The sequence below is a fragment of the Besnoitia besnoiti genome, chromosome I, assembly GCF_002563875.1.
Source record: "Besnoitia besnoiti strain Bb-Ger1 chromosome I, whole genome shotgun sequence".
Classification (NCBI taxonomy): domain Eukaryota; phylum Apicomplexa; class Conoidasida; order Eucoccidiorida; family Sarcocystidae; genus Besnoitia; species Besnoitia besnoiti.
Window position 1 is genome coordinate 5,345,813 of NC_042356.1, and position 59,197 is coordinate 5,405,009.

General features: G+C 58.0%; 10 protein-coding genes across 10 annotated transcripts; 4 read left to right on the forward strand and 6 right to left on the reverse strand.

The window, feature by feature from the left end:
* Positions 1-1,856: 1,856 nt before the first annotated feature.
* Positions 1,857-3,532, forward strand: BESB_007620 (uncharacterized protein; the record flags this gene model as incomplete). The annotated part of the gene is made up of 2 exons (XM_029359516.1): positions 1,857-1,961; positions 2,360-3,532. The coding sequence occupies 2 exons, from the start codon at positions 1,857-1,859 to the stop codon at positions 3,530-3,532; spliced, it is 1,278 nt and encodes a 425-aa protein (XP_029222429.1).
* A 2,060-nt stretch (positions 3,533-5,592) lies between these two features.
* On the forward strand, positions 5,593-10,838 carry BESB_007630 (uncharacterized protein; the record flags this gene model as incomplete). The annotated part of the gene is made up of 8 exons (XM_029359517.1): positions 5,593-6,210; positions 6,467-7,088; positions 7,546-7,649; positions 8,113-8,282; positions 9,013-9,121; positions 9,411-9,551; positions 9,930-10,226; positions 10,752-10,838. 8 exons carry the CDS (start codon positions 5,593-5,595, stop codon positions 10,836-10,838), a joined length of 2,148 nt encoding a protein of 715 aa, XP_029222430.1.
* Positions 10,839-12,470: 1,632 nt separating this feature from the next.
* On the reverse strand, positions 12,471-16,636 carry BESB_007640 (uncharacterized protein; the record flags this gene model as incomplete). The annotated part of the gene is made up of 9 exons (XM_029359518.1): positions 12,471-12,564; positions 13,073-13,258; positions 13,633-13,690; positions 14,108-14,234; positions 14,500-14,676; positions 15,101-15,311; positions 15,519-15,597; positions 15,888-16,043; positions 16,582-16,636. The coding sequence occupies 9 exons, from the start codon at positions 16,634-16,636 to the stop codon at positions 12,471-12,473; spliced, it is 1,143 nt and encodes a 380-aa protein (XP_029222431.1).
* Positions 16,637-18,338: 1,702 nt separating this feature from the next.
* Positions 18,339-18,767, reverse strand: BESB_007650 (uncharacterized protein; the record flags this gene model as incomplete). Its single annotated transcript, XM_029359519.1, has 1 exon — positions 18,339-18,767. The coding sequence occupies one exon, from the start codon at positions 18,765-18,767 to the stop codon at positions 18,339-18,341; it is 429 nt and encodes a 142-aa protein (XP_029222432.1).
* A 1,656-nt stretch (positions 18,768-20,423) lies between these two features.
* On the reverse strand, positions 20,424-23,792 carry BESB_007660 (putative aldose reductase; the record flags this gene model as incomplete). Its single annotated transcript, XM_029359520.1, has 6 exons — positions 20,424-20,636; positions 20,857-20,988; positions 21,241-21,330; positions 21,510-21,601; positions 21,962-22,177; positions 22,682-23,792. The coding sequence occupies 6 exons, from the start codon at positions 23,790-23,792 to the stop codon at positions 20,424-20,426; spliced, it is 1,854 nt and encodes a 617-aa protein (XP_029222433.1).
* Positions 23,793-26,988: 3,196 nt separating this feature from the next.
* Positions 26,989-28,719, reverse strand: BESB_007670 (DNA topoisomerase domain-containing protein; the record flags this gene model as incomplete). The annotated part of the gene is made up of 4 exons (XM_029359521.1): positions 26,989-27,060; positions 27,716-27,766; positions 27,946-27,991; positions 28,334-28,719. The coding sequence occupies 4 exons, from the start codon at positions 28,717-28,719 to the stop codon at positions 26,989-26,991; spliced, it is 555 nt and encodes a 184-aa protein (XP_029222434.1).
* Positions 28,720-30,484: 1,765 nt separating this feature from the next.
* BESB_007680 (uncharacterized protein) lies at positions 30,485-37,592 on the reverse strand (the record flags this gene model as incomplete). Its single annotated transcript, XM_029359522.1, has 6 exons — positions 30,485-31,886; positions 32,222-33,067; positions 33,463-33,677; positions 34,058-34,310; positions 34,673-35,980; positions 36,853-37,592. The coding sequence occupies 6 exons, from the start codon at positions 37,590-37,592 to the stop codon at positions 30,485-30,487; spliced, it is 4,764 nt and encodes a 1,587-aa protein (XP_029222435.1).
* A 3,791-nt stretch (positions 37,593-41,383) lies between these two features.
* Positions 41,384-44,808, forward strand: BESB_007690 (putative replication factor C subunit 5; the record flags this gene model as incomplete). The annotated part of the gene is made up of 6 exons (XM_029359523.1): positions 41,384-41,464; positions 41,952-42,065; positions 42,436-42,511; positions 42,941-43,078; positions 43,591-43,817; positions 44,206-44,808. The coding sequence occupies 6 exons, from the start codon at positions 41,384-41,386 to the stop codon at positions 44,806-44,808; spliced, it is 1,239 nt and encodes a 412-aa protein (XP_029222436.1).
* A 2,460-nt stretch (positions 44,809-47,268) lies between these two features.
* On the reverse strand, positions 47,269-52,867 carry BESB_007700 (chaperonin GroS protein; the record flags this gene model as incomplete). The annotated part of the gene is made up of 8 exons (XM_029359524.1): positions 47,269-47,385; positions 47,826-47,988; positions 48,621-48,739; positions 49,404-49,470; positions 50,519-50,586; positions 51,053-51,195; positions 51,585-51,720; positions 52,580-52,867. 8 exons carry the CDS (start codon positions 52,865-52,867, stop codon positions 47,269-47,271), a joined length of 1,101 nt encoding a protein of 366 aa, XP_029222437.1.
* A 3,055-nt stretch (positions 52,868-55,922) lies between these two features.
* BESB_007710 (CorA family Mg2+ transporter protein) lies at positions 55,923-57,539 on the forward strand (the record flags this gene model as incomplete). The annotated part of the gene is made up of 1 exon (XM_029359525.1): positions 55,923-57,539. The coding sequence occupies one exon, from the start codon at positions 55,923-55,925 to the stop codon at positions 57,537-57,539; it is 1,617 nt and encodes a 538-aa protein (XP_029222438.1).
* Between the last annotated feature and the right edge of the window lie 1,658 nt (positions 57,540-59,197).

A 59,197-nucleotide genomic window follows, 5' to 3' on the forward strand; every position in this document is an offset into this window, starting at 1 on the left:
GCTGTTAAATTACACCAGCGGTTTTGGCTTGGGTTACCGTCAAGACGGCATACTCTCTGGTGTCTTCTTGAGAATTGTATGGTATAGGTCTTGGTTTATTCGGGACACATCTTGTACTTCTTGGCTCGACAACCCTGCAGCTAATGATTCCGCACTTAACGCAGTCTTCTACCCTGGTAGTCCAACCCGTATAATATACTCCCTGTTTTGTAAGTAAACTGGTCGTTACTGTTGACCAGGGACTCTCGAGGCTCGCCTTTCTTTGAGGACCGAAAGATATATCTAAACGTTTGAACGTTTTGTCGTTACCCGCTAAACTCCTGTCATATTGATGAAGCATGAGGAAGCAAGCGCCCGTTCCCAAGTAAAAATGCACCTTAAAAGGAACATGTGCTGACTGCAGTCCCCCGGGAGACTCCGATGCAGCTGGCGCCCGACGACGTCTTGTAGCAAACCGATTCCGCTGCTAAGCTTCAAAATCGACTCACTCATACCGCCTCGGCACTGCTGCCTGATACATTTGCATTTATTATGAGTATCTGGCGCACGAGTTGCAGGTACGGCGCCTGTATTCGACTGTATCTACATAATCGTCTGTTTATTCAAGATGTCCATACTTTCTTCTACCCTCGCACTCACATGATTGCATTAGCAGTGTATCCAGTTGCGCTAGCCTTGCATCACCCAAGATGGAGCTGCCTCTGCAAATGGGCGTGGAAATGTTTTTTGAGGCCAAGTCAACGAGGACGATCTAGAAGATGTAAGGATCTGCTGCGGCGTACTCCCCTACCTGTTGTGCGGTGCGTCGTCATCCGCTCCTTTTGTGGCTCTCGGGGTTCATCCCAAAGCTGCCGGCGCATGGAAGTGTGTGTTCCTGCCCAACAGGTTGCTGTGACGATAGAACAGGACGAACCTTCTCTGGCTGATGAGCGTCTACGTTTGGTTGCTGACGCGTGAAGCGCCCTACGTTGCCCTCCCCGCCCCCCCCCCCTGCCGGGAGAGTGGGCATGCACATTCGGCGCGAACGCGGACTTGAGACCCTGCCCGGCTGAGAGGCCTCCTGTGCGTTGGGTTTTAGTGATATCGACGTCTGCCCTGCCCCCATTCCAGTTCTTCTCCCTTGTGTGAATGTATAGACCTGTCACATTGTGTCTGCACTCGCCTGGGAGAATCTCCTTTCTTTCTGGCTTGGGGCAGCGTCGGGGAAGCGCTGCTTGGCCCCGCTTGCTGTGCCGGGCGACGGCACCCAGAAACAAGCCAGAGAAAAGCAGTCGCACTCAAGCATGCCGAGCAGCTTTCTCCGTTCGTTGTGCCTAGAAGCGTGCGGACTGCGGCAGTGACTTCAGCTCGGCCACGACTCTGGCAGACTTCTGGCTTCTTGTCTGCGCTCTAGACTCAGCGCGGGGGCCCTGGCGGTCCTAGCTCCTTAGGTTGAATAATTGTGATGCCAGTCGGTGTTCGTTCAAACGACACAGCGTGTGCTCGGCATTCGTCTTCGCAGCGACGTGGGGCGGGATTCTTAACATGAAGATTTTCAGCGGCGTTCCAGGCGCCAACTCCTCGATCCTCCACATGTCACGTAACTACCTTGTTCGTCCGCGTGCTTCATGTCTTCTTCTTGGCTGTCGGGGGGCTCTCTCTCTTCCCTGATATCTCCCAGTTCGCAGCAGCGGCCTCCCGACAAGAGAGCAAAATCGCCGAGCTCAACGGGACTTCCGAGCGCGACATGAATAGCTCTACGGGTGACGTACGGGCACATCGTCAAACAGGACTCGTCTGCGCTGCCGCCCTATGCGTCCGCCGACAGCATTTTGCTTGGCACGGGGCTGGGCGGGCCGGGCTCGCCCCAAACGAGAATGAGAGGATGGAGTTTGGACGACGCTGCGCCCGCCAGTGGAGTTCGACCCAGCCGGGAGCGGGGGGAGAGCCTGAAGGTGCTGTCAGGCGCGAGCCAAGAGGCGGTGGGCGGCGACACATAGCGCGAGGAAGCTGCCTCCGGCGCAGCCCGCAGTAAAAGCTGCGCGCGCGTCGTCATTAGCGGCTTCATTCACGGGTCGCTGGAGGACAGGCGGCGCGCTGCGGATATCGGCAGTCAGCTAGGGCTGCCTTCCTGCCACTCTTTGCATCGAGAGGGGGAAGAAGCCGACCCAGAAGACGCCCGCAAGCGGCCTTCCCCAGGAGACTGCGCCGCCGGGCGGCTTCTGAGGCTTCCTTCCACGCCAGCCATCACGACGATTAAGTGCCGCGAAAACGAAGTCCATGTGTCATTGACAAGCGACATTGGGTAGCTGAGCACCGCCAAATTCTTCGGACTAAGTGTGAGGAAGCGCTGTGGAGGCAGAACTCTTCGCGACAGCAGCGGACACACAAGAGATATTCGGGGATCTTCGGGCTTCTCAGCTTGGCTGTCGCGGTGTTTGCCGTCGCCTGGGTGTCCTTTACGCGTATCCGCGAGGTCGAGAAGGCACCGAAGGAGCTTGAAGAAGGAAAAATCGGTGAAGGGACTCCCGAGCTGCTGGACGAGGAGCCAGTCGAGCCGGTGAAGCCGTCAAAGTGGCTGCCGCGGGTGATGTGCGCAGTCCTCACTGTAGCAGTCGTGTCGGCCATCACCGGCGCCTTGCCCCCGTACTCGCCTCCGAGGCGTTATCCCCAGCCTGCCGCGGGCCTCCAGCCAGCCCCCTTTGCCCGGGAGGTCCGCGATCGACGGCGGGCGACCCCCCGCCCTCCCAACTATCACCCCGTCCCGTTGTCCGCCGCCGCCCCTTCCCAATCCCCCCGTTCGCGCCCAAACCGTTTCCCCCCCCCCCCCCCCTTCGGCCCCAGCTCCGCCCTCCTCAGGCCCAGCACGCCGGTCCCCCGGCCGCAGCCTGCTCCACAGGAGGAAGAGGCGGGCGCGAGCGTCGAGCTGAAGCCGGCTGGCGAGGTGACAACGACGACGGAGGAGGGCGCGGCGCAGGGCGGGCGAGCTGGCGTGGTGGCGAAGTTCATCGTGGACGTGATCTACAGCTATCTGTGGCTTCGCGAGGACTTTGCCGCGGGCGAGCACATGTTCGAGGCGCATACCGGTGGGGGAGGGCGGACTCAGCGATCCCCGTGGGAGGCCGAAGAGTCGGTCGACCAGCAAGGAGGCGGCGGAGACCTCGGCAGCAGCTCTCGCAGATGGCAACGTCTTCGCGCGATTCGCAGACTGGCGGAGCCTCCTCGCTCGCGTTTGTATGGGTGCATGGGGGAGGCGGCGCCCGAGGTCGCACGCGACGGCAGACTCAGGGCTCGGGAGAGTCGCGTCTCCTTCTGGTCGCGCCTCCTTCTGGTCGCCAAGCGCGTCTGCGTGTCTGGTCGCGGCGCGAGGGGGGACTCTGCGCCTGGCAGGCAGCCAGACGCGTTCCTACGAGGACACGTGCAGACGAGAGCCTACTACAGGGGCTTCATGACCGCTGGACTCCCGCAGCGAATCAACGGCACACTTCTGTATCCCTCCTGGTCGGGCGGCTGCTCGTTTCCGTGGAAGTACAACTTTAATTGTTTCCCGTGAGCATGAACTCTGAGTTTTTCGAAGCTGGTCGAACGCAGAGGAGGGTCTTTCCGGGCGGCGCCCTTCGCGGCGCACTCCGATGACCCTAGGCCGCATGCTTTTTCTCAACAAGAATTTGCTCGTGCGACCCTGTTTCATAGGGTGACGCAAACACATGCCCTAAGGTGGAGCATGTGACAGATATTCTTGCCACACGCACACCATCCTGCGCGGCGCCACTCTGCGCCCGCCTCGCACCATTTCAGTGGCCGTTGCCCCTCGCGGCTCGGCAGCCCCTAAACTCCTGCACACGTGTTTTGCTTTGTCTCGCGAGGCCGCCGAGCGCGCGGCAGTGGTCACTCGACCGCCGTAGAAAATTTGCGTCTGCAGGAACACCCTTTCTCGTTTGAGTGCCCTGCGTGTGCGGCCAGCGCACAAAAGGACAGGCTCACACGAAGCTGAGGCGTTCGACGTGATTTTCAAGCCGCAGAAGTTCTCGCCAGACTTTTAGCCACACACCGGGTGCCGCACTGCACTCTTAAAAAACAAAAGCAGTCCTCGAAGCCAGTTCGTGCAGAGAGAGAAGCTGGCTCGCGCGCCGCGCTCTTTTGCATGCGTCAAGTCGGATGAAGTTCACACAGAGGGCGGCAGGCCGTCGCTCTCCTACGCGTCAGTCCAAACTCTGGCGAGGCCGTGTGTATCCAAAAGTAATTTGAATCTGCACGGACGTCGAGGCCAGAGACGCAACGCCGCTGATACACACTTTTAACCTCGAGTCTTATCACGTCTTATGCTCAGTTCCAGGCATGCCTGCCTCCTTTATTCGTGGCTTGGTGTGGTGCAGGCTGCGTGTCACCTACCACGGCAGGAAAGTCTCTTCTTGTTTTCTTTTTTAAACGTGACGCCAGCGGCACGCTGTATGCGCATGCAGTCAGCGGAAGTTTTCTGCTTCTCTCCAAGGAGTATGGCCGCGCGAGACCGTCTCTTTGTCGCTCGGCTGTTCAGTTAAGTCCTCTCGTCTGCCTACCGAAACGCAGAAGTCGCCTCGGCTGCCTTGCGCCTCGGCGCCAAGCACCACTGCCGCAGAAGACAGGGAACACAGAACCAGCCACGCGACGCCGGCTGTAGAGGTGGGATCCGAGTCCTTTAGCCCTGAACCCGCGGCGAGCCACGACATCCGCCAAGGCCGCTGGCGTGGAGGCTTGCTCGCTCTTGCGAGCGAAGCCTCAGTTAACAGGTCATACTAAGTGGATGCCGCTAGACTGGAAATAGATGACCTCCGCTCCAGCCTCAAGCTACGGCTGCTGAAGATGAGAGCCAAGAAAAACCTGAAGCCGCACTGAAGGCCGCTCACCGCCACTCCTCTCGATCACTCCTCTTCGATCCAAGCTTCCGGCTGTCTCGCTCTCCGTCTCGCTGCATGCACACGACGCAGTGCATGCGGCCTGCATCATTCACGTGGCACCTTGTTTTAACGCTGTGCGCTGCGTAAGTGAGGGAGAGAATTGTCTCCTTGAGTGGTTATTTGCGTCGAGAAAACATTAGACGGCTTCGATTCCGTGAGAGCGGCGCTTTCCCGGAACTTGCCACGGTCCTTCTGCCGCAAAGTCGGCTCTTCCAACGGCGCGGCGAGGCTGCTGTCTCCTTCCTTCTTCTTCAGGCGTCCCTTTTCCTCCCTTTTCTGCTTCGCGCCTCTTTGTTGCCTCTCTGCTGTCTCTCTCCTCGCCCTTTTGCGGCCTTCCTCGCCGCAGGAGCTCCGTGTGTCGCCTCCTGCCTGCTGCCGGCAGGTCTTACAGGCACAATCCGCGCATCGCTCCCTCTCGGCTGACGCCAGGCAAAGCGGAGGCAGGTTGTCCATGGCTAAGAACCGGTGCAGTGAACGGCGTGCCGCGAACTGCGCCCAGTCGTAGGCTCTAATCAGAGCGCGGGCGACAGGCGGTTTTTACCTCGCGCAGATGCGGAAACGGTTCCAATGCGCTGCATGCAGAACCTCTGTGCGGCTTGACTCCCCCCCATCCCCACCCCCACCCCGCGACGCAGAACGCGCCCGTGAGGCGAGATTTGGGCTGAGGCTCGACACCATGGCGTCTCCGCTTGGGTGCAGCCTCTTCTGGGGAACTGCCAGATCTTCGCTTTCGCCTTCTCTGGGTCGCCGAATGCCGGTGGCCTTGCCGGCGCTTGCGACTTCGGCTCCTTCGTCGTTCGTCCGGACTCGGCTCCCGTCTCCTTCTCTTCAGTCTCCCCCGTCTGTGGGCGCCTCCGCTGCCGCCCTGTCTCTGCCGCGTGCGCGCCGACCCTCTGGCGCGTCATTTCTCTCGTCAGCCTCCGAGGCGGCTCTCTCCTTCTCCCTGCTGCAGGACTCGGCGCCTCTCTCTCTGGAGGCTGTGTTGCAGATCATCGACTTCCGCCTGAAGGAGAAAAAGTTCGTCTCCTTCGCACACGAATGCGAGCCTGGTCATCCCGCCGCGAGCGTCGGGTTGACGCCAGGCGAGTTCGTCGTCGCACTGAACCGCGTCGCGGCGGCAGCTCGCTTGAGCGAGGCCGCAAACCTGAGAGAAGGCCGCGCACACGCGCGAGGCGAAGAGACCGTTTGGCGCGACGTCCGCTTTCAAAAGTTCCTCGGACGACTGAAGCGCAGAGTCCTCGCCTTCCAACCGGCCGAGCTCTACCGCGCGCTGCTAGCCTTCAGCCGGCTCAAGGTGAGGGCGCGCGTAGACGCCGCGTTGCCACTTGTCGAAAAGACAGGCGTTTGCGTCTCACGGAGCAAGCAGGAGAGATCCCAACCCGGTCGCGAGCGAGGTGCGCAGGGAGGAAAACCGCGGGGAGAGTTCTGTCCGCACCCAGTTTTGCTTTTGGGTCATATCAAGTGGTAGAAGTGTACAGAGCCCCGAAGCAGCGTGTGCGCTGGCGATTGCCCGTTCTCCTGTTGACTGCTGACCCTCTGTTGCCTCGCAGCACTGCCCAGAGGACCTCCTCGTGTCAATTCTTCGTCTGCTCGAAACTTCCACCTGGGCCTGCCCCGCAGAGAGCGACGCGGCGGCGGCCTCAGGCCGCCAGCCCGACGGCCTCGGTGCGCTCTCGCCTCTGCAGCTGTCTCATCTCCCGCTTCTCCTCTGCTCGCTCTCTGAAGGCGCGCCGCGCGTCGCTCTGCACAGCTTCCTGCAGGCCTACGCGCGCTTCCTCGCGGCGGGGGCACGCGTGTCTCCGCCCGCCCCGAGTGCGACCGCGCCGCAGGGCGAGAGCGCGGCCTTGGAGTCCGCGCCCGCCTCAGCGGCGCCTGAGCAGCCCGCCTGCGCGGCGGACGGCTTCTCGCTACAGGAGCTGAGCTTTGTGGCTCTCGGCTTGTCCACCCTCGGGTTTCGCGACCTGCCCCTCCTGCATTTGCTTGCGGGGGCGCTCCAGAGGGAGATTCGGGCGACGGGCGCCTCGGCGCGGGCGTGCGGCGCCGTCGGCGCGCCCGCAGACTCGCTGAGAGACGCCTCGCGGAGCATCGCCCTTGCGACGTCTCTGCTGAGCTTTGCGACGCTCGGTGTCAACAGTCCGCGACTCTATCAGGAGCTCCTCGGCGCCCTCAGAGGTGAGGGCAGCTGCCGCGGATCTCGCTCCGCTGAAGTCAGCGAGCGGCGGAATGAGAGGCAACACGCTGGCTGTTTCGCTCCAAGCATCCCGTCGCCTCGCGCAGACTAGCGCACCTCTGCCCAGAGTGCATCCTTCGCGCGCGTGTTGCAGGGAGGAACCTGCTCTTCGTCAAGAGTATCGTGAACGTGTCTACGTGTGGATATTTATGCATATACTCGCTCATGCATGTGTGCATATGTACATGCATACATATATGCACGTGTATAGGTGTAGGTGGAGATGTAGATATATATGTGTCCGCGGTCTTGGGGGGCAGGGGGGGGGGCAGCATGTGATGATATGCGCGAGCGGCAGGAGACGCCGAGTTTGGAGATGCGAGGTAGTCGAGATTGTCTCGAGGAGGCGCGCAGTATCGCGAATCGTCCGCGTTGCTCTTACGTCTGCATGCCGCGCAGGTAGTCTCCACACGCTGCCGCCTGCGCAGCTCGCAAACGTCACGCTTGCGCTGGCGACGCTCACGCGCGACAGCGGAGGTCTCTTTCCATTCGCCTTCCTCGCCGTAAGTTCGATACACATTTACGTTACAAGCATGCCCATCAACGCGCATATTTGCGCCGATATATCTCTGCCAAACATATACAGGTACATATTTTTATATATGCTTTATATATGTATATTTATATATATATATATACATATGCTTAGGTGTTAGCAGACGGGACAGCCATGAAGAGTAGAAACGAGAGAGACACACCGTTCAGTGTCACATGTGTTTCTGTAGCCACATATGTATCTTGGTTTTTAACGGGAGAGACGCTCATGCCACATTCAAACGTTGCAGCTCAAATGTATATATAAATTTATATGCATATGTGTGATATACACGTGCGTATGGGGTTGTTTGTTTGTCTCTCGCGGGAGCTTGGAGCCTGCCAGTTTCCTCCATAGGTCGAGCGTCACGTGGCAGCACGGTTGCATATCGTTTTATTCTCGTTTTTTCGTCTTCTGTGCCTTCGCATCAGGACTTGGAGGCGACACTCGAGGCCCAATGCGCGGTAATGGACGGCGAAGACGCGCTGACTGCGGCGTGGGCGGGCTGTGCGCTGAGTCTGCATCAAGGGAACCCGACTCTCTTCCGGCGTCTGCTCGATCACAGCGCGCTCCTCTTGGCGCCCGCAGCGCAAGATAGAGAGTGAGATAGATCCCGGAGAAACAGAAGTGAAAGAAGCATCCACAAACGTCAAGAGGCCGGGGTCCCGGGGGCGGGGGGGGGGGGGGGGGGGGGGGCGGCGGTGGCCTTCCTGGCCCGAGGCAGGCTTCGCGTCCTTTAAAAATTTGTCTCCTTCGGCGTAAAGTCGAGGGTCGCCTGTCCAGTGACGAGCTCGTGCGCTTCTCCGACGCCGCCATGTGAGGCCTTTTAGCGAGTTGCCTTCCTGTCTCAATGGAAGCGTGCCGCAGCCTCCTCAGGAGATGTGGACGTGTGTCGCATCGAGTGGGCAGATGTCTGGGGTTCGAAATTGTCTCCTCGAAGGCCTCCACGTGAATGTTGTTGTCTAGAGTTTTCGCGCAGTTGGTGGAGGGCTGCTGCAGATCTCGACTCACGTGTCTGTCTGATTCTCACTAATCCGTGGCCCTGAAAGCACCACAGCAGTTTAGGCGGTGACGGGGGGAGAGACGCTCGCTTTCGGCGTCTTCTCGCCTCGCTGGATGCGCGGAGCGCCGCCGCTGCAGCCGCGAGATCTGCTGTGCGTCGGGCTGGTGCAGGTCGCGTCCCCCCGCGGCGCTTGAACCCCCTGTAGCGCGCGCGAGGCACAGCGTAGAGCTTGTTTCGGCTTCATAGTGACGGTGTGTTGTCTAGAAGCAGCTTCAACAACGACGAAAGGTGTTTGGATGTGATGCGTGTGGCGTGTCGCTGCGCTCAGGGGAGATGAGGCCGCCGAGACGCTTTCAAGACAGCAAAAAAGGCAGCTGACGCAAATTCGTCTCGATCTCCTCCTCGATGCCTCAACGAAAACTCGAGATCTGTGCCAAGTGAGCTCTTTCCACTTATGAGCCTGCACTGTCGCCAAATGAAGTATCGATCTGCATCTCTGCGTGTGCGTGCATCGGCTAGTCTTTACATATATATGTAGATATATGCATGTGCGTAGACGGCCGCCAGAGCCGGAGTGTAATATCCTGATTTCCGCGGTGAGCGCAGGCGTCTTCTGCATGCGTGCTAGCGGTTTTGTAGGGCGGCGTCTGCTTCGCGGGCGAGCCGCCAGTCCGCAGCCGCGCGCGGGTGGAGTCGCGCGGACCATTGTGTTTGTGTTTCGTTCAGGACTTGAAGGAAGGCGAGACGTGGGAGTGGCTCTTGAGCTCGAACCGCGACGGCGGCGAGACTGAAGAGACCTTTGAGGAAGAGGACGAAGAGGAGGGGATCGTCGCGCTGCCGCCCGCGGCGCGAGACGCCGAGGAAGAAGTACGTGGCTGAGGGATCCGACAGGGCGCGCGGCGCCTTTCGCCTCTGTCTTTTCTTCGCAACGGGGACGCGCACGCTCTTCAGAAACGCCGTGGGCTTGAGGCCTACAGCTGCTCAGATCCGTGGATGATCTGCCGAGAGCGAGACATACGCGCGATGCCGCGCCCTGGCGACCTGGCGATTGTGTCTGTGATCTCCCCTCTGTCTCCGCTGTGTGTCCAAACTGCATCCTGGGCACGATCTCGCAACTTGGGCCGGGGCGGAGTGGCGCCTTCGCCACCTTGAGCCTCGGGTTGCGTGTCTAAAGCGGGTTTGCGTGGCTAAAGCGGGTTTGCTGCACATCCGCAGGCTTTTGCTGTCTTTGGTTTGCGGTGTCAGGTTTTTCAGCTGCTCACGAGTCACCCCGAGGCCAAGCAGCTTCTTCTTCGAGCGGCGAGCGGCGAGAGCGCTTCGCCGCAGGGAGAGGCTGCCGACGCGGGCGACGAGGAGGCTTCTGTGGAGCGAAACAGCGTCGCCTGCGAGTTTTACCGCATTCCGGTCTCGATCTGTCGCGGCGGCGAACGCGGCGGCGTGGCGGTCGTCGTGGATTTTTCTACTTTTCCAGATCTCGCGGAGCCCTCAGATCTCTTTCTGGCGCTCAAGTACCGGCACATGCGCCTCCAAGGATACACGCTCGTAAGTCGGCGCCCGCGCGCTCTGAAACAAGCGAGAAAACCTCGGATTTCGCTGGCTGCATGCTGTGTACGGCATGCCCAAAGCGGCTCGCTCTCCTTGCGCAGGCTTCGCGCGAGGTGAGGTAGAGGCAGGCGGCACAGGCCAGGCGAGAAATTCTTCATGGGGACTCTGTCGCCGCTAAAGCCAAGCTTCGACCGGCCTCGCGCCAGCTGAGGGGATGCTATGGAACCTTCAAAGACCTTCTCTTTCTAGAAGGCCGCTGGCTGGCGCCCGCGAACCCCCCACGGCGTCTACTCAGGGTTACCTAGATTCGCTTCATCTCATCCGCCACAGGGCGCGTGCTTACCCTCCACCTGTGGGGTCCGCAGCGCGATCTCTACCAGCGTGCCTCGCCGCCGGAGGTCGGTGCTTCGTGCTCCTCTGTGCACAAATAAATTTGTGCTTATGAACGCCTATGCATGCATGCTTGTGTATGTATCTGTGTATGTGTGTAAATGCGTCTCCGCGGCGGGTTTGTTTTCACAGGTTGACGTGCGGCTGACCGACTGGCAACAACTTGAGGGCGACGACGCGCGTGTCGCGTACCTCCTCTCGCGCCTCACGACATACTGAGACTGGTCCTTCTCGCAGAGAAGAGAAATTGTTTCCCTTCAGTTGTTTCTGGCGAAGGCGAAGCAGTGGTAGTCTCGCCATGTTCAAAGCCGTTGGCGCCTTGCGCGATGCGAAGAGACGCAGGGAGAAGAGAAGAAAGGAGAGAATTTTGGATGGAAAAGACGCCTGCCGTGACGCAGGAACGAGCCGACCGCTGGGCTGCATCGTTGCTCTTTGCACCGATGTCTGGGAACTTTTTTCCACTGTTTTTCAAACTTCTTGGGGGGGTGCGGTCCACCTCGTTTGGCACGCGTGTCCGTGACCTTGCTGTCCATTTGTCTTTTCGTTCACCTCCTCGCAAAGCAGGTCGCTCCCTCGTATAGCCACCGAGCCTCTAGAAGCGTTTTTGCTTTTCTGCCTATTTTTCGCTTTTTTTCGTTATCGCTGCCCTCGCGCAGACTCGCGGTACGTCCCTCTTCTTCTCCGTCGGCCGCAGCTTCTCGAAGTCTCGCTTGATCGTCTCGTCTCTCTGCTTGTGTTTTCCTCCCCCCGCCTGTCTCGTCGCTGTCCCTCTGGCGCCGAATGACCTATGCGCCACCTGCTGTCGCCCTGGTTTTGCTTCGAAAGAGACATCAAACTACGCTGCGCCGGGGGCCTTGCGACTTCTTGACTCGTTACACTGGAGTGTGACCTGCGAGACGGGAACACGCCAGCGTTTCTGCGACATCTCGCGACGCCACATCGACCGCCCGCCGTCTCAGAGATAGCTTCAGCTGATGTGTTTGTTTCCGCCCAGACAAAATGTACAGCTCTCCATGGAAAGCGAGTCGCCGCCACCCTCCCGCATGCATCATATATATTTATATGTAATATGTGTGTATATATATACGACTATGCAGATGTGTAGGCGTGTCTCGGTAGAAGTTTTGCGTGTGCGTTTCTGCCTGGCTCCGCCCACGCTTGCCGCTTTGCATTCCTATTCAAAGTACCCATTTGCCTCTCTTTCAGATCTGTCTCCGGTCGCCTGCAACCGCGTGCGATGCTGTATCGCCGTAACCGTATATCGACAGGCAGAAAAGCATGCACCTATATGTCAAGGCGCTTTCTGTAGAGAGCCTCTGGCGCCTCAACGTCGCTGGTGGTGGGCTCGTATTTAGTTTTACAAGGAAACCCTTGTTCTTCAATATAACCGAGTCGTGTGTAATGATTTTCTGTTTTTTACACTGCATTACAGGATTTTCAGAATTGAGGCTCGATGTGAAGTACTATCCGACTCTGGAGGCAGCTGGTTCTCCTCGAAGTGTGGTGAGGCGCAGCAAAAATAATTAATAATTACTAGGTATTTAGGAAGCGGCAGACAAGAAAATCTTGCGGCACATGACGCGTCCCCAGAGAGTCCCTCGAGACACAATCCCCAACAGAAACGAGAATCCCCCTGCGTTTCGGCTTATTGGTTTTTCCCCTTCTTCCGCGGTGCCTCCGCCACGCTCTGCGCGCGCCTCTTCACACAGTGTCGCATTCATTCTTCTTTCCATCGTCTTTCCTCGCTCTTGGCTCGTTTGCTTCCTCTTCGCATCGCTCTTTTAAGCATTCGCGGACACCGTCACAAGGCAGCCGGCGAGGGAGAGGAAAATATTTTCTAACACGGAGAAGTTACATCGCAAGCATCTTCGAGTGCTGGGGCGCCTGACCCCCCCGACGAGCTGCCGAGTCGGCCGCCGCCTCCACGGGCTTCATGCCTGGGAACCTGAGAAACACGTGTGCAGACAAAACTTTGACTCAAATCATACTGACATCGTTTGCAGACACACCTAACGCCTAGAACATAGCCGGTGTGGAATGATCTCAGCGTGGTGGTTTCAACACCACGTTGGGTCAAATCATACTAAACACGCAGACGTGTCACCATATATATACATATATGTGATATATACACATATAGAAGATAAGCGAATAGATGATCCCGAGCGAACGGGAAAAGAGACAAGCGCCTCATGAGCCCACGAATCGATTAACTCAGACACCGATGTGTCGCTTGAGAGACAAAGATCTACAGTGTGAAGAAAGCAAGCTGGCTGCTGCGTACACGGCTGAATGCAGATACACACATATATATACAAATATACATACATCTACATACACATACATATACATGTACGTATATATATATATATATATATATATATATATATATATATATATATATGTGACGCGGTTCATCGGCAGAAGGGCGCCGCGGCTTCCTTTCTGCTTACTTTGCAATGGAGATAGCCTCGTCGAGGAGGGCGAGCTGCGTGGTGAAGTCATCGGCAACAAGCGTGAGGTCTTCTCTCCCCGCTTCTCTTCCCTTAAGCTCAGTGAGCGTCTGAGTCAGCCGTTGGCGGCGCGCGAGGAGCGCCTCGCGGAGGCCCGCCAGCACGGGCGCCTTGGCCATCGCGACTCTGCAGATAAAAAACAAAAAAACGAAATAAAATCAAAACAAAGCACAAGTGCCGCGAAGGAATCCCCAACCTAGACGCGACAAAGCGAGGAGGTGACGCGGAAAAGACGCCAGGCCTCCGCCGCAGCCGCCGACGTGCCCCGTGTGCCGAAGACGAAGCGCCGACAACCTGCCATGAAGGATGTCTCTGCGACTGCCTTTGCATGCGACTCTGCGCGGCGCCTGTCGCACTGAGCTCAGTTGCATCGCTCTCGTGCCTGTGATGTCATTCTTCTCTTTCTCTCGTTTCCTTTTTTCGACTCTTTGTTCTCTGCCAGCACCCTCCTCCTTCCGGGTGAGCGTCCTCTCCTCGCTCTCTCTGTCCGGACCCCTCACCGGTGTTGCTGCAGAAGCGCGATCGCCAGCTGGATGATCGTTTCGCCAAACTGAATATCTGAGCACAGCGCACAGGGGCTCCTCTCCGCCATGCCTCTGCGTTTCAGCGCCCTCATTTCCCTTTTCTCTCGCATTTTCGCCGCGCAGCCGCCCCAGCGACATCCTTGGCTTAAACCCTAAACCCCAACAGCCAACCCTGAACCTTGACGCGACGCCCTCTCCCCCGTGTCTGTTTTTCTCGCGCGTTCGTTCTGCTTTTCTTGTTTTTTCTCGGTTCTGCGCCTGCCTTGGCTTCACCTCTCTCGCACCCCCTCATCGTTTCTCTTCTCTCCTCTCTGTTTCTAGTGCACGCTGACGGCTGGCTGCTTCGCGCTGAGGCGAAACGTCGCCGTCGCCGTCGCTCCGCGTCTTTCTCCTTCTCGCTCGCCCAAACCCCCGAACTGAGGCCTCGTTCCGCGAGTGTTTTTTGCCTCACTTTCGAATCCGGATTTGTCGAGAAGCGCGCCGAGTGCGCTGGCAAAGTCGAAGCGCTGCACGTGTTCGTAAGGCATCAGCCCCTCCAGCAGCAGATGCCTCATCAGCGAGGCCGCCTTCTCCTGATACTGTCAAGAAAAACAGAGACGACTCAGATTTCGCGCGAGTCAAACAAGCTGAATCGGCCGAGTCTCTGTCGCACGCGACCCCCCGCCGCCTCGCTGAGCGCCCAGCCGGAACGAAAGGCCGCGAGAGAGGAAAAACAAACTCGATGCAGACGTTCGAAACGCGCATGCAACTCATTGTCTGCCGCAGGCACGCGCTGATACAGAACGAGGCACAGAAGACGCGGCGCAAAACAAAAACACGAAAACAAAGACAGCGAACACGCACCTTCTCGTTTGTCGAGTGCATCGCGTGTACGAGGAGAGCTGCCCCGCCCGCGTTGACGAAGGCGACCTCAGAGGCGCGGTGATGCCGCAGCTGACACGCGAGCGCTGTGAGCGCCTTCACACGAAGCGAAGAATTCGGCGGCGCTTCCTTCACCAAGTTCATCAGAAGCGCCACGCCCTGCGACACACGCGGAGAAGAGGCATCGGCGAAACCCGCAAAAGATGCCTCCACACACGTTTAAACACCTGCAAACGGCGGGTAACGGCCTTTGCTTGCGGCAGGGACCAGTCACGTAGGCATACATATGTGTATGTGTGCATTTACAGATATGGGTATACACAGATATATATACATATATATGTATGCAGATGGGCCTATATAGGGGTACATGCATATATATACATATACATACATATACATATATATATGCATTTACATATATACACATACATGTGCATATATACACCCCTATATATGTACGTATGTATACGCATATATATATATATATATATATATATATATATATATATACACTATACAACCATAATCATGCATATTCATTTATGCATGTATATGGACAGCGGGGGTGGGGGAGGCTTACCTGTTGCTTGTAAACCGCGTCTTGGACGTGCGGGTTGTTTGCGAGTACGAGAGAGAGGATCGCAAGTGCCGTTTTTACTGTTTTGCTCGCCAGCGCAGAGTCGCGAGAGGTCTCACTCTCTCTCCCCGCTGCCGCCTGCGCGCCTTCGTGCGCCTGAGCCGCCGCGGAGCATGTCGTGAGCAGACGAAGAAAGGACGGAATCGCTCCCAGCCTAAAGAATTAGACGCATATATATATGTAGATAGACAGACAATATGACTGATAGATATACAGATAGATAGATGCGCTCACGATTTCTACGCATAGAGCTGTACATCTATATATACATGTAAATATATATATATATATATATATACATACGCTTAGGGATGAAGTGTCTGTGGGTAAGTGTCAGAAGCGCCCACGTGGAAAGACTCACTTTTCAAAGTCTCGCGCGATTTCAGGGTAGTCATCCACGAGGCGCTGCACGACAGAGAGCGCAGCGAGGAGATCTCGCGCTGAGCAAAACAGGAAAAACAGAAAAAAAGTTGGAAATGCGAAAAAAGGGATCGGTGCTGCCCTCCCCTCCGATTGCCTGCTCCCGAATCGCGATCCCAGAAAAAAAAGGAAAGAAAGAAAAAAAAAATCGCGAATAGGCAGGAAGCATTCCTAGACGGAGAAGGGTGTGACGGAGATACCGTGAAGTGTGAGCACACAGGAGGTTCAGCAAAAACACAAAACACGTCAGAACAGGAAACAAATGCGCAGGAATGCCAAACAGCAGAAACACGGGGGATGCTTGGCTCACGAGCGACGTCGGGGCTTCCGTTCTCGAACCGGTCGAGGATCGCGACTTGTTCCTGCAGGACTTTCGCAGGGTTTTCTTGTTTGCTCAACGCCTCCCGAATCGCGTTTTGAAGGAAATCACGGTCCTCCTGAGACAGGCCATGTGGGACAGTTCCATCTGCGAAAACGCAAGTAGACGCGGCGCATGTCGCCAGTGTGCAGTGTCCGTACAGACACATGAGCTTGGAAAACACGTACTCCCTCCCTCCCCCCAAGTCATGCGCCCCTGAGACGAATTCAGAGTTTGAAGAGAAGCGAGTGGAGAATCTGAGGGTTCGCCGCGGGAAGAAAGGGAAGACAGTCAAAGAGATGTTCACAGAGGGGGCGGACGTGCGCAGACGCGAAACAGCTCTGCATACGGCTTGCGAGAGAGTGCATGGAAGCAAAAGTTGCTCGGCATGAAGAAGAAAGAAGGCGCGACGGAGACGCGCGGCGAAAAGGCTCTAGGGTTCCTGGCATGGGAGAGACGAAAGATGCCAGATCTGTGTGCCCGCAGTGCAGGCAACGTCTACTTCATTGAGACACACAAACACCTGCTCGCGTTCGCTGCTTTCTTGACAAACGTGCGCGCTCAGTGCACACTCGCTGTATCTCGACGCGATGCCTCCCTTCTCTCGCCGGCTGACGGCGGATTCGCCGCAGAGAGGATTCCTCACCGTGGTACTCGATTGACCAGCGATACAGCCCCGGCCAGATGCCGCCGTCCGCCATAATGTGCGGAGAGAAAAAAAAAAGGAGAAAAGTGGAAAATCGAGGCAGAGGAGGAGAGAAAGGACGCAGTCGGGGCTACGACCAGCCAGCAAAACAGTGGGGGAGGCCGAGCGAGACGAACTGCTAACCAGGAGACGACAAAAAAAGGGAGGCAACACGGGGCGAACGACGACAAGCACAGAAGATGCGGAGGAAAAAAGAAGGAAGAGATCGACGCATCCAAAGAGGACGCCTACGACGGCCAGAGAGAAGTGAGAGGCTGACGGGGACTTTCGCGCCTCCGCGCAGACGCGAAGCTGAGGGCTCCGGGTGCGGGAGAGAAGAAGAAAGTCGCGAGCGACAAGAGGGAGGAGAAAAAGAGACTTCTTGAGGTGTAAAATCAAAAAGTGACGAAAAAGTGACGAGGAAAATGGAAACTGAAGGAACAACCGGATGCGGAGCGCGTCTCTCCCAGGGAGGCACTCTCGGGCGAAGCGGCAGGCGCCGCGAGCAGGAGAGGAAGCAAAAAGAGCGAGAGATGACAAGAAGGATGTAGAGGGGCTTACAACGACGAGTGGAGAAACGGAAAACCGTTACAAGGGAAGGAGGACAGGCACGCAGCGAAGAGACACGGGGGTCGCCGGGATTGCGGAGGGAGTTGCAGAGACAGGCTCCGCTAAACAGTGAAACAGAAGGCGAGAAATTGGCGGTAGGACGCCGTGGACGCGCCAAGACACGCGAAGGAAATCAAGGAAAAGAGACGATTTCGCCGCTGCCGCACTGCCCGCCTCGTGCCTTTCAGCGACAGCCACGCTCTTTAGATGGGGGAAGGAGAGAGGAACCAGATAGGAGTGGAGAAAAAGATAGGAGTGGGAGTAAGATGCGAAAAACTCGCTGCAGAAAAGGGCTCTAGAGCGCGTGTTGGGGGGAAAGACAATCCACGGTGGAAGAAGAGAAAAAGACCCTTAAGAAACACGCCGCGGCAGGTACACCGGCAGAATCGCAGTCGTTGACTGAGGCGCGAGACAGCAAGGTCACGGCTTTTGCTCACCAGGCCTTCTCTCCTTTCGTGAAGAGCTAGAGAGGCCGTCGGGCCGGGCAGAGGAGTCATAAAAACAGAGAAACGACGCGGTGACAGAAAGGAAAAGAGGAACAGAAGCGCGGAAAGACGGGGTGGGGCCTGCAGCGAAAAGCCGCCGGAAGGACGCTGCGTGTGCGAGAGATTCTCGAGGACAACACTCGGAGAAAAACGAAGATGAGAGTCTTCTCTCTTTCCTAGTGGAGGTGACCAACTCGTGATCTTTCTTCGGCGTTTCTTTCCGCGCGTTTTTCTTCCATTCTCTGGTTGCCGATCGCTTCTTCTCGGCTCCCTGTCACTCTCAGCCCGCCTGAGATGAACGCTGTCGCGGCGAGCTGTCGGCTTCCTCGATTTTTCCTCTGTTTCTCGTCTTCTTCCCTCTTGCCTCGTCGTAATCCATCTCCCGGCTTCCTGAGGCCTTCCATGGTGGAGGTCTTGTTCTTCCTTCTCTCTCCCCGGAGGACGGCGATTCACGCGAGCCAGGTGACCTGGCGTGGACTGCTGGCGCCACGCTGTTGCTACGCCGATTTTTCTCAGTTGCGCTTGTCTTTCTTCGTGCGTCTTTCTTCCAGCGGCGCTTTGTCCGGCGTCGTTCTGCCTGCCGCAAATCTGCCTTCATTTCACCCTCTCTCTGCGTCCGCCCTCTCAGGCTTCCTTCCTCTCCTTCTTACTCCTCTTCCTGCCTCCGCTGTCTCCCGTGTTTGCCGTATGCTTTCCTACGCCGTCTCCTCTTCGTGCGTCTCTCTTCTTGCTCGCGCACACCTTCTCTCCTCTGGGTCGCGACCCCCGTGCTGCTGCTGGATTGATTTCACGCTTCTCAAACTCCGCGCGCTCCGCCGCCTTCTCTCGCCGTCGCCGCAGGGCCTCACCTCGTCGAATGAACGGAAACACAGAAAAAGAATATCTGGAGAGGGAGCGAAACGTCTCCGCGTGTCGCCAAAGGCTCGCTTGAACGCGCCTTCGGATTCGCATCGCGGCTTCGTTGCTTTTGTGAATCTTACGGCGCTGTAAAACCTCTTCGAGAGTCTGCGCTTCGACTCTTCTGCGGCCCAACGGGCGCAGGCGTAGTCGCATCGAAAGGAGCTGTGTAGCAGCGCTCCTTCCTGCTTCTCGGATGCGAGTAAAGCTTGCGTAGATCGCCCCTGTTCTAGCTGAAGCGGCTCCTGGCTATAGCTCTCCACGCCAGTGTGCATCTCATGCTTGACAGCCCTTCTCTGGACATTCCAGAAAGTCTGCTGATGTCTTCTGCTATGTTTTGTGTGATCCCGCGAGAAGCGGATCAGGAATCTCTTCTTTCCATGCGTAGCTGTTCTGTCTACCCTGGGAAGGCGTGGAGCTTCTTCTGCGAACGCTTTCTAGAAACTTCTCTGCAGCGTGTCATTTCTAGTCGGCGCCTTGCGACTCGGTGTGACAAGCAGTTAAGCGCAGCGAAGTTAGCGCGGGAGCGAAAAACTGTGCCCTCTCTTAACTACTCCCTGTAGCACACGTAGCCTGCCACATATACATACAGCCCAACAGCGCCACTTCTGGCGACCGCTGCCGACACAAATTTTTCGGAAAGAGCGAAAGCAAGGAGAGCGGAGTCACCTGCCGCTCTGCGCTCCACCTTTTCGCGTCGCACTGAGTGACGAAATAAAAAAAAACAATGCACCGGCACGCCCCTTTCTTCATTACCGCTTGGCGAAACTCCCATGCCGGCAGAAGGCGCGAAACGCCGGAAACACTCACATTTCTGCTAGCTCTTCCGCAGGAGGCAACGAGCCGAACGCGCCCGACCCGCTGTCTGTCTGCGTCTGAGAGTCTGACTTATGCCGTCTGCAGAAACTCTGCGGAAACTGCTCACATCGTACACCCAGCGTGCGCCACGAGAGGGCGCCAGCGACCGCGGCGGGGCGGCGCTCTGCGATTGAGCCGGACAGGCACGAGAGAGCGAGACGCTCGACGCTGCTTGAGATGCGTTGAGACAGAATCTTCAGCGAAAAAACCGATTCTTTGTCGCGAGAAGCAAAGTGCGCCACGCAGCAAATCTCTTGTTGCGCGCCCGCGCCGCGACCCCTCCCTGAGACGCGTGGCCGGCGCCGAAGGGGATCGAAGGCGAACCTGCATCCGCGCGCTACACCCCTGCCTCCTGCGAGAAATCGAGGTAGTCCCGCAACTCGCATTACCGGATCTCATTCTCATGCGACGCCGAGAGAGGCGAGAAAGGGATAAAAGCAGCAGCAGCGCGAGAAGACACCAAACCGCCGTTTTGACTCCGCTCTCCTCACTCGGCGCCCACCCCCACACAGCCTGCACGCTTCAACCCTCGCCTCGCCGCGTGTGTCTCTCCCCCTTTTTTTTCGGCGCTGCATCTTCTGTCCGCGCAATGAGACCGCTCGCTCGCCTCTTCTGGGCCTTCCCTCGCGGTTGGAGCCTAAAAGAAAAAGGCCTAAACGGCACTCGGCTCAAGTCCCTCGTGGCTGTTCCAAGCCGAATCCCAGGCGAGATCGCAGCGTCTTCTTTTTGCGTCACGGACACCGCGGCGCTCAGGCGCCTCCATCGACCTTTCCACCCTGCAGCCGGCCTGCATGAATGTGCGCACGAGTGCGCATGCCAAATATGCGCGCACGTGAATCTTCGCCTGCATCTCGTCGATGCAAATGGAGCTCTACCTTACAGTCTTCACCCCAGCGCGTGTGGCGGGGGGGGGCACGTGCGTCGACCACGGCAGGGCTCTGTGTGAGTTTTTCTTTAGGCGATGACGTGAGGGTCCCAGCAGAAGTGCGTGTTGTCGCAGAGGCGGTCGAGGAGAGTCATTTGCGGGTCAGAGAGCGAGAAGTCGAAGACGTGCGTGTTTTCGATTAAGTGCGCCTCGCTGGTGCTGCAGGGGATCAAGTGGCAGCCGTGCTGCAACCCCCAGCGCAACAGCACGAGTGCAGGCGTCACGCCGCACTCAGCAGCGACCTGAAACCGAAAACGCTCGGGGACACACGCCGCAAGAGAGAAGGAACCCGTAGGGGGGGGCGGGAGTCGCGAACAGAGCAGAGGAGACAACCCAAGAGCACGACTAGGACGGAGGTGAAAAGCACGCAGACGGGACGGCGCGAGTGAGCGTCTCGGACTGCAGGGCGGGCAGGTCTGACCGAGGCAGCGGCCGCAAGCGGTCTGAGAGGCGAACACTTACTGTTTGCACCGTGGGATGCCGCAAGAGGCACCTGTCTCCCGAGCCGAGCGAGGCGTAGGCCTGCAGCCGCATGTCGTGCTTCTCCGCCCACCTCGCCAGGTCGCGGTCAAAGCAGAGAGGCTGAAACTCGATCTGAAAGTAGAAAAAAGCTCTCCACGTCGCTCTTTCTTCGCAGCGGCAGAGTGAGAAAGACAGAACTAAAGGGAAAGAGGCGGATAGACTGGAGGTTCCGCAGCCAGCGAACAGCATCTGGCATACAGGAGAGGCATCGCCACCACAGAAAAAAAACAAGCGAAGCGGAGGGTCACATGCCCCAACAGAGTTGCGCGTTTCTGCTGTCTCGTCCCTCGGCGTTAAAAAGACTCCTCTTTCAGTAGGCCTCACCTGGTTGACCATAGGCACCACCTCGACGCCGTCCTCGATGAGGTCTTCGAGATGGCGCACAAGAAAGTTCGAGACGCCGATAGCTCGCACCTGAGGAGCACGCGCCAGGCACATCGCGACGCAACGAAGTGACAACTGCAGCGCACAGTCCAGCGTCTGCCATCCCTCTCCATATTCCAGTTCGCGTCACTCCTGTGCAGCTCAAATGCCTTCACCCCAGGCTCTTCGGCACTCTTCTCCTGCCTGTTTCTTCCCTCTCCTCCGCCTACCTTCTTCTCCCTGTACAGCTGTTCGAGCGCTTGCCAGGACTCGTGGCGAAGGCGGCGGTTTTCTCGACTCGAACTTTTATGTCCTCGCGCGCCTGAACACGACACAAACACGCATCTGCGCCTCGTCTCCCGGGGCTTGACACCCCGTCACAGCACGGAAGCCGCCTCCAGATGCTTCCCCGCGCAACGCAGAAACGGACATATAGATGTACGTAGGAGGAATGAACACATGCATGCGAAGAGGTGCATAGAGAAGGGGTCGCTCACGTGAGCATCGAAAACTCACCGCCGCGCTCCAGCTCTCATCCACGCCGCTTTAGAGGCGCAGGAGTGGGGACGTGTAGAGCCGAATGGTTGACGCGCATGGACTTGGCAAAAGTGCGAAGAAAATCCACGCACAAGCAGAAACGCACACATGCACGCGTAGGAGAGAAACTTGCAAAAAAACTTGCCTGGCCAATGAATCAGGTAGAGATCGAGCTGCTCAACCCCGAGTCGTTTCATGGAGGTGAGCGCCGCTTCGTAGGCTTGCTGTCGGCCGCCCGCGACGTCCCTGGGGCTCAGTTTCGAAGTTAGAAAAACGCCGAGGTTGCTCGCCTCTCTGCGGCAGCGAATGTTCGCCTCACAGTCGTCGCGCAGATACAGCTGCCACGGGAAGCCGCACGCGCCTGAGGGAAGTCCGGCATGCGACAAAAAACGAGGCACAAGATGCAGACGCACAAAAGCGCAGAGAGAGATCGATGAGGATTCCGGAGATGAGAAGAGGAAAAAGACTCAGAAATGCCGGCAAGAAAAAAAAAGGACGGAATACAGCGGATCCACGTGAATCCGCCTCACTGCAGGATGGGAGAGAGCCAAGACACGAAAAACCGAGTGCAGCAAACGGCGAGGCGACTGAACCTTCTCTCATTTCTGCGTGCAGGCGCAGAAACTTCCTTCCAGTTCGCACCGCTTGTGTCCGCTATGTCTGCCTCGCATCTCCGTCGGGCGCTCTCTCCAGTCCGCGGAGACAAGTCCGCGCCCAAACCTCAGCACCCGCGCTCACCCCTCCTTGCGCGCGAGCCCCGCGGATGCTAGTTCGGCTCTCGATTCCCCTCCCTCGTCGCTCTCTCCCACGGTCTGCGTCGCGCGTTTTACGCAGTTTGACGCCGCCGCGTCTGCGGGTGTCTCACCTGCGTCTCTGAGCGCTTTCCCAACCTCCTCTTCGTTGCGGTAGACGCTGGCGGAGTCGATGAGCATGATGTGCCTGAGAGAGACGGCGCGCTTGACGACGGCAACGCACTCTTCCCCGTGGAGGCGGTAGGTGCCAAGGCCGAGCAGCGGAAAGAGGACGCCGTTCCTCAGCGCGACGCAGAGCGGCTCGGGTTTCGGGGGCGGGCGCGCAGAGGCTTCCCGCAGCCAGAGGAGACTGTGCGCGCCTCGCGGGCGCCCAGCCGAGGACAAGTGGCGCCAGTGGCTCGCCAGCGACTCCTTCTCGGAGGCGTGCAGCGCGAGCTCCCGGTTAGGGCAGGCGCCTCCCCCCTGCGAATGCGGTGACGAGAAAAACGACGACGACGGCGACGAGGAGGAGGAGGGCGACGCACTCGCCGCGTGCGATTTGGAGCTTTTCATCGGCCGCAGGAAAGACAGCAGCGCCGTCGCAGACCGCGCGCCGCGCAGCCGCGACGGCGCGCGCGGCGATGCCTGCGAAGGCGCCCGCGCGCCGCGCCCCGGGTCCGCCGCCTTCTCGAGGGTCTCCGACGGAGACGAAGTCGAGGGCGAAGACAGCGCGCCCTGCTCGCAGGCCGGCGGCAGCGGCGCAGCCGCGTAGACGGCGCGCGGGTGCGCGAGCGACGATGAGGCAGATGATGAGGGGGAAGGGAGCGGCCTCGAAGACAGTGCAGGCAGAGACGCAGACGGCAGCGGCGGCGCGAAGCAGCTCGCGTCGTCGTCGCGGGCGGCGCGCGAAGAAGAGGCGAGTGCAGACGAAGAGGACGATGCAGCGCGAGAGCCCAAACCGCGGAGCTGCGCACTGGGCGCCTCCGCGGGCGGCAAGGCCCCCTCCCGGGGTAACGTCGCTGCGGTGCGGACGGTGACGTGACACGCCGGCGCGCCGGGCTCCAGGCTCGCGAGAAGATCCGGGGACGACCGGTGGGGCGGCGCCAGGCAGGGTAAGTCCGAACTGGGCTGCGGCGCGCAGGAAGCCGGAGACGTCTTCGCGGCGCGCGAGGCCAAGCGCGAGGGAGGCGCCTCCGCAGTGGCCGTGCGCCGCCGCGGCATAAAAAAATCGCGGAACGGCGGCATGCCGGAGGGCGGGAAACCGGAAAAACCAGAAAGACGGACAGAGCGGAATCCAGAAGTGGCGAAGGCCGATGCGTACGACGGACCCAGGGAGGCAGAGAGGCCGGCGATGAGAAAAAAAGGCCGTTAACAAGTCAAACGAGCCGAGTCGAAAACAAAGCAGGGCCGAACGCAACGACCAGAGGGGGAGAAACTCTTCCGCAGCACGTCTAGTGCTCGGTTGAAGTGGATCGCTGCCCGAGGGGAACTTTCGGAGTTGAAGACTTTAAACCTTGAAAAACGACACGACGCAACGGGAAAAGTGTAATACATGCAGCGGAGACAAGGCTAGCAAAGAAGAAAAGAGCACGGAAGAGGCCAGTGGCTCTGCGCGAGAAAAACTCGCGCGAGTGAAGCAGGCGGCGGCACAGGAGCGAACCTGACAACGAAAACAATTTTTCAAATAACAATTTCTCGTACATATACTGGAGGATAATTTGGAGAGTCCAGCCACCGGAACGCGGCGCGGCTTCTGGCGCGCACAGCCATGCAAACGTTCGGGAAACGCCGAGCTCTCCTGACGGCGAGTTTGACGCTGGGGACTGTTACCCGAATGGGGAACAGGGGAGCTTTGTCGCTGTCCAACACCCTTCTCGGGAATTTGCAAGTTTACGGGAATCGCGGGAGTCTGCTAGCATGCGCCCTGGCGCGAAAAAATCGTCACCCGACCAAGATGACCGAGAGGAGCTGCTGCGGCACGCATTCATCGGAAAGATTACGCGCTCCCGCACGCTGCGCTGTCTAGAGAGAGTGTGTTCCAGAGAAGTAAGGCGGCACGCTCCCGGAAGTATCGGGTTGGAAGCCACGCGCTGGAAAGAAGCGCCATGATAAAGGGAAGCGGCTGCTAGGGAGACCAGAGGGCACCGCTTGCGAGGCAGTGACACGCGCTCGCCAACCTGTAAGGGGACGGGGGCGGACGCATCAGCCAGGCTGATGCAGCTCGTGGCGCGACTTGTGCCTCTCCACGTGAGAACCGAGAAAAGACTCACTCACTCTCGGGTGTATTGTCTGGAAAAAAGCGGCGAAGACTCTGCGAAAGCCCCCGCCCCCCTGCGTCGCGAAATCGAGTCGCGCGCGGGAGACAGTGGCTGGATCGCAAGAAGACAGTGGATTCTGCAAGAGCAGCCGTGCAGAGGGAGTAGCAAAGTCGCCGGGTCAGTTTTGCTCTTGATTTGCAAAACGCGTCGGACTCCCAAGAAGAACCGCTGCACGCGAAAAGCCGCTCGCGCGTCTCGGGGCTGCCCTGACTTGGACGCAAAAATCGTGTGATCCGACGCTGACCCAAAACGCCCGAAGAGGGGGGGGGAGGACGGGGGGGCTCCGCTGTCGTCGACTTGACCGGACTCAAAGTCCTTTGAGGCAAGTTTCGTGTGAGGGGGTCCCGTTCTTCCCAGCAGGTCCTGTTCTTCCCTGCAAGTCCTGTTCTTCCCAACAGGACTCCAGCACACGAAACTCGCCTGCGCGAGCCTCGCGATCCGCGGCCAGTATGCGTGAGCGGCACACATAGGTCAACGATAGAAAAAAGTACTAGCTGTAGTCTTCGAGGAGAGGTGGCGACGAAGCCGAGTCCACGCGATGCAGTGTTGAGAGCTCGCCCTGTCGGATGAGGACACTGAAACAAGTCATGTCCGTTGCTTCACAGCAGAATCAGTTTCGTTGTCCGCGCCGAGAGTTTCGTCTACGAGAGTCTCTCTTTTCACCGACTCTGCCAGGGTTACTGGCGTCAAGGAGGACCGCGTTTACTTCGACGGTTTCAAAGGAACCGGCCGCGACTCTCTGGAGTGCGCACTCTTTTCCGCCCATAGCTAAAAGCAGCTTTGCAGAGTCCTCTTTACAAAGCGTAGTCCCTCATTGGGATCTTTGAGTGCTGGGACTCACCGAAGCGCGGTCTCAAAAGGAAAACACGCTACGCATGTGTATCTCAGGTACCATGGCGTAGCTGCTGCACTCTTCGAGCCTTATGAGAAGCTACCGATACAACGCGTCGCGGCAGGTTGCAGAAAACTGTGGTTCGAGAACGGCCAAAAAGAGCCCGCTCTACGCTACAGCGCTCGCCTTCTCTCCGGTGGTTATTTATGGACGAGTGGACACTGGAAAGTCGTAAAGTCCGCCGCATCCCGCTTGCTTACGGCAGGGTCTTCCTGATTTCCCTCGAGACCCGAAGAACAGAGAGAATGACTCGCGCTTGCATATCTCCTGGCGCCGTCCGCGAAGGGGAAGACGGGCATAAGCACAGACCCCTTTCGGCACCTCTTGCAGTATTTTCCGCTGCATTTGCACGCGAGGCACGGCCACACTGTAGGTAATCTTCCGAATAGTGTTTGGATACTGCAGCCGACATTCGCTACTTCGCCACCCGAATCGCTTTTATTTAGCATTTCAACTGTGTTTAGGCCGCGCCTCTAGAGTAGCCGCCAGTCATCCAAGTTCAGGCGCGGGAAGCGCTGGTTCGTGACGCGGTACCGGCAACTGGCTGTCTGTGGTTTTACTAGACCGACCCGTTCGACCTCCCGCCCCCCCCCCCCCCCCCCCCCCACCCCGTCAAATACGGTGTCCCATGACGCTCGTCTAGAACTGTGCGAACAATCCTTCACCATGCGGGCTGCTGGCCCAAATCAGCATTTCGTGTCGCTCTTTAGCGCCGCGTGTCGGCACCTGCCTGCAGTAAGGCATGCGTTCGCGTCGAGACAAGATGGAATCCCGTGGGCGGGCAGTCAAGTGGCGGGCGCAGAAAAGGCACGTTCTGCTTCACCTAACGCAAGACTACGTGCCACCGTGGTCATCTAAATGTAAAAGAGCCGGAAACTCTCACTTCGCACAACGCGAAGGTACGGCGACACCACGGTGACAGCAGGCCCCAGCCGGAATTGTTTCCCCTTGTGGATACGTTCTCCCTATCCGAGCAGAAAGATACGCACCGCAGAACGGCCGCTGATCTTAGCCGCGGCGTCCTCTTTGCGTCGCCGCAGAAAAATGCTCGCGTCTCTGTAGTTCAACAAACCGTTTTCAGGTCTCCAGGCTAAGAATGCACCACTAGACAGAGATGCCGTAGAGGCCACTATAAGATGCTCGAAAACGCATCACGCGTTCTACTCTTCCACGGCTAAAGATCCGTGGACTGGAAATAGAACTCTCCGTCAGCGTGGGAACCGGGCACTTTCTACGGCTTCGGTGCGGACGGCCTGTTCTGAACAAACTTGGAGATCAACTTGTTGAGCTCAAACATGGAAACCTGAACAGCAAGAACGCGACACGCACACGACGCTAAGCATTAATAGATTTATATAAACGACAAGGACGTCTTAGTTGGACAATGTATCCTCCACTAAGTACTAGCTTGATGGTGTTAAATCCAGAGGCATCTCTTTATATTAATGATAATGCATTTGGTAATGAACTCTTCATCTTAACTGGTATACATTTTAGCGCTAACATATATACCAGTTAAGATGAAAAGTCCATTGCCAAATGCATTATCATTGATATAAAGAGATAGTCCTAAGTATTCCGTACAGACTAACATCAAGAAGGCGACAGACAGCTAAAAGTGTTGGATTTCAAAATCACGGTTGTCATTTTTGCTTGGAAGCTGGAAGACATCTTCCTTTTCAGCAAACGACGCGGCGTGGCGGACGCCGTTTTGATGACGCCCGCCATTCATACCCATTCCCTCGTACAACAGAAACATGCCCCAGAGGGAAAAGAGAATGATATCGAAGACAGTGACGTATCAAAGTTTGCAACGTGCTCATGGCTAAACCGAACGAACCTCCAGGATCGAAAGGGACCCCTCTATTCTTCCACTCAGAATTCCTGTCCTCTACTCTGAGTGCGTGCCTGTGTCTCAGTCTACGCAGCATAGGACGAGTATCCTGTAACGCGATTACCTGGTCTTTTTCAAATAGAGGCCGCAGAGTGCTGTCCGCATTGATCATGCGCTGAAAAAACCAAGCACGCGGAAGTCTCCGGCTCGCGTCCCTCACCACTTGGAAACGTCCACGCGCCCAGAATCACGAGTTCTCACAGCCTCCAGTACGGATAGCCTCCCGCTGCTCGCGTGTGTATGCGCTGCGTTCCATTTCACCGTTTGTCGAGGATGCAGCGAGGCTCTGCGTACCTTGTTTTCTGGGCTCTGGAGATTGTGGCGCTTGATGTAGTCCCACCTGAAAAAGAAGAACACAGCCACACAAGTGCAGATCGAGACTACGCTATCCGAGAAGACTGGCGCCCTGCGTGTGACATGTGCCGTCCGTGGTTCCTCGGCTTGCGGGAAGAAGTCTGGTGGCGCATCGGCTCGAGCGGCTCAGGGCGTCCACAAGTACGAAACCTCCCAAGCGTGGTTCGAATCGCCGCGGTCACAGACGGAAACGGAGTGAGCAGGCCTGCGTGACTCAGGGAAACCATGAGGACCGTCATCCCGTCTTTCTCAGTTCCTCGTCGCCAGCCACCCCTTCCCCCCCCCAACCCATCCCCCCTGCCCCGCCGCCAGAGGCGCCGGAGCTTACACGAACTTGATGACCTCGACTCTGGAGGCTTCAGTCTTTCCCATGAAAGTGGCGAGTGGTCCTTTCAAGTCGCAGGGGCGCTGCAAGCCGGTCGGTCCTCGTTTGGGTTTCGTGGCCTCCGCAGGTTTGTCAGCGCTCGCCGGCGCTCCCGCAGTGCCAGGTCGCGGGCCTGTGAAGCTGCGAGGCCCCTGGAGCATGTAGGAGAGCGAAGGAGCTCCCGTAGTTCCATTTCGTGGAAACGAGACAACAGAGGAAACGCTGCGGCGGGCGACTGGAGTCAGACCCGCCGCCTGCGCGGAGAGTGCCGTTGCACAGCCAGCCTGGAGGTGTTTGGCCCCGCGCGCAACGGCCGCGAAGTCGAAGCACAGACGCGGAAGGAAAGCCATTTTAGGGAAATAAAAAAGATGCACACGGGCGGGACAGAAAGAAACTGGTGATTGACGTGACAGAACAAGACGAAGCGCAGAAGGATCGCGCCGTGGCTCCCTCGACGAGGTATCACGGCAGTCCGGAAGTCCCGGGAACGCTAGACAGTGCGCAAGGTTCCTCGAATAATTGTGCCAGTCTCCAGCGACTCAATCTTTCCTCCGCACCTGAAAGGCACTCGGGGAACAGCGGAAACGCAAAAACGTCGTGTTGGCCAAAATATGCAGAAAAGCTGGTGGAGTACGAGCGAGCGGCGCTCTCCCGCGCCCGTGGCGGGCAAAGACGTTGCTTGGGACGTCTGCGGCGGCCGGCTTTCTTGATTGCGAGGAAACGCATGCACATTCCCAGAAGACACGCGGCGGCTAGTTTACGCAATGTTCGCTCTTTTCTCCGGTTCCCTTAAGTACAGCGGGCTCGAGATTTCTTGCCGTTCAATAGTGCACGTAATCATCCAAAGGAGAGATACAGACTGTACTCCAGGCAGTCCATCCCCTAGTTGCTCTTCCGATGTGGCGGTTCTTACAGTAAAGGTTGAGGCGCACACTGCATTTCATGGACAGGAGAAATAATGGCGGCTACTGATGGTGAAGTTCCGTTCCTCTAGATGCCGGATTGCCAGAATGACCGTCGGTTTGCTACCAGCTCGCCAGCAGATTCTTCCCCGCCTTTGTTGTCTTCGGTATCCACGTGCCCTATACAATGTGGAGTCCGCTATACAGTATGTACCAAAAGGTTCAACCGTTTTATGGGTAGCATCACATTTGTAAATGTATATCATTCGAGCGGAGGTCTCCTGTGGTATCTCTCGCATATCTAGGTGGGAGTTCGGATCTTCCCGCTGCGTCTACCGTTGCGTATCCATATGCTCGCTGTGCGTATCTGTGCAAAGCGTTGGGGTGGTTAGGTAGCAATGCTGGACGAAGACCGCCCTTCGTACCCTAGACCGTAGACGCATCTCCTGGAGATCACGAGTAGTGATCAGCCATCACTGGCCTGGCAGATAGGCTGCGTATACATCGGCTAGTTTCACGAGAGGCATAGCCAAAGTCTAAGGACGTAGCACGACGACACCTCCAGTACGCGCATGACTCTGAGTCAAAACAACCAGAAGCAGACTGCGCAGAGCTTCTGCTACAAAGCGTCAGTGTCACTCCTTACAGCACTAGGAATCTGGTCATGCCGAGTGCGTGTATCTTGTCTGTGACGCATCGGAACTGAGGCGCGGCAGCCAAACGCCCACAGACCCGTTACGTGGCTTCATCCATCACATGCAGAAATGAGAACTGACCCGCAAGACAAAACAGGTTTAGACACCACTGAATCACCGGTCACATCTTCCCTACCGACGGACCCCGAATTTCCTCCGCTGAGTACATTCCGACGACCTTCTCTTAGCCAGAGCTAGTGGAGGGCACTGCATTTGCGTCACGACGGATAACGGCAATCCAGAGAGCTCTGACTCCCTTTCTCATATTGCATCCAACAGAACTGACTTTCGGTCTCAAAGGGGAACCCTGCGAATTCTCTCAGGACGCCACTGAAACTCCTTTCGCACAGACCATCCCCGCCACTCGAGAGTGAGCCACATAAGCGGAGGCGGGATCTACGCCCCATCAAGAGGGGGCGGGGCACTGCGCCGCTACATCCAACTGCCCTTCCAGTACGTCTGCAGGGAGACGCGCAGGACGGAGATCTTTGCCCTTTCCGCATGCATACACAGACAGGCTAGCACACTCGCGTGCCAGCCTCTGCCTCAGGCAGCCCTAAAGGCCCATTTTTCTCAAACCCTCCAGCGGCGGGGCTCCACGGCGGCGAGCAGTTGGGGGGCGAGAAGACGAGTGGCACGGCGGTGGTGGCGTCCGCGTCTTCTCCTGGCGACGAGGTAATTCCGACCCCCTCACGGTTGGCGTCGACCCCAAAGAGCCCTGAGAGGCTCTCGGCGACGCTGCTGGCTGCGGCGCTCCGCCCCCGGCAGAGCTCCGCCGGGCCTAGGAGGCCCCCGGGGGACAGGTCCTCCGATAAAAACGAGGCGCCTGAAGAAGAGGGAGAAGAAGACTCCGACTCGCAGAGCCCCCCCGGAACCCGCCCAGGGATATAGCCAGAAGGGAGTAAGAGACGAGAGAGGCACATGGGAGGCGGCGGAGGGGGGAAGAACGCAGGAAAGCATTCCGCCCCAGGCATAGGCACGGCTCGCGGTTTCATGCCAGCCCCGATCGGGTCGTCTCCGCTGCCAAGTTCGCGTGGAGGCCTGGCGACTTCCAACAGCGCACCTGAGGCTGCCTCGCGGCGACATTCTGCCGAAAGTGCAGCGGAACAAGATGAACCAGAGACGGTAGAGAAACTATGCTTCTTCGCCTCCCCGCGCCCTCTCAAAGTCTGCCCGCCTTCGCTCTCTCCCGCCCCAGCGGGTGAACTGAGGAAACCCCGCGACGGGTGGTGTCTCTGACCGCGCAGCTGCAGCGGGAGGCGGGAGGGGGAGTCGCCGCAGGCCTCTGCAGAGGCCGCCTCTCGCCGCGCCCAACCCCGACTCATCTCCCGGCTCGCTGCGGTCTGTCCCTCCGCAACCGGCCGCTCGCGCTGCGCCCGTGGAAGGCTCCTACGTGGAAGGACTCCGCTTCCCACAGCCCTGGGCTCGCTCTCGCTGCCCTCAAGAGACGCGAAGTCTCTCTCCAGGTAGCTGGCGAAGCCGTTGGGCGGATGGAAGTCCTCTTCCCGCAACGCGTCAGCGCGGGTCCTGCGACTGCCACCCGCTCTACGCGCGCTGGCGCCGTTACTCCAAGCCTGTGTGACACATGGCGAACCCTCGATCAGAACAGAAGACTCTGTGGCGCTGCAGGGGGAGGCGCGATCTGAGACTTCGTCGTCGTCCACGTCGAGGATCGGCAGACAGCACCCCGAAGCTGACCCCACCCTGACAGTCTGCGGCCTGCACGCGTGAGCGCCGGCGAGAGCTTGGAGGCAAGAAGGGAGAGTCAACGAAGACGGACACGAAGGCAGCACAGGATAGAGCAGAGACAGACAGCCTCCTCTCTGCGTCCGCGCTTGCCGCTGGCGCGTCGACAGCCGCAGCGTCTCGAAAAAGTCAAACATCACCGTGGAGCCGTCGGAGAAGAGGAGAAACAGGAATCTGAGCACAGCAGAAAGCCGGCGAAATTGAGCGACGTGAGGGTGCAATGCTGGCGCGGGGGAGAGGGGGCAAAAGCTTGCGAGGTAGGCGGCACACAAGTCGTTTCTCAAGAATTCAACAGCACCAAAGACGTCTTCAAGGAGCCCCAGAGAACGCTGCAACGCGTGCGGGAGCTCGCTCCGCCAGGGGGAGTCTGCCAACTACGACAATCAAATTAAAAAATATTTCAAATATTATTTAAAATTTGATAAAACTCTCCAGTCTTAATACCCTCTTTAGGGAACTATTCTGCGCTTTATTGGGCAGCGCAGGCGTTTGTTCCCCTTGAGTCTCACTTGTTTTTGCTGTCCGTCTCCGCCTGAACGACCGCGCGGCCCTCGTCCTCGATTCGCACGAGTTCCTCCAGCGATTCGAGATCGACAACAGCGAAGACGCCTTCCTCCAGGACCATGCCCAGTCCCGTGGGGGCTCTCTTGGGGTCTCTGCTGCCTTTCGCCGTCGCAGTCGATCCGCGGAATTCGTCTTCGTCACCCCACGCTTGGTCTCTCAGCTCGAGCGCAGTCGCTTGCAGCACCGGCGAGGACGTCTCCGCCACGAGGATGGAGCGGAGGCTTGTCTGTCGGCGCGACGCCTCCGCTTGCCTCCGCGCCTCTGCGGCGCAACTTCCCACGCGCCCGACAGCGCCTGTGTCCCCTCCTGCGCGCGCCAGGCCGCACGCGCTGCCTTCGTCCGATGTCTCTCCATTGCTTCCCATTACGCGCCTCGCGCTGAGCTTGCAGCACTCGGCAGCAAGGCCGCAGCTGGGCGCCTGCTGTCGGAGACCCTTGTCGCTCTTGCGAGAGAACGCAGCAGGCACAGACGAGGGCGGAGAAGGAGGGGGGGAGTGAGAGGGCAGGGCGCAGCTGTTGCGCGACGAGTTCGAGGATGACAGGCGCGAGAGAGGTCGAGTTCCAGTCTCTGGAAGAAGCCGGAGAGGGCCGCGCCCTGGGCGGAGACACGCGGAGGCGCTTGGACCCGCGTCGGGAGGAGGGGAGAGAAGCGAGGCGCCCTTCGCTTGCGGACGCAAGGAGTCCGAAGCTGAGGAAGCGGCGGACGACGAGAGGGGGAACGCGTAGATCACGCCTTTGTGCGTGCGAAGGCACAGGCCGAGGGCAACCAGTCTTTGGTGCGCGACGACGACTCTGAAGCGGCAATTGAGCGAAAACAAGCAGGCACCTCGAAACTCTAGACGGCATGATGTCTCTGGGGCCGCTGCTGTCAGGAGACCCCCGCAGGCTCGACTCGCCCTTTTCGGGAGTTGGGATCGAGAGCGCGTCCGCCTGTCAAGCGACTCTCGGCTCAAGACAGGCGCTGCACACGATTCAGGACCGTAGCGAGAGGCCGCGCAGACTGCAGACTTAGTCGCGATCCTTTCAGGGGGTAGTGGAAACGGGACTTCGCCCCGCCGCGAAGCCCTCTTCCCCCAGCGTGCGTCGCGTTATCCTGCGCGACCCGCCGGCCCCCGTCAGCCGCAAGCCGTAGGCTGCCTGGCTAGACAGAGAAAGATTTCTCAAATGCGCATCAGATTCTGTCTTACGCGGTGAAGTGGATTCGCTCCGGCAGCAGGGCGTCCCCAAGCGGCGCCCCAGGCTGAGAGAGGGCAAGACAGGAGGCTGGGCGGGGCGCGGCCGCCCACTGCCCAAGAGGGCGGAAGGGCCCTGGGTGGACCCGCAGCTTCGCCGTCTGGCGCGCTCCCTCTCCCTCGGCGCTTGGCAAGCGGCACTCGCCCGACGTCGTTCGCGGCTGCGCCTTCTGGGATCAGGAAGGCGGAGAAGAGAGACGGAGAAGAGAGAGAAAGAGAGAGAGGCACACGAAAGCACGACGATGAGATCGTGCGGACGTCTCGTCCTCTCCGCGAGACACACGTGGCGATACAGCGCGCGCGATGGGCGCTTCGGGCAAAGTTGTTTCTGCATCTGTGGCGGCGACTATGAGAGTCCGGGTCGCCCCGGTTGAAGGGTCGTGTGCGGGCTCTGTGGAGATGGCGTTCAAGGCTTCTGTTTCGTTCCCCTCTGTGGTCACGAGGCGGGCGTCCGTCGGCTACACGTGCCGCGGCACGGCCTCCGCACTGGGCGTCAGGGGAGGCTGCGTGAGATCGCTGGCGGCCAGAAGGAGCGGGCCTGTCGTCTCACCTGGAGGGCTTGCGGCGCGGAGGGAATAGAGGCCGGCGCGTCTGCGGGCAGCCTGCGCTCCGAAACCCACAGCGTGATGCAGCCTTCTTTCTGGAGAAGAATGAATCCGTCGAAGGCCGGCGCGGAGGGGAAGGGAGCGATTTGCGAGAAGAGCGAAGGCGCTGCGGGATGGAGCGACAAGGCGATCTGCACGTCATCGAGGCGGGCGTAGTTCCACACGAGGAGGAGATCCGGAGAGAGAGAGGCGAACGTCCTGGCAAGAAACAGGCCGCATCATCCGAGCCACGCGGCCGGTCCATGGAGGAGAATTCGCCGCACCTAATTTCGAGGCTAAACGCTCCACCGCAAAGAGTGAGCGCGAAAGATCATCACAATTCCGCCTCCTGTGCGACGTGTCTGCACGTCTGACCCTCGCCATGCTGTGGCCTCAGAGGGTCTGGGGATCCACGCGATCTGCGAGTGACTTGCAGTTCGCGTTTTTCTATCCCTACAGCGGTGTGGACAGCGCTCAGGCGGCGCGGCGCCCGTGGCGCACGCGAGGGGCAGAGTGCCTGTTGGCTGTCGTCCTGTTTACGCGAGGCCGCAGAGGCATTTCTGGGCCGCGGGGCGGCTCACCGTCTTTTCTTGAGCAGGCGAATGTGCGACACAGGCATCTGGTGACGTCTGGCCTCGAAGACTCTCCTGAGGGTGTTTAAGTCGAACAGCTGGATGGTGCGACCTGCCGCAGCTGCCAAGAGCGACTCGCTTCTTCTTCCAACCCTTCTTTCCATCGTTTGCGGCGCGAGCCCCTGCTCGCCCCTGTCCGTCTCCTTGCACGTCGCCCAGGCGGTGGAGAAAGGCTTGAAGGAGCGGAAAAATCGCCTCGCGCAGGCGCCGCGCCCCGCCGGCGAGGCCGCGGTGAGACAGTCAAGCGGCAGCCGCGGAGAGCATCCTCCGGAAGATCCAGTTTTCTCTAGACTCACACACCGACTCCGAATGTGCCTGAGGGGGGGCTCGCCGTGGGGAAACAGCGAGCTGCATGTGAACCTCGCGGACGCGAGCGGCCGCGCAAGAGGCCTCCGTCCCTCCTTGTCTGGAGGGGCCGCCGGGGCTCGCGCGGTGTGGGGCCCTGGCAGGTCTCGCGCCGGACTGGCTGGAGGTCTCCGGGCTCCTTCGGCGCCGACCTCACCGCGCAGAGGCCGCTGGAGCGACACGAAAGAGACGGGCAGCCCTCGCGGGCCGCCGGCGCGAGGAGACGCCGACGTCGAGCGCTGCGCTGCCTCGTGGTCAGGAGAGGGTGAGGACGCTCGCGGGGGACGCATCGTCGCGGAGGTACAGGAGCAGGCGCCTCCAAGGGGGAGAGCGGCCGCAAGGCCGAACGGGGTTGTGAGAGCCGGGCGGCGTGGAGAGACGAGAGGAGACGCCGAGAGGGCCGAAAGCGGTCGCTGAGTCTGGAGGCCCTCGTAGGGGCTTGGGCGGCTGCAATAGCGGGGCGCGCCCGCGAGAGGTGAACCATCATTCAGAGACGCGGCATGGAATCCCCGGCTCTGGGGTGCCCTGCGGCTGCAGGAGGCGGTGCAAAGATGTGGAGGCGAAGCAGAGGAGGCGAGACGTCGTGGGAGGCAGGGCTTTTCTTCGGGATCAGCCGCTGTGCGAAGGAACCTCGGCAACGCAGACGTACGCTCGCTGGGCAGAGAGGCACAACCTGGTGTCGATCCCCGAGTTTGCGAAGGAGACGAAGAGCGGAAGAGGGTGCGGCCTTCGCAGATGGAGCAGCTCGGTCTGCATGACCGCAGCCGCGTAGACTGCGCGCCCTGAGCGACGCAGCAGGGGCAAGTTGCAAACTGCGCAGACGAGGCACGGCGCGCGGAAGGAAGCGCCGACACTGGCAGGAAGGCGAGTGAGGCAATCGACTCCACGCCGGGGCGGAAGAGGAGAGAGTACCTGCGGCGCAATCGAGGAGGGCAAGGTGTGGGGAAAATGAGGAAAAATCTAGTGGAAACTGTTCCTTTGCGCATCCAGCGTGGTCGTCTCGTCGTGGAAACGCTGGCAACCAAGGCGCGCCGGCTGAGGTTTCGCGAAAAAAATGATTCCTTTTTCCGTGTTGGGCTGCTTGGTTGGTCGCAGACGTGCCCTCAGCTCATGTAGCGTACGGGCTATACCCCAGGGCCTCGGGCAGGGACAGGCCCTTTTCAAGTCAGGCCCACAGAACAGTTTATATATGCACGTGCGCCTATTGCCTCTGAAGCTGCGCCTGCAGCAGTTTGTGTGGGATCAAATCAGCGGAGTCGAGAGAGAGGGTCGCCAGCCTGCTTCTCGGCGCCATGAGGGAATTCGATCGCGAACGTTTTGTCACTCCGTTTCTTATTGTACCTGAACGGGACTTTTAGCATATTATGCGGTATTAAAAGTACTCCCATCCCAGGTACCGGCGCGTCATCTTTGTATAACGGGATTCACACTCATCAGGCCTCACGGCGCGCTGGCGAAACGAAGCGCTTCTAATTATTCCCACAGAACACTATACGTCGCTTTCATCCCCTCCTGTGACCTGCTGCGTCTCAAGTTGGGCATTCCTGTGTGGCGTTCAGCCCTCAACGCCCCGTCTATGCGACTCAGCGGAGAGGCAGCCCCGTTGTACTCAGGCCACCGCATTGTCAGCAGGCCAACGAGGCAAGCGAACTTCCCACCTCGTTCACCTGCGGAGAGTGAATCGGTTTCCTTTGCGAAAAAGCGTTCGCGAGCCAACGCGACTGCCGGGGGAGACCCAGAGAGGCGGGAAGCGAGGCTGCCGGCGAGAGGCACGTTTTGCCTACCTGTTTTCTGCGAGAAAGAGGAGACCGATGCGCCCGCGCGTGCCCCCCAGGGCGACGAGCTTTCCGTCGTCGGAGACAGCCAGCGCTCGACAGGCGCTCTCGCCCTGGGCGGCCATGCTGTCTCCACGGGTGAGGTGGGGTCTGGCGCCTCGAATCGCAGTCTGTCTCCTGCGGCGCGACGCCCACGGCTGCAGAGCGCCGCTCCAGCCTCTCCCCCGCGCCGACGCGGCCAGACACGTCGGGCGCGGCAGCCCCGCCGAACTTCGCAGGAGCGAGACGCGCGAGCTGCGCGCCGAGGAAGGCCGCAACCGGCGGACGGATTGAGGAAACGAGCGAGCGACAAGATGACTGGGTGGCGCCGCGATCGAGCCGAGCGTGAAAGAGGCGACGCGCCCCGTGGGATCTGAGACGCCACACCACACGAGCACGGCCGCGAAAGGATGACGAGAAGAAGGAACCTTCAGAATAAAGGCGTCAGAAAGGCAGGGAGCGAGGCGGGCTACGCACTTCGGTACGCCATCCGGAGGCCTCAAACCTACACGCGTTTTTCGTTCCTGTTGGCTGGTTCTCTTTGGATCCCGGTACACCGGCTTATCGTTCGGTGCGGTCAGCAAATGGGCCTCTCGCGTTCTCAGGGTCGAGGGTCGCTCTGCACCAACGGCCGATACCCCCACTGCTAGGATGCTTCGCTTCCCCCCTCCCCACGTTGCTTTAGGCGCCCAGCAATGCCCCGCAGGCATCTGTCACTGAAACATTTCAAATACAGAGTGGGTGGTGCGTGTTTGAGAGGTGCGGCACGCTTGTATGCGTCGACGCGAAGCAGCCATTAAATGGTTAATGTGGAAATATTCTTCTTCAAAGAGAGGCTACGGCAAGGTGAGTAGGGCGAATGAGAGTTTTATCTCTGCCGATATCTCCCCCGCAGACACCCTGCTCGCTGAGTGGCTCAACTGGCGCAGCAACGAGTTTAGCCACAAAGGTTGTTTTCGGTTTCTTCTTGCGCAAGGATAGAAACCGTGGCCGTGGTGCCCTGGCAGATTCGCTGCACATCCGCGGGAACGTGAGGAGGAAACCCCACCACCCGTGGAGGCGCATAGGATCTGTCGCCGAGGAGAGAGCGAGTTGAGTCGAGTTGTGGCGTTGAGAGGGAAACTAGCTCTCCGCAGACTAGTTGGATGGATGAGCCCGACAGCCACGCAGTCGATGTGTGCGGAGACCTTTACCTGTGGCAGGTCTCCTTCGCCATATGGCGCCATGCAGGCGATCTAGAACGCAGATCTTTTCAGCCTCCATGTCTCGTTTCGTTCTTCACAGCTCATCTCAGCCGGGGCCGTCTTTCCTGCCAAATTCTCAGAGCGGAGGGCAGTTTCATCTCTCGAGCTAACAACACCCTAATGCGGCTAAAGGCGCGCTGTCGCCCACCCCTGCACTTTCGGCGCCACCAAAGTCCATGTAATCCCAGAAATTCAGGCAGCCGTCTGAAAGGCACGCAGCGAAGAAAAGGAGGGCTGCTGCGGGGTCGCAGCTACATGGAGGGAGGCGCCGTTGCACCGCTGTCGATGCAGACAGAAAATGCGGCCCGCGCGTTTTCGCAGACACAAGCGGCCTCAGGTTTTCGCCATGCGCCAATTCGACGAAAGCGTGAGAGGATGTGACCCGTTCCACTGTTATGGCGTTGCCTCTGCAGCCGGGTGCGGCCCTTGAGTCCGCTGCAGAGAGAGAAAGAAAGAAGCGGCGCAGGTGTCTCTTTTTGAGTGTCTCCGTTCTAGAGCCGCAGGGCCGGGGTTATCTCTCTGCGTGGGCACTGGCGGGCCGGGAGGGGCCTGGCCCCACACGAGGCCGCGGGGCTCCTCGGGGGAAACTGCCGTCAGGTCGCAGCTCAAAACGAGTTGCTTCCTCTTTTTCATTTCTCCGCCGCGACCCTCCAGCCCACAATGAACCTCGGAGCGCAGCGCCCGCACACTCCCGTTCGCAGCCGCTTCCTCCCCGCCAGATGAATAGGCACCCCCGCGGTTGACTTGCGGGCACACTCCCAAAGGGAAAAGCGCGCGAGGCAAGGTGCAGACAAAAAGGCGCACTGGTGCATTAGCAGACACTGTGGCTCGGGCGCGCTTGAGGGAACAAGAGTATACAGATCCTGTCAAATTGATGACGTGTGATCGACGAGGCAGCTTCCACGTAGCTACAGAAATCGACGATGTGCAAGCGAGAGAGCGTCAGCGGCGAGCGCGCCTCCCACGACGCACATCGGTCCGACTTGATCTGCGGAGAGCCGTTCGGATCTGGAGTGTAAAGTTGCCTCTGTAGCGCCTAGTCTAGATAACGTAGAAGCCGCGTAAATCGTAACTCGATTCTGTAGGACCTACACGCAACTCGTGATGTGAATTCTTGACGTCTGTCTAGCGAGCTGAAACCGCTCGCACCCGACTCTCTGCAGGACCTGGGTGAGCAGTGCCTCGCTGCCTCCACATCTAATTCTTGTTCACAAGCCGTTGCCTCTCGCAAAAACTCTGTTCGGTGGAGGGGTGCGCGCGTGAAACTTTCGCGACACACTTTAAATTCACTCAAACAGGCGGAAGCAGGCAGGATGCCCAGCCATTCGTGGCACGGATCTTTTCCGTGCTGTGGATCTATCACGAGTGACAGCGGCGAAACATTTTTTCCACGACAAGCGAGCCTCTCGCGGACGATGCAGCGCCTCAAGCGTGGTCAGGTCACGCACTGAATCGCGCGCCCGTCCACTGCAAAAAGACTAGATACCCTCCTCCTCTTTTCTTGATTGCTGCCTGATAGTCCAGCATCTCTGGAACGCGTTAGATCTATCAAACTCTAAAGCGCCCGTCGTCGGTGATCTACCCCTCCACCGTCCCCCCTCTCCCCCGCGAGCTGAGAAGAGTACAAACACCTTTTTTTTGGTGCTGCAGAAAACACAGACCCTTCGAGGTCTACTGGAGAATGGGTTTCCACGCCATGTAGCGTTGGATTTGTGAGACGCAGTCAGATTCCACTGCCTACGCGCGGCGTGGCGGCTTTCGATGCCTGGCGGACACCGCAGCTCCTGCCCCCGCTCACCCAACAGCTGCATGTGTGTACGAAGGTCTACCTTACGGGAGGACACTAGAGAGGCAGATAAAAAATTTTTGCCGGAGGTCAAGAGAAAGACTTTGCACAGACGCATGAACGGATTCCGATATCCTCTGAACATCGATGCACATCGCCAGCGATCGAGGCGGTGCGCAGATATATGCAGCTGTGAGTAGGTGAAGAGATACCGTAGGCAAGCGAGACACGTTGCCTCTCTCAGTAGCTGCGTATGCATTCACGTTGGAATCGTGACTTCAGACCTCTATCGGCCTAGAGACGAGAAATTTGACCTCCAGATCCCGGAGCGTGCGCAGACACCCTCCTCTGCTCTCGCGGAGGGGGGAGGGCGCGAGATGCAGAATTGCCTCGGGGCTGGAGACACGCGCCTGCAAGAATCCCGTAAACGACCCCTGGAAGAAAACAGTGGGCGTCTTTTCCCGTTCCTATCTGGGATCTCGGAGAAAAACAGAGAAATGCGTCTCCTGACTAGTGGCTGGTTGTGTACGACGCCTTGCGTCCGCTGTGCTTGTCCTGTCTCTTGCTCGCTATACCTCTTGGAGACGAAAAGGTGACTCTGCATGTAACCAATTCCTGCGCACACAGGGCGCTCCAGAGAGTTTTTTTTTTCGCCTGCGGTGTGCTTTTTCGCTGTCGAGGCGAGGAAGCAAAGACATTCAAGTTTCCTTCTGTGTTTCTTCCGTCTTCTGTGCACGTGAGACCCAAAGACAAGAAAACCGCGAAGCATGCAGTCGCTCTTCAGAACGGCGGCCCTCAAGTGACGGTCGTCTGACGAAGAGCAACTTCCTCTTGCACGGCTTCCTCGTCGCTCGAGAAACGTCTTTCATTCCTTTCCTCTCTCTCCGCAGAACGCAGTCTCGGCTGTAAAGGGCCCCCGCTGGCGAGGGTGTTGCACCGCCGGCGTACCTCCTTGGCCGTCTGAAGTCGCTCGTGACTCTTCGTGCGATCCGTTCCGCAGTTTCAGTTTTTCGTCGCGCAGGCTGGCAGAGTCGCAAATCCGTTCGGCTTTCTGTCTGTGGAATAAATTCACTTCATTGCTGTTAGGCGCGGGCACCGAAGTCGTCGCCATCCGAGATCGCGGAAGGCAGAAGCCTGACGGCCCGGAGACGCTTTGTCTACTAGGATGGGAGTTCACGAAGAGAGGAGGGGACAAATGAGAGAATACATGGGCTTGGACGTTCGGCGTATGTACACCTGAGAAGCAGGAGCAGCTCTTCACCCCCCACTGGGCTGTACGTACACCCGAAACCCACGACTTGGGTCCCGACGCTCTGTTGGTCTGCCTTTTCCCTCCTCCCTCCCCCCTTCTTGTCTTTGCCATCTTCTCTCGTGGGAAAGCGCATCTTACTGCCGTTTTTGGCAATCCTTCTCCCTGACTTTTCCCCAAGATCTCCTCGGCAAAGCGTCCTCTTTCTAGTCCTGACACAAAATGCTGTGGGTCGACAAGCATTCTCCTCGTGAGGTCGAGGAGCTCTCGATTCACCCGGATCTCTCTCGCCTCCTCGCCAAGGTTCGTGTCTTTCGACGGTGGCCAGTCACCGTCCCCAGCCGAGTTTTTGAGGCCGTTTCATTTCTGCCGGTCTCGCATCAGTTGCCGCTTTTCTGCTTGCGCGCCCGTTCGTCGTCTCAACGACGAATCCGCTTGGCATAAGCGATGGAGATTTAGCCGCTATCTTCGCTCGCGACGACGATGCATTTTCTTAGTTGCAATTACCTTTGTACTCCCAATACTTACAGGTATCACTTTAGCGTTCCAATATACTTCTGAAGCATCTTGTACATTTGCCAGTGTTCAACATCTAGTTAGAGAGGGTCTTTGTGCTCATAAACTGTCGCATTCGGCTGTACAGTATCTCCTTCCCACAGTGTATGCTCGTGGCTTGAGAATCGCTTTCTCGCCTGGCTCTCTGTCGGCCCGACGGCGGAGCTCTGCTTCTCCTTGATTCCCAAAATTTGCCTGTATATGCGCGTTGTTTTCGTCGCGTCCCTGTCTACAGCAAGCGGCCTCGCCTTCGCTGCCTCACCTCCTTTTCTACGGTCCGTCGGGCGCAGGAAAGAAGACTCGCGCGCTTGCTCTGGTGCGCAAGATCTTCGGCTCCGCGGTCGACAAGGTACGGAAACGCGGGAATTCCAAAAACATAGTTCCCTCTTGCACGCGATCTCGCGTCGCGGAGTGCACTCTTTGGCGCGTTCTCAGTGGCGTGTAGACTTCTTTGTTCTACGCGAAGCCATGCGAGAGGGGCAACGCCCATCGTCGGTGGATTCTCTTCAGACTGCGGCGCTACGTAGTGACATGCGCGGCCTGAGTGCCTCGCAGGTGCCTCGGTCAGCGTCGCTTCGCTGCGGCAGCAGGGTGTTGGCGTCTCCAGTTTGCAAGGCGTTCGCTCACGCCTGTGCGGGGCGGGGGGGGGGCGGGGGTGCTGTAGGAGGAAAGATCGCGGAGCCGTGGAGATTGTTTTCGTCGCTTTGTCGCTTGCGCAGGTCAGAGTCGAGACTTTTGCGGATCGCGAGTCTGGAACAGAGGTGACGGTCTGCCGATCTGGCCATCACATTCTGCGTAAGGCCCGCTCTGCAGAGAAATGACGGGTGGTTCCCGAGTTTTCCTGGCTCGTCCTGCGGGGGCGGAGGGGGGGAGCTCTGCTGACGTCTTTTCTCTGCCGGTCGTGCGTGTCTTGTTGAACCCGCGAAGCAGCTTGCAGGGTAGCGGGATCGACGTGAATATTATCGCGCCTAGGCGCACGCGTAGCGGCAGCTATTCATCCCCTCCAGCCCCTTGCGCCTTCTCCGTGTCGGCTCGTCTGCGTTTAACGGCTCCACCTGTGCACAGTGTGTGTCGCCATTTGTTCGTACACCTGGTTGGAAGCACGGGTGGCGATCTCGACCCCACGGGGAGCTGCAGCTGTTTTGCCTTGGGTTCCGACCCGCCTCTTCTCGCCTGGCGCTTGCATGCGCCCGCCCCTGTGTGGTTTTCGTGCGGCGCGCTCAGTCTCTTGCCAAGAGTTCGGCCTCAAAGACCGCGCGATCGCGCAGTCAATCATCAAGGATATCGCCGACAGCACTCCAGTCTCCGGTGTCTCTTCCTTCTTCGCCGCTCCCAAGGCCTCCAACGCTCCTTCCTTCAAAAGTAAGCGGCCCTCCACAGAGATCTTTGCATGAAGACGCTGACGCCTGCGCCGCATCACCACACACCCATCTGTCTACATACAAATATATCTATATCTATATATATCTATATCTATATATATGTGTATCTGTCTATACATGTATATGTATGCATTTCAGCATGTGGACCGAAGGTATATAGATGCCAGCATAGACAACAGGGCCGCGCGCGGACGCCTCTCGCGGTTCGTGTGTGTCTGTGTTCGTGCGCGTATTTATGTATTTCTGTCTTTCTTTTTAGCGTGCCTGGCTCCGTTGGCAGCCGGGCGTTCCGCCTCTGCTCATTCTTTCTTCTCCATCCCTCTGTTTTTCCTCCGCCTGCGTTCGGCTACGCTTGCGTGGACGCGGATATGGCTCCGCACGTACATTCATATATATAAATGTATATATATATATATATATATATATATATATATGGGTATACCTCACGGGCGCATGTGTTCTGAACGCTTTTCTGTCGGACCTTTTGCGCAGTTTGCATTTTCCAAGATGCGGATCTTCTCTCCGAAGGCGCACAGCATGCGTTGCGCCGAACTCTCGAAGTCTACTCCTCGCGGCTCAAGTTCATCTTCCTGGTCGAGCGCCTGGAGCGGTTTTCTCCGCCGCTGAAGAGTCGTTGCTTCTGCGTCCGCGTGCCGCTTCCGAGCCACAAAGAAGTCGTAGCCTCGCTGAGAACGATGTGCGACAAAGAAGGCTTGACGGTGAGCCTCACGGGCCAGCTGCTTACGATGAACAGGCGCAGACATCCGCTCCGCGGGAGCCCCCGATGTCGCTCCCAACGCGCCCCTACGCCGGCGGGGAGCGGTGTAGTGGAGAGAGTCTGAAAGAGATGGGAAGGCGCGGCAGCAGAGAGCCGAACTGCAGAGAAGCGTTTTTGGTTTTTGAGTGAATAGGACGGATGTACCCGCACCACTCTGACTGAGGAAGTTCCTCCTCGCCCGCAGCGGAGGAGGGGGGGGGGTGTCATTTGTGTCTTCTCTTTGTGGCGGGCGCTGCGCGCGTCGAGGCACCGCGGCTTGTCACGGCTCTCGCTTGGGGGATGATGCGATTATTCGCGCTGTCTTTCGTGCTATTTCTCTGTATTTGCAGCCCCAAGTGGCGCCCGACGCGCTTCTTCAGACGATTTCTCAGCAGAGCCAGCGAAATCTGCGGCGAGCGGGACTCGCGCTCGAGTGCATTGCGACGCACAACTTCTCTTCGTCCTCGTTTCCTTCTTCTCCCTTGTATCTTCCGTCCGGCGAGGCGTCTCCATTCCCCCTGCCGTGGGAGCGGCTGTGCGACGAAACAGCAGTTCGGGTGTACAGACAGCAGAACCCGCGGTGTTTGTCGGAGTGCCGCGGAATGCTCTACGACTTGCTTTCAGTTTTGATTCCCGGCGAGCTTATTTTGGCGCGTCTCCTCTCCACGTTCCTCGCGCTGCTCAAGCAGGACAGGGGCGAGAAGTCCATGCAGAGGACGCCCTCCGGCCCGAAGGGCGGGCCGCAGACTCCGCCGCAGCGCGGTGGACATACACCCCACGGTGCAGCTCAGATGCGGAAAGTTCAGGGTCAAGATCCCGCGACGGTGCTCGTCCACGCCGCTGCGCACTTTGCTCACACGCTCAAAAAAGGATCCAAAGACATCATCCACTTGGAGGCCTTCCTCGCGCAGGCGATGCGGATCCTACACCTGGCGGGCGTCAAGAAGGAGTGAACGCCTACGCCGGAACGGGAAGGAAAGAAAAAAATGGGCGGTGGAGCCCGGAGGCGGAAACAGAAGCCGCAGAGAGCGCGCAAGAAACCGCCGCAAAGCCGGCTCATGCACTGGCGGCGGTTCCCGTGGGGGGGATGGAGAGAAGCGAGCGCGACGAAAAGAAGGCAGGGGGAAAAACTGCGAACTCAGAGGGACACGGAGGGCGTTTTGAAGGGTCTCCCAGGTGTATACACCCGAGCGGGCAAGCGCAGCGTCCGTCTCCTTCGTGCTTGAGACGTGAAGTTTCTGTCTTGACTCTTGACGGATCCCGTGCGATGTTGGTCGGTTCGCGCGGCGCCTCAGCCGAGTGAGGAGAGTCTTGTGTAACGGAAATCGTTTTACGACAGCATGCAGCGACGCAAGAAAAACTTTATTTCTCGACATCTTGGCACAATTCTAAATAGTCAGTCCTGTAAGGCAACCCTTACCCGGACGGGCAAACAACCAGGAAGGCAAGAGATACACTAAACACACAGCCGGCGTCTGGCGGTTTGCCCCGGGGGCGGTGTTTGTTTTTTTCAACTTTCCTCTCTGCTTGGCGGGCTCTGCGTCTCAGTGTTCATGCCGAGGCGTGGGGCTACAGCGGCCATGTATCGTTATTAACAGATTTTAAGTAGCTGTAGTCTTTATGCAAATGATCTGAGATCCAGACCGGTATAACTCAGATCGTAGGCATTGTAGTTTCCAGACTGCTGGAAATGAGTTGGTTATGAGGTACACACTTGATGATTTGAACTCTAAATAGTGTGTCCTGTTCTGCCCGGATACCTGACGGCCTTTATATGATTTAGAGATACAATGTAACGACGATGAATATCCACATAATTTCTACAAGGTGTAGGTATAAAACGAAAGGTCTGCACGTCTCTTAACATACCACTGGAATTGCTTATTATAGAACCTGCATCCTCGTAGACAACTAACGAACTGTACAAACTGTGAGTGAAGAATACAGGGGCATCCTAAACAATAACCGCTGAAATGTGTATAATTGAGGTGAACAGGCCATTTGAAATGCTCCTTTTTCCATTGATGTAACGAGATAGACCTAGGTGTTCGGTACAGAAAAGCATCAGAAGGTCGCCATTAAAGTGCGATCTCTGTGTAGATCACTAATTTCAACAGCTGATCTACAGTACGACTGTCTATTTATTACGCAACGAGGGGTGTGTTTGAAACCAGTTTTGCCGAGCTCGTTCCTAAGATCATAGACTGTCCACCGAAGACAGACCTTCGAGAAGCACACATAGGTAGTGTCTGAGATACCACACCGAAATTTTAATATGTAGTTACTACACAAAGTTCTCTTGTGCTGGCGTGATTTCGCCAACACATGGGTCTACTCCCCTTTTCGTTCTCCGTTTTTTTTTGTGCTGTGCACGAGCTGATTGTGAGTCCTGTGCCTGATGTGGGCTCCCTCTCCGTTCTCGCCACGCATGCGGGGCGTCCTTCTATCTCCCCACAGGAGGACTTATCGCTTTCTCAGAGTTCTCCGCGCTCAGTTCTCAGGAGGCGCCTCTTCGCCTCCCTGTCTGCTGCGCTCACATTCCCTGTGAAGCGAACGCACAGAAACAGCGGCCGCAGAGGCAACAACAGCCCCGCGCAGCGTTAGCAGCAGCGGAGCGGGCACACACGTGCCTTCGCTTAAGCAGGTTTGTTGGAAGACGCGTGCACACAAAATGGAGGCGAGAACCGAGCAAAGACCGTCACACAATGGAGGGAACTAGAGACGCGAATAAGCTGCTGAGGCCGGCCGCGAACTCGCGAGCCGCAGAAAAAGCGAAGGCGCAATCCGACGCAGAACGGGCAGACAAGCACGCGGAGGCAAGAGGCGAAGTCGGCCCTCGCCCCGCGTGCAGCTGAGGACGACGTCGCGGGAACGGTAGCAGAAAGGAAATCAAAGAAAAGATGTGGCGCATCCGCACCTCGCCTCCAGAGGTTGGAAAACAGACGACAGAAATAAACAGCAGAGACCCATTTATACACTGCATGCCAGAGAGGGGGGAATCCCCTCTCTCCCCCCCTCAGCCGCCAAGTAAAAGACCGCAGACGCTGCAGCCCCGAGCGTGCACTTTTTGATGGTAGTGATTGATGCGCACTATACACGCGAGAGCGGAAGCCACTAGCCCTCGCAAATGGAAACAGATGTGGAAGTGCCAGAAGGAACGGCAGAGAAAAAAACAGGAGAGATGGGAAGTACGGGCCAGACGTGAATAGACTCTCGCAGAGAGACGAATATATATATATATATATATATATATATATATATATATATATATATATATTGTAGGCATATCCTTGATGTGAAAATGAAAAACCTGAATCGGTATCGCATATATTTGTGTATATGTTCGTGGACGCATGCAAGGCGATATCGGCGATCCACGCACAAGCTTCGGAGAAAGCGCCTCCAGCCTTGAATCACCACCTTGCCAGGAGGTCCGCGGCCTTGAGGAACGCGTAAGAATTGCTGCCATAGGTCATCTCCGGCTCGTCTTGACTGTAAGGCGAGAACAAAACGTGGTCTCCTGCCTTGACCTGAAAACGAAACACGCAAAAGAGACTCCCGCCGTGTAGAAGGCAAGAAAAGACGCTGGCACGAAGCAGCCACCCGTGCGCGCACAGAGACTCAACAACACAAATAATCGCGTGCATGTATGCGTACACACGCATATATGCCTATATATAGGTGTATGCATATTTTTGTGTGCATATATATGTATATTTACACAGCTATATATATGCATATGTATGCAAGTGGACGCACAAGACAGTTATCTGCATGCCGCATGCAGAGTTGCATGCTGTGCTGACGCATGCTCGTGGATCGGAGGCAACGCGGGAATTCTGAATGTCTTCGGCGACTCCAGAGACTGCGAGAAAGCACAGTGAGCCTGTGCACGTGCGGCAGCGCGCAGAAGCGAGGGAGGGTGGCAGAGAGGCATCCGCCGCGGGTGTGACGAGGCATTCCGACTTACATCGACGGGAACGCGCTCGCCGTTTTTGTTGTAGCAGCCGGGTCCCACGGAGATGACTTCCGCTCGCTTCACGCTTTGGCTGCGAGAGCGATCTCCCCCGGGCTGGTGTAGGTACAGTCCGCTCGCGGTTCGCTCAGGCAGCTTTGTCAGCCGCACGAGGACGCTGAGACGCGCACGCACACGTACAGAAAGACAGACTCCTTTCTAAGCAAACCCCCAAAAAAAGTCTTTTCTACGCATCACCGGTCGCTTGACCGGAGCCGGAAGATGACGCATGGCCGCGGCGCAAGCGCAGCAACTGCACTACACAGGACAGCGACTCGCAAGGGACGCGCCAGACACCGCAGTTCACATATATATATATATATATATATATATATATATATGGTTAGGAAGATAGGAATATCTACCTATCCATATATATTCCTAGATAGATATGGATAGATAGAATCGCATAGATACAGACAGATATAGATGCACATGCATATATGTATACATATATACAGGTTCATATCGGTAGATATGCATATAGATAGATACTTATAGATAGACATGGATATAGATACAGACATCAATAAAAAGGCATTGCGATATATATATATATATATATATGGGTAGATGTACACGTGGATGCGTTTTCGCACGTTTGTCAGTTCCGTCCCTCTCAGCTTCGGCCTTCTCAAGAATCGGCAGCTTGCCATGTCTACCTCTATGCAGGCAAAACAGAGACTAGCGTTCAGCATGCGTAGATGCAAACACATGTGTAGATTCGCAAAGCCGCGCGCAGAGACTCACGTGTCGCCGAGAGGCAGCAGGTCGGAAGGATTTGCGTCTCTTTCCTCCACGGTCGTCCGCACCTTCGCGAGGATATCCCGCGCCTCAACCAGAACGCAATCCTTTCCGTTGTACTTGAACTGAGACGCAAAAACGAAAAGAAAAAAGAAAATCCCGCCGCATTCAGAAACATGCATACGCGCAGATATAAAAATGTACCTATAGATGAGGATAGAGATATAGATATACATACAGAAATATAGATGCGTGCGTGTACAGTGAGTGCGGCGAGACGGTATATTGCGCATGCGCATTTTGAAGTGGCGTTCAAGCGCCCGAGTACCGCAAGACGCCCCCAGCCGCGCAGCGACACTCGAAGACACCCCATACATTGAAGGCTTGTCAAAGGAAAAACGGTAATGGAGGAAGGAGATTTGTAACGACTGGAGCAGCCCAGAAACTCGCCTGTCCCCATAGTATTGCAAATCGAAAATAGTAGATTGGAGCTCACTTGCGGGAAGGCGTGTACCGCCCCCGAGAGCGGCCTCATGCATGCGTACGCATGTGAAATAGGACGCACACGAGACGTGAATTTTCAAAAAGATACACATAGAAATATACGCGTGTGAACGCGCGCAAATGCATATGAAGCCTAAGAGGGAGAGACGGGCACAAAAAGGTCACAGCAGGTTTTTCTTCTCCAAGGCGTCTGCATGCCCCACTGCACCGCCTCCGCCTGAAACGCACTCTCGCAGGCGAACCTGACGCGCAGAAAGTCCGCGCGGAATCACAGGGGCTGCTCACCGAGTCTAAGGCGTGTCGCGAGATGATCGCCCAGTCGCCGGGGACGACGTCGATGGGAATGCGAACTCTGCTCACAGCCGGCCCGGAAAGCAGAAAAAACCGCGCGGATTCGCGTCGCAGGAAGCCCAGAAACAGCGACGCACGCACCGCTGAGCGCTTTGCACGCATATGAATGCCCAGGGCTCGGCGTCGAGGCGCCGAGACGCGCCACGCCAACGAGACTCCAATCCGTCTAATCCGCACAGGTGAACATCAAGAGGGCGACTACCGTAGTGAATGTCATGATGTTCGTACAGCTTATATCCTTCGTTTAACACCTATGTATTGAAATGAGCGCATGCAAACTGGTCTAGGCTCGTCAGGTAACAAAGTTGTCCTGTAGATTATTTATGCCAACAGCTGATTTACAAAGAGGTTACAGTACACTATATCTTCCATACATGCACCGCAAGCATAACCTCGGTGGAAAAATATGTTGGTTTTTCGAATGGTCGCTGGATGCCACTACACATCGTCCGCTGAACATGATGACCATGAAAAGCACAAGAGAACCATACGGCGGAAGGCAACGAAGACCCGCATCTGCGGAAGTCACTCAAAACGTCTGCAGGCCGCTCCCGCGGAAGTCGTACGCCCCCCAACCTAGGCGCAGCTCTAGGACCGCTTATCCCTACGCTGCAGAAGTGTTTTGCGCCAGGCAAGGGGACATCGCCTGTCCGAGCCCGTCTGTCATCAGCCCCCCCGACCCCCTTCCACTTTTGAAAGACATTCGAGAAGACAGGGGCTGTCTACTCTGTCCGCCGCGTGAAGAGCGACGCTGGCGCGTTTCCGCAGCTCCACTTCTTCACTTGGCGGGCCTCTCCCTCTGGAGGAGAGGCGAGGAAGAAGGTCGCGCAGCGCAGAGACCTGTGCACCGCTCGACGCTTTCTCTCCCTTTCGTTCTCGCGCCCAATACCGTACCCCCGAACAGCCACCCGAGGCCGCCGAGCTCAGCCTCTGCAGCGCGTCTCGCCAGTGGCGTGCGCGGCGGACGCGACACGCCACGGCGGAACTGGAAAAGCGGAAACTGTAGCGGCAGACGTAAAGAAAAAAACCTACAGCCGCCGCCCGCTTACCCGGTGTCGCGGTTGACTTCGCCAGACCCGACTTCGAGGACTCGCGCGACCACCTGCTTGCCCTTGGACTGCGAAAGACACAGCGCATGATGTACTCCAGGAGGACGAATCACAGAACACTCCGCAGAGACGGACACGCGCCCCTCGGAAGGCGACAGCGGCGCGGACGCCGGTGCGGAGGGCGACGCCCGGCGCAGGGGAGGCCCCGCATAACGCGCCAGCCTACCGGCGTGTGCAGCAGCAGACCCAACAGACAGAGAGGAGACGGCGGAGACGGCGCTCAAGGGCGGAAAGGCCACGCGCATGAGGGAGATCGTGCAGAGACAAGCAGCGGCGGCTGCGTGGAGGCGGACGGCCAAGAAACAACCTGTCTTGCGACCGCTCTCGCGCGTCATCTTTCTCTCTGGTCTCCCGGGGGCGACCGCGCTCGTTTTCTCCTGCGTCAGTTTCCCCTTTCTCCCCCAGCGCGATTCCTCCTTCCACGTCCATTCCCTGCCTCCTTTCACCTCCCTCTCCTTTGCGTGATCTCCTCACCTCGGAGGGAAGGTACACGCCTCCCGAGCTTTTCTCCACGGCCTCGCGCCGTTCGAGCAGCACCATGCCGCGCAGCGGCTTGATAGGGCCCCCGATCTCGTCGCCTTCGAAGGAAAACTTCGCGCTTTTCAGGGGGAGCAAACCTAAAAAACAGACAGCCGAGCCACATCCACACGCGCCGCCAGGCGTGCACACAGGGCGGCAGACGCGAGCCTGCACGCGACGACGCGCGTCCGCGCCAGTCGACGTGACTTGGCTGCGCAGGCCCCTTCGGCGACCAAGCGCCACACATGCGCGCCCAGCCTCGCGGCAGTGCCTGCCATATGGGGCGGATCGCGTAATATTCGCGCGCGTGTGAAAAGAGAATGGGCTAGGCGCATCCACACGCGCCGCCTGTGTGCGAGGAAAACGCCCTGGACTCTTGGACACCCGCGTCGCGCAGCTGCGACTCAGCGACCGCGAAGAAGTCTTCCGCGAAGAAGTCTCCAGAGGACGCGTCAGGACTTCATCGCGCTGGATCTCCACTACTTACCCACGCTGCTACGGGCGCCGACGCTCGCAGGGCCAACACTCAAGGCGTTCGAGTCCTGCACCGCTGGAGACAAGGCCGCGGACGCCGAAGGCGAAGGGACAGACAGCGCCCGAGGAGGCTGCCCGCGCACGAAAGCCTGAAGGCAGCAGAGAGAGAGTCAGCCAGGCGCCTGCACTCCGCATGCGCTCGAGCGCCGCCGCGCCCAGCCCACGACGCACCCAGCCCACTAAGAGAGCGGAGACGACCGAGCCATGGCCGCGAAGGCGGCGAATGTGCAGAGGAGACAGCGACAGCAGCAGGTGACAGGGCCGGTAGCAGGGGAACCTGCAGCCAGCGGCGCGGGCGACGAGGCGAGGACGCACACGGATCTCGATTCCTTCGCCCCTGTCGCCCGAAAGAGGCGCCACGAGTACTACTCCCCGCAGACAGGCGGCAACACGAAGGCCGCGGCCTTCAGACAGCGCTTCTGCGGCACTCGCCGTGTCTCCCGGAACCCAAAGCGCGGATTCCAATTCGTTTCATGACCATAATGTTAAGTGCATTAAGTATAGTGGTATCCAGCGTATATTTGAAAAACGCAGTCCAGTGGGGTGGTGGTGTACTGCAATCATAAAGAACTTGATTGTCCGTTTCTCGTAACCGGAGTTTTTCTCCGCTCTGTCCTCTACGCGCGCAAGGCAGACTCACGCGCGTTTCGTTTTTCTGCACCGTGCAAGCGGCGGCAACTGTGCTCGCTGCATGCGGAGCTAAGTTTAGCGCAGAATCCCGGTCTGACCCCCGCAGAGCGCGCGCGAAGGCGCAGGCGCTCTCTCCTCCAAAAAAAGGGTTTCGTTTTGCCGCAAAGCCGTCGATCCATCCGCAGAGGCTCGGGCGGCGGGGCTGCCGTGTGCTGCGTGTGCGTCTGCGCGTGAGCGTGCATCAGATCAGCTGGGCGCAGCCAAGCAGCCGTGTGCGGTATTCGCGAGATTCCGTTGGCGGGGTGGGAAAAGGCTTACCAGCGAGGGGTCTGAAGAGCGGCAGGAACCCGCGGAGGCATTATACCCCGAGCACTGGGGAGCGGAGGCTGGCGGCCTGTTGAGGTTGGCGACGGCGAAGACGAGCGCAGAAGACGACGTGTCGCTAGCCGCGGGCGCCAAGACGCTCATAGAGGCGAGAGGCAGCAGAGTGAGGCCGAGAATGGAAAGTCTGCGAGAGGGTCGCCGACTGCGCTGCGACAGGCTCTCGGTGTACGCACACCGGAGACGCGCGCTGGGGCCTTCCGCTTCACACAAAGCCCGCGCCATGTCTGCCCGTCAGTTTCGTGGGACAAAAAGCGGAGACTGAGCGGCGCTCGGGCAGCTGAGGAGGCCTTTGACGAAGATCGTGCGCTCCGTGTCCACCGAGGCGGCGGGCGCTGGCAGGAAAAACGCAGGTGCGCCAGAAGTACACAGGAGAAAACCTCAGCCGCGAATCGCGGCTGCTTGAAACAGCAGATATAGTAGACGACCGGCAGCTCCCACAGAGGACCCCGGTCAGTGTCTGAACCAGAAGGGCTGGACGGTCTGAAGCAAACACCGTGCCGGAACGCCACATGAAAAACAAAAGACGAAAAATTCCTTTCCACCAAGGGGTGTCAGCCCGACGGGGTGTCGTCAGAACGCGCGCATGCGTCAACGAGCCGAGACACCGGGACGCACACGGAAGTCGCCAGCCACCGTGGCGAGGCGACGGTGCACAGAGAAAAGACACTGCATGCGCTGAGAGAAAGAGATCCGGCGCAAAAGAGAAGGGCCTCCGGAGTCATGAGTGAACGCAGACACGGTATACAGGGGAGATATCTCTGCAGGGGACGGGGGCTTGCTATGCAGGCAGCTTCGTTCAGTGCCGACAGCCGAAATTAACAGGCCTATTTGCTTTCTGCTCCAGTCTCGCTACCGTCTTCTACGACCCATCACATCTCTAGCGGATGACGCGAAACAGGCTCGATGATGAACTTTTTTCTTCAGTGTGATGTCCGTGGAACGCCGATACCGGACGCGTTGTGGGAGTCTTCGTCTCCGCGCACCGCCCAGCATGTCTCTCACGAGAAGCTCGACCCATCAAAACGAACCTCGTTGGGATTCCGATGCAGTCGCGGTTCCCACAAATGGCGCAGGCAAAATGCGAGCTGAGGCGACCACAAAGGCCAGGAAAGGTCACAGCTGCTGCTGCCTGTCGGGTTTCTGCGACTCTCTTGCAATGTACGTACTGGGGCGCAGGGCGGAACCTCCTCATGTCGGCAAGTCGTTCTCTGGCTTCCTGGAATGTTGTGTGGTGCTGCTAGTCCTGCTTTATTCTGGAGTGGCATACGCAGGTAGGCCAGAAGGGACATGCGCCGGATGCATAATCGGGCGCTCTCCTCCACCTAAGGACACACAACTCGGCATCACGACTTCGTTTAGACCTGCGCGTGGATATTTCGGGTGAGAGAGCAGTTTCTAGCTAGTCGCTGCCGGCGCACATACCTCAAGAGTTCTTCAGCGAGGATCTACCGGCACGCGGCGCTGGAAGGAGTTTTTTGCGCGCTCTCAGGTGCAACGAGCTTCAAACACCTCGAACCGCCACGGTTGCAATCGGCGGTTTGCGCCGAAGTACATGAAAGAACTCCCGTGAGATCTGCATCTCGTCCCAGCGAGCAGCATGTCAGCGATCTGCTTTGACACCATAGGTGTATGTATCGCGTGTCACGTACGGTCAGTATGGAGTGGTCACGGCTCTCTGCGTCTTGTAGGGAATCCTGGAGCTTCTTCCGGCACCCCCCTATCGCTTGGCTGGCATTCCCAAAGTGAACGCTCTCAAGCCAGGCGGCGGAGACCCCTGCGTGTGATGACACGACACAGATCTCCCGTTGGCTAGTACCATTAATCAACTTTTATGGTCTGATCTTGAGTAGGCAGTGAGCTAGCTCGATACGAGGCACTTAACAAGCACTAGTCTATTGATTTGGGATGTAGAGGCACTTAGGGTCTAGCCGTCAGGCCATCTAAAGAAGAATAGTCATGAGACAACGCCCAGAAGTTGCAAGCGCACACGTGACACCTGTACCAGTTGAAACCCGATGTGAACTTGGTGCAGAGATGCACGGTCGAATAGGCCATCTGCCCGCGAGTTTGACGGGGCCGTCTGCTGGAGGCGCCCTGCTTCCTGGAGAAGTGACAGGACGCGCAGTCGAGTTTTGTGGGAACCTGGGTTCTCTGTCATGCCCAAAGCTCCTGCTCGTCTTGGGAGAAGGCTCCCTTTCCTCCAAAGAGTTCTGTGAAGACCCTGCCTTACCGCCGCACCGGAAAAACCTGAGACCTCACCTTCTTGATTCGAGGCTCAATCCCCTCCAGAAGCCACTAGTCGAGAGAAGCACGAGTCACCCTGCAGCTTGTTCACGTGAGTCGCGTAAAGGGCACTTTTTCTGATGGAGTTCAGTCGCGGCAACGCGACAGCGATTATTGACTCAACCCGCGGCCGCCTGCGTCGCGCGCCAGCTACGAAAGTGGCCTCTGGTCGAGCGTTGTACTTGCTTTCGTGTTTAAGGCTGCTTTTTCGCTGTCTTCTTTGATATTTTTTCGCAGTGGATTTCCTGTCCTCACTGTTTCGGCAACCCGGGAGGAGACGTTCACGGCAGTTCCTCGAACCGCCGAAGAAAGACACGCGGCGTAGCCGTGTCTTGCTATTTTCATGTTGCCTGGCTGCATGTGCAGCAAGCAGAGGGGGGCTGTGCGGGATGTGTTTAAAGGAATAACCCCAATTTGCACGTCTTTTACGCGTCGGATGCTTTTTTCGAGCGTGCCGAAGCCGTTCCTGCCCGCGGTGTCTCTCTCCTTCTGAGTGAAAACCTGCCAGCTTTGCGTGGCACGCGCCTGCGCCATGCGACCCCGCTTGGCGGCGGACACGCGGCTTGACCCAAGGCAAGTTCACGGGACGCAGGGAGCAACTCCATTCTTCAGGAGCCAGCTTGTCCGCCGCGGTTCTTTGGGTGGTGCCAGAGGCGACGGAGTGTGAAGGAGAGGGCGTCCTTCTTGAAATGAGGCGGCCGCCCACCGACCTAATCCGCGCCGGAGGTCGACAACGACCGGCCGCGGCGCACCGCCTCTGTCCTGTGGGCACGTCGCAAGCTTTCTAGCCGTTTTCAAGCGACAGAAACGCGTTCCTAGTCTGTAGACTGCCTCACTCTGGTGCATAGGGCCTCAGGCCCGACGCGCGCCGGGCGTTTCCATCCGGCTTCGTTGTTGGCTGCCACACCGCGCGTAAGCGAGACATTTGCGCGCCTCGCTCAGCCTGGAGGAGAGGGGGGGCGTAGGTGCTTCGTGTCTTTGCCTCTGAGTCGTCATGGAGCACTACATCATCGACCCCATCCGTGACCTGCCGTCGGGGGCCGGCGACAGCGAGGAGGACTTGCTGCTGTCGAAGTCCGCCGACCTGCAGAAGGCGGAGGAACCCTCTCTCTTGGGGCGAGTGGGAAGCGTCCTCGGATTCACAGAGCCTCCGCGACAAGGGGGGCCTGCTCCACGGGGATACCTTCACCGGAAGATTTCTCGTTTGAAGGGCCGCGAGGCACGGGGGAATTTGTTGGACGGCGGGCTGACGCCGAGAAGCGATGCGGCTGAATCCAAGGTCACCCCCCCACTCCAGCGAAGCACCACGCTTATGCAGCATGTGGCCGCTAGGAGTCGGGCATTTGTCGTTTACGCCATCTCGAAGCAGGGCCTCGAGGAGTCAGTGATGCAAACTTACGATCTGCTGACAAGAATTCACATGCACAACAAAAAACACGAACTGGAACAGACGGCCGCAGGCGCCGTGAAGGTCCGGGATATTCGTTTGTTCCTTTCTGCATCTAGAGACGGTTCCTCCATTCTGACGCGGAGGAACTGCCTGCTGGTGTCTCTGCCATACGTGCGAATGGTCATCTTGCACGGACTCGTCTTCATGCTGCCGATCGGGAAAGGGAACTTTCGCCGCGAGGCACGCAAGTTTGAACAGACAGAGTGGCGCTGCAAACTCTTACGACAGGGCATGCTCTGCAGAGAAGAGGACAATGAAGTTATGGCTCCAAACTCCGAGGGAGCGTCCAGCGTGATGGTGGGAGCCAGCTCCCCCTCCGCGTTGGACGACTTGCCTCGACGTTCCTCCTCGTCCATATTCATTTCTGCTGGGGGGGGGGACGAAACTCAGGTCTCGGAGGTGCCTCCCCTGACAGAAATCGACTCCACTCTTCTGGAGAAACTGACTCAGCTTGTGGCCCTGGAGTCCTCCACGCCTTTCGAGTACCTGGCGCTCGAAACCGCCATCGTGGAGTCGGACGACGTGTTGTCACGCCAAGTTCGGGAAATGCGCCAGACAGCAGCGTCAATATGCGTGGACCTTCGTACCGGACGAGGAGTCAACTCCTCGATTCTTTTGAGTATCAACAGTCTGCGGAAAATGCTGGATGGCCTCAAATCCGAGGCGGCAGGCGTTCTAACCGCCCTCAATGAGGTGTTGAGCGACGACAACACGCTTCGTCGCGTTGCCATATCGCGGTTTTGGGATACCCCCGAACTGTGGGAGGAGGAGAGCCCCGAAGTGCTCCGACGCAGCGGGCAGTGGGCGATAAAGCACGAAGTCGAGATGCTTCTTGGCTGTTACTCTCAAGAGGCGGACTCGATGCTCAAGAGTGTGAAGAGCATCGACGAGTACATTGACGACTCGCTCGCTATGATAGAGCTCCACTTGGGGATGCAGAGAAACTTCTTGCTGAAAACAGATGTGTGGATGACGGCACTCGCAACTATCACTGGATTTTTTTCCCTAGTCCCTGGCATATTCGGGATGAATATTCACCACGGCTTCGAGAACGTGTCGTCAAGTCAATCTATTTTCTGGTCTATCACGGCGGCGATCTTCATGGGGACCATCATCACGGGAATCGTTGTCAGCTGCATGCTAAGAAGGCTCAGGATCTAGCCGCCGCGTCTCCCATTCGACAGGGTTCATCGGTAGCAGTTGCTCCGTATGCTTCCGCATGTTCACGCCGACGACGAAACACGATAGTTACCCCTCTGAACCTGTTGGAAGCCGCCGGTCAGTCGCACCTGCGCTCCAACGAAGTCTTGCCAGTCTGAGAAATCAGGGTGTGTTGTTTCCGTCGTCAGGGAATGTGACAGGCGGGGATTCTGCGATGCCACCTCTATCGCGAGGGGGCTCGACCCTGGTCTCGAAGCGCATGCACGTGGTCTTCCTATCATTCATCATTCGGAAGGACCGGGTAATAACCCCTGTTTCATGCGAGGAGGCAGCGCCCTGAGCGGCTACGTGTTTGGCGCTCTCGGCACATTCATGGTCGCAGTTACAAGCCACCCAACCGTATACGCTGGATACCCGCTGGCAACAGTGGTGACGTGAGCAACGGCCGGCATCCAGCTCTGGTGCTAAGCCTGTGGCAGGCTGACAAGCGATTCTGAGTGCAAGGATGCATTCGACGCAGAACGTTTGACCGCGAAGGATGATCCTCTCGCCATTGCCAGAGAGTGTGCGATCACGACTCGTGGTTGCATCGTTGGTAGCGAATATTTTAGAATTGAGGCGGCGCAGGGACACTGAAAACAGCTCATGATTGTTTGGCGAGGGTCACAGGCGACAAATGCAGTCTCCGACTCCTCCCATACAAGGTAGGGAGAGGCGTCATTGATCGCCGCCCCGCGCAAGGTATTCTGCGTTGCACTGGCAATGGTGACAATATTATCAGACGATCTGCGTCTCTATCCGTGCTTGAACGCGTGACACATCGCGACCCTTGAGCGTATCCACGCCTCAAAAACTTTCGGCTGTATCCCTATGTCGCAGCTAGCGACCCTGCGTATCAGCATTGCTTGCGACCTGCTGAACGCTCCTCTTTGCAACCGAGAACCGACTTAGCAATATTCGTGGCGTGACTTGACACGATGCAGGTGCCGCGACAGCTGGAATCACAGCTGAGGTCCCAGTAGAGACGCACGGATGTTTCCGTTTCTCGGCCACCCTGTGATAGCCGGCAGCGCCGATGGTCCGCTATGGACCTACTCTTTATACTCGCGGTGCAATATAAAGGGTGGGGAGAGCACCTCCGTCTCCAGCGAATTCCAATGAGAAACAGCAGTGCATACCGTGACCACGTCTAACCTTCCGTGCTCTCAGTAGCACGTTGTGCTCCAGCGTCCCGTAACTGCTCTCTGGATCGCATCTCGTTGGGGGGCCGCCAACCAACTAACTAAAACCAGCGGATGTCATAGCCCAGACCGAGAGACGGCGACTACATTGCGAAACCTGTTAGCCCTTATCCTGTGCCGGGAAATACCCGTCAGTGACTGGCGTTGCCTTGTGCAGCAAACGGATGCACTCTTGATTGTCTCGAAAGGCAACGTGATTGAATAAGGACGTCTGTTGCTTGCATGCGTGCTTAGACGTTCAGGTTACGCTCACGAGGACTCATGGTCCCTGGCACCATATCGAAGCGCAGAAATGCGGTTCAACGTCCAACGAATCAGGATTCAAAACAAGCCGTGCACGCATGACAAAAAGGCGAATGCCAAGATCAAATACAGTTTGGAAAAAAACTGAAAAACGCTCTAGGGAATATATATGGA